This window comes from Lepisma saccharinum, chromosome 13, assembly GCF_977018435.1.
Source record: "Lepisma saccharinum chromosome 13, izLepSacc3.1, whole genome shotgun sequence".
Taxonomy (NCBI): Eukaryota; Metazoa; Arthropoda; class Insecta; order Zygentoma; family Lepismatidae; genus Lepisma; species Lepisma saccharinum.
The window spans coordinates 21,818,226-21,890,314 of NC_139241.1; the positions used below are offsets into that span (position 1 = coordinate 21,818,226).

Consider the following 72,089-nt stretch of genomic DNA (forward strand, 5'->3'; position numbering starts at 1 on the left):
CCCACCCGATCAAAAAATAAAATTTACCCCCTGCGCGCATGCGCACATGTATAAATTTAAATATAAGCTCGATATTGAAACAAAATATTATTTTTTCTCCTCCTCCTCTCTCTCTCTGGCCAAGATTGCAAATAATTGCAGAAATAATAATACCATAATATTTTAGACTGTAGGTCTAGGTCACCCGAACCGGACAACATTTAAGTTGGTATTTTTTTTAAGTCCACTTTATGTGCAGTAAGACTAATCGGGACTAGACCTACAGAGTTTTAAAGTGTTATCCGAACCACTTGTACCTCCAGCGAGTATCGAACCCTTGAATACAAACCTACCTACCACTGCGCCATGGAGGAGGCCCCAGACGACATATTTGCACTACAACAAGCAAAAAATAAATTCATATCTGTGCATATGGGAAGTCCAATACATAGTTGGTAATGTGTGATGTGATCAGCACCAAACATTTAATTTTTATGTATGTCCGTGTTTGCCTCGACCCTGTGGCCGACTGGTTAGCACATCGCACTGCAACGCCAAGAGCCCCGGCTTCGAATCCCGGTCGGGCTTGGTTGTTTGTGAATGTCTATTCATCCATTTCATCACTCATCCCCTATCTTCGCAAATTAGCCAAAAAATACAAAACGCAAAGTAAAATAAACTAAATCAATAAATCAATCATTAAGTTCCGTGTGTTGCAATCATGAAATTAAATTTTAATTAATTTTTTTTCCTATCCATCTCTCTCTCTCTCAAATCTATATAGCCCGTTCATATTTGGCATGTCGGCCATTTTGTTTACGTGGTAAAAAAAATCTCAAGCCACTTTTTTGCGAATGCTCGTTCTGTAGCCATAAGTATAATTGGATATAATTGTCAGATTTTATTTAATTTGAGGTTTAATATCAATAAGCGTGCATAAAAACTAAATATTTTAAATAAATAAGATTCGAATAACTATGTACTTTCACTAGACTTTGCGATGGCGCAGCGGTAGCGTCGTTGCCTTGTAATCAAGGCTTCGATACCCCCACAAGTAGTTCTTGAAACTGTAGGTCCACCCCCGATTCGTCTTACTGTGCATAAAGTGGACTTAAAACATCAAATCAATCAGTACTTCCACTAGCCTCTGCGATGACGCAGCGATAACGTCGTTGTCTTGTAATCAAGAGTTCGATACCCGGTGGAGGTACAAGTGGTTCTTGAAACTGTAGGTCCAGTTTCAAAAATCAACTCACAAAAGCAAAGCCATACTTATAAATCAAAGCCAACTCATGGAAGCTAAGAAACAAAGTTACTTACTTTTGGAAAATACTGCAGAAATGCTCTTCACTATCGTTTAAAATAAAAACAGAACTTTCTACACCAGTGCTTTAAGTTTTATACGGTTTTTCTAATAAGGTCAAAAGTGAAATGTTAGCCAACGCAACGTGGACCAATAGAAATCCGAGACAATCCGCTCTAGAAGATTCTTCCCCTACATTTCACCCACATCATTTTGAATAATACATCGCATTGTATTACTGGTATCTATGCTGCTAACTGACGTCACTATATATACTTCCGTCATCCCAAGGCCTACGTATTGTTGAATTTTGTGTTGTTGCGTCAATGTTGATAGCATGCGAAATCCCCTTTCGCATTACAGGTATTTCAATGTAATAAAAAAGCTTTAGAATTTCATTAGAGATAAGAGGACTTGCATCACTGGTATCTATGCTGCTAACTGACATTACTATATATACTTCCGTCATCCCAAGGTCTACGTATTGTTGAATTTGCGTTATTGCGTCAATGTTTATAGCATGAGAAATCCCCTTTCGCATTACAGATATTTCAATGTAATAAAAAAGCTTTAGAATTTCATTAGAGATAAGAGGACGGTATTTCGAAACCAACACAATGCAATTTCCTCCTCATTCTCGTAACCTACTCCATATTCGAGTGAACATATTTTTGTTTAATGTCGTAAGTTATTTCAAATGAAGATCAAAAAGCGAGGTAGCATAAGAGCAAGATTTGCAGAAGGTAAAAAAAATAGCTTAAAAAACTGATGCCAGAGCTTCTCTTCTGTCTAATTTTCTCTCATTGTGGGTTAGTTTAGCCCGTAAAACGGATTACGCTGAGAGCAAAAGCCTATTAGCAGGTCGTAGTAGATTACACTGAGGGGGGGGGGCCTTACAGTAAAAAAAAAGCAGCCTTATAGGAAAATATCGTAAGTCATTTCAAATGTAGGTCAAAAAACGAGTTAGCATAAAAAATAGCTTAAAAAGTGATGCCAGAGCTTTTCTTCTGTCCATTTTTCTCTCATTGTAGGTTAGGTTATACCCAAAAACAAAAACCTTGGTGATTTTTCGAGTGAGGAGTTGGCAACACTGCTCATGCCTTACGAGAGAAATCCATTAAGGTGAGAAAAGTAGGTCAAAGGACAGGCCCAGAACGTAGGGTTCCACCTACTGTAAATAAACTGTCCGTGTCGTCATTGTACTCATAAAAATGAGTATTTTTTCTCTTTAACGACTTTAAGTATAATTTACTGGGAAAAGGTTGAATTTGTTTTGTTTAAAACATGTTTAAAACATGTTTTTTTTTAACTCATGTTTAAAACTATGTTTAAAACAAAAAAAAACATGTTTTAAACGAAAAAAACAGTTTGTTTTGTTCTTTTTTAAAAAAAACACAAATTTTGCCAACCCTGAATAAACCTAAATGCTCTCGTAGTTATGTTCGGTTCTGTTAGCATTACAATAATATCGCTAAATGCTTTCTAAAGAACGAGGTTCTCTGTGCATTCATTCCCACTAATCATAAACTTGCATTCCTCTCGTCTTAATCTGTTCTTAAGATTTGTAACATCCTCTTAGCAGACGTATTACGTGGCAGGAGCAAATTTGACGCTTATTCTTACTGCTGACACGTGCGTGGCAGCAGACTCGGCCTTTTTTCTGACCCCACAGCAAAAGAGGATATCTCGTAATTTTTACAAATATCGGTATTTCGTAGCAATGTAGAATTGATCATTAATGATGTTTTAGGTATTTAAATAAATTCAGTTTCATTAAAAGAGGAACATATTAAAAGGGGTAGTGTGCGACTTATTTCGTGCAAAGTTACTTAATTGACTATTATCGACTTTTCCCCGAATGGCATATTATATGTTTTTCTTTTATTTACAGTAGAGGACATTTTGTGAAACATTCACTCTAGCGGGGATCTACATATATATCCCGTACCAAAACAAAAACAAGTTTCCAAGGGTTTCTATTTTGTCATTTTTGATTCGACATTCAAGAAACGACTTCGGAGAAAATTACCAAACATTATGGAGATGCGAAAGAAGGTAAGTTCATACATAACTGAATTGGACTACAAATAGAAGTTCCAAGAAAATATTTAACGGCCAATTGTAAGTGATATTGACATGTATTACAAAAAAGAATAATAATCATTTGAACAGTTTAATAGAAACAAGCGTCTAGCCTGAAAGCAACTACCTCTTCCTTTGTTATCTTCTCCTGGTTTTGGCAAGTGGGAAAGAGTTTTAACAGTGGCAAGCACTGTATCGACAGAATGAACATCAGTCTACCCAATTCATATATACAGAGGTAAGAACACTGTTTGTGTTTTTAGTCCACTTTATGGCACAGATAGGCTAATGGGAACTAGACCTTCAGTTAAAAGTGGGATGCAAACCAATATGTGCCTGTACCCGGTATCGAATCCGGGACCCCTTGATCAGAACGCAATAACCTGACGCTACCACTGTGCCATCAGGGAGGCCCTGTAGTAAATTGGGTAATGATATAGTAATATGATACAACATATTGATTTTGGTATCCCTCTGGGGTGGCTTTATCAAAATGTTTCACAAAATGTCCTCTACTGTAAAGAAAAGAAAAATAAATAATAATTATAAATCTCCGAGAGAGAGAAATTTATAATTTATGATTTTGAGATGTGGTGGAAGACATTTAGTGAAATCCTGACTCAAGATAGCATGCAATGATCTGTCTACATTTCCTCTACCGAGAACAAATTAAACAACAAATCATTGTCCAAAGAGGGAAAAATCTTTGTTTTGCTATTCAAATTTAGACACAGCTTAATCTATGCATGGAAAGCAACTCAAACAAGATAAGGTAAGAGTCTATATTAGATGCTTGGTACTAGTTTACTATCCTTCGGACAGATTTCTTCATTTCTACAGAAGAAACTACTTAACGTAATAAGTTCCTGTAGTATTGCCTAACATCTGGAAGGTGTTTTGTGTGATGTGGGAATGTTTCATAGTGGAAATTCAACCATTGATGCATAGCCCCACGAACCATTTCCGGTAAGGTTAGGTTAGGTAGGGTCACAATAGGTTACAATAGTTAAAAATTGGTTTCGAAAAAAATATGCGTAGCCCCACACAACATTCTCGCATAGCCCCACACACCATTCCCGTATAGCCCCACAAACCATTCCCGCATAGCCCCACAAACCATTTGCGGAAACGTACGTTCTTCAGTTACAAAAACACTTTTTTTTTTAAAAAAAAATGATAAAAAAAAACGTGAATACACGTTAAAAAATGATCCGCGAAGCAGATATGTAAGTAGAAATGTCAATAATTGACGAAACTCAGAAGTTATAGGTGTCCGAAGGATAGTAAACATTTACCAGATGCTTTTCATAAGGGATACGTGTCATATATCGTTGATCGATTGATTTGTTGTTTTAAGTCCACTTTATGCACTAGTAAGGCTGATCGAGACTGGACCAACAATTTAAAGTGGGATCCGAACCACTATGTGCATCCACCAAGAATCGAACCCGATACACCTTGATTAAAAGGGGACGACGCTACCATTACGCCATCAGGGAGGCACGTCATATATCGTTGGATAGCTTATTGTATAAGGAATGAAAAAACGTCATTCCTGATGCAAGGAAAAACAATGATGTTGGAGGAAATTGAGAAAAACCGTTGTCCGGATATGCAGAATTGAATGTACGGAGGAAATTTTTTGATGAATAGAGTGCTAATGAAACCTAACCTAACTTTGTAGGCATACGTCGTCCCCATGCATGGTTTTTGGGGCTAGCGTGATTGGTTCATGTGGCTATCGTAGACAGAAACCGGAAAGGAGGGGGAAAAAAAGTACTTACCAAAAGAAATGCCGTAATCTGGAAACAAGTGAACAATAATGGTTTTCAATGATGCACTAAATTGTTACTGGGGATAAACTTATTTTACACTATCTATAAGTTTTTGGAACTTTTTTCACGTTTTTTTGATCATTTTTTTTTAAAGTGTTTTTGTAACTGAAGAACGTATGTTTCCGCAAATGGTTTGTGGGGTTATGTGTCAATGGTTCGTGGGGCTATGCGAGAATGGTGTGTGGGGCTATGCGAGAATGGTGTGTGGGGCTATGCATATTTTTTTCGAAACCAATTTTTAACTATTGTAACCTGTTGTGACCCTACCTAACCTAACCTTACCAGAAATGGTTCGTGGGGCTATGTATGAATGGTTCGTGGGGCTATGCGTCAATGGTTGAATTTCCGCTATGAAACATTCCCACATCACACAAAACACCTTCCAGACGTTAGACAATACTACAGGAACTTATTACGGTAAGTAGTTTCTTCTGTAGAAATGAAGAAATCTGTCCGAAGAATAGTAAACTAGTACCTCATTGAAATTGAAACAGCAAGAGAAATAATTTTAGTTGCGAGTGTTGGTTGCTATTTACTACATGTATAGAGAGGCGAGAGAAAGTGTTACAAAATATGCAAAGGGATTTGAACTTCTATTTAAATTTAATACACCTTAACGAAGCTGCAGGAAGCAATAATTCTGGCGAAATTTGACATGAGGAAAGTGAGTTGTAGCACCTGTAAATTTTGCTACTGAGAAAAACTCTTATGACATTCTAACCAAACCTAACCAATGCATTTTTAAAGCAGTAATACTCGCTTTATGACCGCAGTACATTTTTCATTTTCTAGTACCAATAATTATATATCTCTTGTGTTTCTTCTTTGGATGAATCATAAACATGACATTTGAGGTGTATTCGTTTTCCAATTGTATATACAGTCCATCACAAGAAACTAGCACTACTGCGTTTGTGCTCCGCTATGAATTATTAAGCGATCTTCTGGCAACTGGACAATATAGAAAACAATAAATTTTGTTCCAAGCCTGTGAACCGGACAAGAACTAGGGCGGAGCCATGGTCACATACAGGGTGAATGAAAATCATGATTTTTTATTAAATCACGCCAAACATGCAATTTTTTAGAGTGGTGCTATTTCTTTGTGATGGACTGTATCTATATACTGGGAGATAATATGTGTACCTTCCTAACCCAACCTTAACTGGTTCTCCAGTATTAGACATGGTAGGCATCTTAATCATTTGATTTTGATCTTAACAGTTTATCAAGAAGGCAGTTAAGAATCCCAGTTTAAACATAAGAAATCAGTGTTTGTTTATGTCCTCCATTCAGAATTACATTTGGAATTAAAATTATCTCTATGGGACACCATTGTACGTACACAGGGTAGAAGTAGTTATAGGCAAAAGCCATTTTGCTCCTTTCTATGTAGTTATAAAAAGTTATTCAGTGGCAGGTGTACTTTCTTTCAATATCTATTGTTAACCTCCATTGTAAACATGTAACAGAGCAAAACTTGGTGATGTGTATCCATACCTTTTAACAGAGAGTACAACATCTAGATGAAATGAATTTGTTTAAGTGAAGACTGGTTTAACAGCAAAATGCTTTACCTGATGGGAAAATATTTACCAGCAGTTTATGACACAGGAAAAATATTGTGGACATATTCAGAAATAACTAATAGAGTGTATATTTCCTTACTTCTCTAGTTTCTCCAATTAATTAATATGCAGAAGGGTTATATCTTATCCCTTTAGGTCTGTGGAAGAAATTGTATTGTATTAAACAAAACATGACTAGTTCAATGCTCACAATTTATTAAAAATTCTTCAGATTTAAATCAGTAGTTAAGTACAACAATCTTCTAGCTACATTTTACAAAAATAATATTTTTTTTGTGTAAAAACCCCAAGGAACAACTCATATTAATATTCACATGCATATGGCAATAACCCTTAACCTACACAATTCTCCTGTCAATCTTCAGTAGATGGAGGAATTCCTGTACATATGTCCAACCTCTCTCAACTGTAACTTTACAAGTGTGCAATTTTCAAACTTGCTGTGATGAACTAAGAAAAGGAAGAATAGAAAAAGTAGCTCGAGAACTCCTTGTCATACAGAAATGATTTTCTTTTGTTTTTTTGCAACCAGTCACATGGTGTCCATCCTTCCCAGTTTTCCCCTAAAGTTTAAATTGTTTGTCCTTACCACAGTCTGAAGTTATGTGGGCATTCCTGCGAAAAGTGAAACCAGGATATGAAATAATTGAGGTTACAATATTAATGTTTTACTCAGTTGGTAATGCATCTGACTACCATGCTAAAGGTCCCGGGTTCGATCCCCGGCCGGTTCAAATCCGGGAACTTTTCTAACGTTGGAATCTGCACTGGCGCCCACCCAGCATCGAATAACATGGGTACGTGGGGGAAACCCTGGGGACTAAAGGTGGTCAGGGGCATGATGCTGATCACATCACCCTCACTAACGACTGGATCAAGAAAGTGTGGGGCATTACCCCCACACCCCCTATACGCCCTCATCGCATGGTGCTATGCACAGGGGAGTACTTTACTTTTTTATGGTATTTATGTAGGGTACAATCTAAACCATCATGATGAGAAAAAACAGTAAAAAAAAAGTCTGTACATTTGAATGTCATTTCATAAGTGAATAACTTATTTATTTATCAAGTATAGGGTTACTTAGCTGCATATTAAATTTGAAAATAAAGGTAAAATATACTTTCTATATATAGCACAAAGACTTGGTGATATAAGTGATGCAATTTCATAGAAGCCACTGAAACACAAGTTCAAATAGTTTTGTGTCACGTGTCCCTTGCAATTGTTGATATTGCTTGATACACGAAACACTCCGTGGTGATGTGGTTAGCACAGATTACTACGGTGCCAGGTGTCTCGGGTTTAAATCCTGGCCTAGACATTGGTATCATTTGTTATTTCATCATATCATCCTCATCCTCGCGATTAGCCAAAGGTGGCAGAAATGTGAATTAAAATAAACCTAATCAATCAATTATGGAGATATTTTAGAATGAGTAATCTTGAATTTCAGTCTGCCCATTATTTGTCTTGGTCAGTTTATAAATACTGTCAATGCTTCTTACAACATCGTAAGTGTTATTAATGTTTTGGATCTTGCTCAGGCAAGACTCCCAAGTTGTTGTTTTGAAGTCGTTTTCTTAATGAGGAATACTATTGGCAACCTTGTGATGCCCCCCTGGTAGTTATGTCAATGCAAGAATGTGCTGTGTTGGGTTGCATATGTACAGGATAGATTTTAAGCTCGTGTAGCACAGAAACTAAGCACTTTCGAGGTAAACTTTATACAGAAAAGTTACTTGTTTTTATGATATCTACCAGCACCCAAGCATTGTTGTGGCAACCTGTATAATGTATGTAATTTATTGTGATTTACACAACACTTCCTCATTCATATGCTATCATTCAGGGTGGCGACAGACCTGGAAAACCTGAAAAACCGGGAAAAGCCAGGAAAGTTGAGGTGTCAAAAAAAGTCAGGGAAATGTCAGGGAATTTTGGCTTGATTGGCTTTTTTTTTTAAAAAAAAAAAAGATATCGTTATGGAACTCTGCACGGGAACAAGAAATCTTGTTGCTCAGTTTTAGGCCCCTTTTATGCACAACACAACCATGACCCCAGAAACCAGTGATGGCAGGAGGAGAGAGAGAGAGAGAGAGAGAGAGAGAGAGAGAGAGAAATTTCCGGAGGGGCAGAAAAATGTGTTAAGCCTCTAAATATTACATGGAAAATGCATTGAATTATCATTTTTTCTTGTCCGTATGGAAGTAGTAAGGTGACATAACTGTCAACAGATGGAGGGGATGGGAGCAGGTTGTGCCGTCCGATAGTTGTTGGACGTCGTAGTAAGGCATGTTGTTGGGACAAACTGAAGGAACATTGAAACAAATAGGCTCCATTGATACATACGATTTTGTCGAATATCGCCACCCGACAAAGTATCTCACTACAACATGCGACAGAAATTGCATGCATGGCCCTTGTATGGAATTGATTTTTGTTGGATGTCTTCGGACTGCAACATCCAACAATAATCACATGCATAAACAAGAAGAGCTGTAGACTGCAAATATGCTGCTGGAATTTTATTACTCCTCTGGCTCACTTCACCTTACTTAATGTAGCAGTGCTTACAAAGGTTTTCTTTCACCATCCTGACATATTACTGGTTTTGCACAAGTTAACAACGTTTGCAATTACATTACACTATTCTTAGATATCAAGAAGAATCCAACAAAATAGGGGTATATATTGAATACTATCATAAAAAAGTAAAACATAAATCTGCATTGCTGGATGTTTAAAAAATTTGGCAAGTCATGCTCCCAACTTCAAATTTACTGCAACAATAGTATTGCAATGAAATTAATGCCACTCTCTGTCCTGTCTGTTTAAACTCGTGAGAGATGGACATTAATCTCTCAATGTCCAGTATTATGAAATAAAATACTAATAATAAACACGTAAATATTTTAATATATTTACTCGAATCTTTCAATCATAAAAGCAAATCTTTCTCTTCAAGAATTGACTTTTCTCTGCCAGCCCTGTTAAATTTTCACTTTCCATTTACTGCTTTATAAGAGGGGTGGCCAGAAAGTAATTTCCAATTAGTAGGGACATTGCTTTTTTGCAAACGCGAAAACCGTGAAAAATAGTAATTGCTGCAAAGTTGTGTTTATGAATGTGCAGTGATGTCTTGACACATTTTTCGCCCCTTCGAAGTATCGAAATAATGCGAATTTGGCATAAAATGCAAATTGTTGGCATTTTTAGCGATTTTTTTTTAAAGAAATGTCCTAAAACAACGAAAAATTGCATGAAATCCAACATTCTTGTCTTAGCCATATTTGTGTACATAGAACGTGCAGTATTTGTCGTGCGAGATGTGTTTTGAATTACCAAGCTAAGTGCACACCATTGGCATTTGTCGAGCAAGAAATAATGGAGCTCAGTCATTAGGGTGTCTGACTATCATATGAGAGACCCAGGGTTGATCCTCTGCGGGGAGAACAGGGATCTTTTCCACCTATTCAAATTGCTCCGGTGCCCACTCAGCATCATATCAAGTGGGTACCTGGAGTAAACTTTGAGGGATAAAGGTAGCCAGGAGCATGGTGCTGATCACATCACCCCCACCTTCAGCAGTGATCAATAAAGTGAAGGGACCTAACTCCACCCCCCCCCCCCCTATACATGTTCATGGCAAAGTGCAGGGGAGCATTTTATTTTTACTTTCTCAAAAATCTGTTCCAACATATCAAACTGCCATGAAAATATCTAGACCATGTGACCTACAATTTAAAATAATAGTTTAAAAGCACAATGGAGCATTAAGTTTTGGTATATTTGGCAGAAAAATGTTCTTAAACAAAAATGCATATTTTGGGAAACTTAACACTAACAAGTCAAAAAAGATAATCCAATTTTTGGTGCCATAATACAAGGGCTATTTTTTTCAACCTCCGATGGGACATGAAATCATAACCACAGTGAATAGCAAAATGGGTTTATTGACAAAAGTTACGTACACGTATAATATACTTTTCAACGTAATCACCAAGAAGATTCAGACATTTTTCATACCAATGCAACAGCTTTCCAATACCCTCAGCAAAGAAAAGTGCCGGCTGCCTATTGAGCCAGGTCTGCCAAAGCTCCGCATTGGTGTGGAAGCACCATCCTCCCAATCACTTCTTCATCGCCTGGAGAAGGTGGGAAGTCACTTTCCTAGGTCTGGGTTGTAGGGAGGGTGATGAAACACTTCCCAGTAGGTCTGGGTTGTAGGGAGGGTGATGAAACACTTCCCAGTGGATTCGATAAAGAAGGTCTTGGGTTGATGCAGCAACAAGTGGTCTGGCAGTCATGATGCAAGACAATGCCCGAAGACAGCATGCCTCTCCGGCACAGCTCATTCGACGGTGAATTTCCGCTGCATTGTGCTCTTCTGCCTGTAGAAATTGTATCACATGTCGACGCACCTCGGACTTGGCGGGAGAGTTGATTGTAGCGGACATCTCTATGTGCCTGTCGCTCAGCTTCAACTGAAGCGTTAGACTTTGTAGTGGTGGTGGTAGTGGCAGGCGGGATGCCAATGCTTTCTAGTGCTTCATGGGCCTCCTGGCGTCACCATCGGAGGCTGAAATAAAAATGCCCTATTATATCGGTATCTGTCACATGAAATTGATTGATTTAAATTTTTTGGGTGCATCGCCATTTATGGTCATTATGGACCCTTCCGTATATATGGGGAAAATTCCATTATATAAAACCCTTACCTTAAAATTAAAAAGGGGGTTATGGAAAATAACTTTCCCAGAATAACTTTCAAGATATCAAACTCCCACGGAGATGCGTAGGACATGTGACTTACAATTTGAAACCGTAGTTTAAAAACACCATGAAGGTATAATTTCAGATATTTCCCAGAAAATGCACTAAAATGAAAATGTGAATTTTGGAAAAAATAACACTGAATAGTAAAAAAATACACCAATCTGAAAAGAAATAACAAAAACAAAGGTCCCTAGGTATAAATAGGCATAAATAAAACAAGAATATCAGTTGTAATTTATTGCATTAGTAACAGTGAGTCCTAACCTAATTTTCGGCATAATCACCACCATTGTTCTGGCATTTGTCGTAGGATTGCACTAAATTTTGTATGCCCATGGCATATGTGTCTGACAGCAAGGACTGGAACTCTCTCTACCGCAGTGTAGCTGTGAAATCCTTGTCCTGCCAGAAACCTCTTCAGTTAAACAAAGAGATCAAAGTAGGTACATGCAAGGCCAGGGCTGTACAGGGAGTGGTCCAAGATCTTTCACCTGAAGTGATGCAAAGGGCTCGCATGTAGTCAGCTGTATGAGGATGTGCACATTTTATTGGCCTTCCGTGAATTGTCTGCACCATCGTCTGACCATACTATCACTCACGATGTCTGGTCTGCACACCTCACACGATTGCTGGTGGCTCTGAGTTAAATTCTGGGCAAACAAAAATCTGATTACTACATGTAGGCTACATCGCAGTCCGTGGAAGACTGTTTGAGAGCTGCAATCTTTAACCTAGAACTGTCCTAAAACTACTGCATTGAAATACAGTTTGTCCGAGAAAAAATATACCAATAAAGAATTTAAATAACTCAACAATCGTTAACGACAGAAATGTCAAATAACGTTTATTTGGAAGAGAAGATCATAGAATTTTTTTTAATCAAAGAACAAGAAAAAAAATTGACCTTAGTAGATCTCAATCTGTGCTCCTTTGGTGGCGCGACAAACATCAAGGCACTACTCAACCTCCATCCAAGTGTTCTTCAACATTTGATGAGTGATGGAGCCACATGCATCGATAATTCTTTCACGGAGATCATTGAGGTCTTGCACAGGTGTTTGGTAAACCATAGTCTTCACATAACCCCGAAGGAAAAAGTCCAAAGGAGGCAAGTCTGGTGACCGTGGTGGCAATTTAATGGGTCCACCCCTCCCAATCCAATTACCAGCGAAATTGTTATTAAGAAAGTTAGTTACACAACGGGCATAATGTGGGGGTCCGCATCCTACTGAAACATGTACCCATGAGGTATACGAGGTACAGCATACTGTTGCAACATTTGCAGGTAACTTGCACCTGTAACTGTAGCTTCCTCAAAGATAAAGGGTCCAATTACGGAATCTCGTGTCAAACCAAACCACACATTCAACTTGGGGCTGTCGCGTTCATGTTCGACAACTGCATGGGGATTCTGCTCACCCCATATTCTACAGTTATGCCTATGCTTTTTTCCGGAAATGTGGAAGGTAGCCTCATCTGAAAATGTTACGCGTGTCAGGAATTCATTGTCATCATCAATGCGTGATAGCACTTCACTAGCATAATCAAACCTAGCGGGTTTATCACTGCACTTTAGTTTCTGAACAAGCTGTAACTTGTAGGCTCTAAGCCTTAACCTTTTATGTACGATATCATGCACAGTAGAACGTTGAATTTGAAGTTGAGAACTAGCACGTCTCACAGATTTACACGGGCTTCTCAGGAAAGCTTCATGAACTGCAACCACTTTATCCTCGCTCACACGCTTCTGACCACTACCTTTCTTCCTCAACAAAGACCCTGTTTCCAGCAATTGTTTATGCCATTTAACAATGTAATGACTTTCTGGTGCTTCCTATATATATTTTTTTTTTTAGAGTTTACTCAGTTTTACACATTTAGTCTACACTAGAGTGCTGCAATGAATGTTTTACATTCGGGCAGCAAATATTTCGCACAAGCAAATGCTAGATGGCACATTGAATTTATAGTTTTTCCGTTCAAGCGAAACACATTCAAACTCTTGAACCCTATTAGTATGCATATTTACATAATTTTCTATGTTAGTGGGCCCTCAAATATGGATCGTGAAGTGAAATTAAAAAATAAGTGAACATAATCATCATCTCCATGTTAAAATGAAGTTTTGTGTCTTACCGAGATATGGGAAAATAAAATTGATGATTATAGGCTGAAACTGCTTAGGCTGACATTTTATGTTTCTACGATTATCGTCACAATAGAATGATGTTCGATTAAATGTTCTAACTGCATTTTATTATTTCACAGAATATGATTATCCTTTTCGGTAAGTGAACAGTGATGTACACGTACTTCTTGCACTGTGATAAGATATTTGTAATTGCTTAGGCAGGTCTCCCAGCATGTGTATCCATTTTACGATTCGGTCTGTAGATATTGCATACTTTCATATGTGCTGTATTTGAGTCTTACATAATAATATACCGCATTATGATTTAGAATTGTAATTGCATAGAGTGGCTTCCTTCCATGTATGGGTTTTAGGTTGACAATGCTGCTCATTAGGTTCTGAAATATTCCAATCCAATCATTCCAGTATGAGTGCGGTACGATTGAGCTTGCACGCTCGAGCATGGTAGATTCGAAAGCAAATGTGGTTCGATGCAGTACTCTAGTCTGCACATAGCATTGTTTTTTTTATATACTTGTAGGTAATGAATCACTTTCAGAAGAAGACCTGTAAGAATGTTCTTGTTCTGGTAGAGCTAAACAGGCAAACCATAAGCAATTCCCAACACAGAAATATCCTTCATCCATGGCGGCTGACAAAGGTGAGTGACAAGTTACTCTCATTAACAAAATATATTTTCAGCATGTGCTGTGACTGAAATATTTCGGATGAAACAATATTACATGTAACTTATTTTACACTCTAGAATTGACAGCAGACCCTAGAAAGTTGCCTTGACAGGAGAAAGTATGTTTTATAACTGATTTTGATTCACTTTTCCATGGTTGGTGAAGCATTGGCAACAACTGTTGTCTTAAGACCAACTTTAATTTGCCAACCTTCCCCACATAAAATCTATTCTGTTTACTTGGGTGTTATCAGTTTCCACTAAATGCTTTTCATGCATAGATTGACTTCATGCTGGCCACTAGAGTACTGCATACATACTTGATCGGGTGTCCTGCACATTTCAATGTGACAATAATAATAGATATATATGTGTAAAAATCTGCATGGTAGTTTCAGCCCATAATTGTGTATTGATTTTCACGTTTCATCGTGTATTTGTAAGATAGACTAAACTATATTTTAACATGGAGATGATGACTGTGCTCACTTAAATTTCACTGTATCTTCCACCTCACTTTCCATATTTGAGGCCTACTATCACAGACAAGTTATGGTTATGGCTTCAAATGTATACCAACTGTTTTGCCATGGAGCATTATTCGCTCGAGCGAAGAAACTCAGTTCTGTATCCTATCTAGAACTTTGAACTGTTTGGCACTAAGCAAAAACAAACGCTCATTGGAGTACTCTCCTTCCTACTGTATCATCATATAACAGCAGTCACTTGGGCTACTTTCAGTACATTATGTTGATTAGCTTTTGTTAACTAGAAAAAAATATTTCCCCCTTAAAAGGTATTTTAGACTCTAGCAACCACAAATACCAAACTCCCACCTACATTACTTCGACATTTTTGCTACAAGAAATTTTCTCTCACCACTGTCTGGGGCACAAAGGGAAAGAACTTTCAACCACTTTTGTTGGTGCTTGTTGGTATATTAGGCAGATATGCTGCAAGTCTCCATTTAAAATTAATTAGTATCATTATGTTCAACATAAAAGTGAATACAGTTATGATTTCGTGACAAGTGGTGAAATTATACAAGAATTATATAAAATAAATTGATTCTTATGGTCCCATTGTAATAAAAATAATACCATCTCTGAATTCATTCTAATGCCTGCAACTCTTGAAATGTCTTTTCCATACCCAGAAGCTTCTGATATAATTTTGTAATAAGTTTATCTTCTGTGGTAACTTTTTCCTGGAAATTCGAGGGAGTCCTTTAATATCCTTGGCCTTCAACTACAACAACTTAGAGGTAGTCTCTGATTTGCCTTTAAAATCTTTCCATTACAAATCATGCCATGCGCAATATTTTATTTCATGGTGAACCTACTTTACATATGGAAGTGGAGCCTAATTGAAGAACTATAAACTGTCATAATTTAATGAATTAGTCATAGCAGGACAATATTTTGCACAAAATAAACTCACTTTTGTGCAGCATCGTGATTTTACATTTTTATATTACATGGGTCGAGTATATTTTATCCAAGGTGGATTGATTTAAATCAGGTGTTTTTTTTAAAAAAAAATCCACTGATTCAATCACTTTAAAGAAATAATTTACAGAATAATGTACACAAGAAATTTGTCAACATCCAAATCACTTTTTGTGATAGTTCATTAATCTCGTAATCATTTAATGGTTTTTATTCGAGTCTGAGAAAGGAAACAAAATATATGTACTGATGGGGTGATGCTCATATGATAGGAAATCTAATATGTAAACTGTAATGTCACTTAAAATAACTTGATATAAAAATCAATAATATGTAAAATAGCCAATATTTTGTGCAGAATAATATACAAAATACTAATCACATTACCAGGTAAACATGCTGTAAATAAGCATGGCAGCTGATATTTTACAATCTCAAATAAAAAAAATCACCAAAATTAAATTACAAAAACTATAAAGAAATATTTTAAGTTACAATTATAAAGTACATCCAGAATGTCTTATATTCACTAGGAAAAAGTTACTCAAATTATTATTATAGTTCCATTAACACACTGAATAAACATTTTCATGGTAGATTTATAAACACGCTGCTAAAACTTAAGCATGTGATGGTAAAATCAACAAAAATGTAATAGTAAAGCTTTGATTAACACAAAATTGCACATGAAGGTACCAAATGTGTTTGTGCATTAAAGGAAACAAGAATTGTGTACAAATATTTTTTTAAAAATATTTACTCTTCGAAAGTTATATGATGACGTCATTAACATAATGATGTTTAAAGGCAAGCAAACCAAACAAAACGTACAGTAATATGGTATGTGACGAAAAGAAAACTTACATTAATATGGTATGTGACCACTCCGGACCTTCACGATTTACCACGATGAGGTGATAACCATCACAGATGCAAGCAATAGCCATTCCTCCATTAGGGCAGTTTCCTACTCTCTTGAGATTTGCTGGAGGAGGTAAACATGCAGAAAGAGCACGCCCGAGGGCATCCGAAAGATTTTCAATGGGATTAATGTTGGGGGAATATGCCGGTCACTCCATACAAGAAATGCCCTCACTTTCCAGGTACAGTGGGAATCATTTGTATTCCCAGACAGTTGGGAAGTTTTCACGTCCAGGCAGGTAGGATGCAGTCGCTGGGTACGAGTCAAGTGGTGTCTGCAATGAACACCTGGCGTGCTTAAAATCCTAGGCAAGCTGCAGAACCTGTTCTTGCGTGCTCACAACACTCGTCTAACAGCATTCACCGAAGGGAATATATATGGAGTAATAGACGTTTGCATGGATTTCGAGAGGAATGAAGGATTTATTACTTTCGAAGAACATGTGATTATATATTTTAAAAATACGATTGGAACTCAACACTACAGTGCGGAATGTCAAGGCAAGATTGATAATGCGTCTACCAGTAGACCAGAGGGATTTGAATCCTGTGAAAATGATCATTTTTATTCAATATCATCAATTTGTTTTCATGTTTAGAAAAGGAAGTTCCTAGATTACACAACGCTGTAATTCAACAAAATCACCGGGCGGCAACCTGAGAAGCGCTTGTTAATTTCCGTTATTTTCCCAAAGTATTTTATTATCAATAGCTAAAACATGGAGCTGATTGATTAAATTGCTTTATTTTATCGCTTCACAAACATCCATGACCAGGCCAGGATTCGAACCCGGAACCCCTGGCTTCATAGCACGCAATGCTAACAACTTCGCCATGGGGGCCGACAACCAATCTGCAAAGGGGGCTGGCAAAACACAAAGCTAGGTGAGTATATATGAAGCATATGTGCGTCATGTAACAGATCAACTTTGCTAAAGGCGAAATAGTAGAGTATTTTGAGCTTATAAAAATAACGATTCATTTAAAGTTCGAATCTCCCTGAACAAATATTTTTACGTATAAATTTTAATGTAGTCAACTATTTTCCAACATGTGACAGAAATGAAAATGAATTATTGAAAACTGAGTTGAATTTTTTTAATAGCAACGTATCCTCTCCAGCGTATAGACAGATGAAATATCGTGTGCTTGTTGCTTTCAGACTTTGTACAGTTACTTCATAAAAGTAAGCCAGTTGTAGTATTTTTATGGAATTTAACCGATTTTCAGAGTCTACCGTAACTGTAAAGAGTAACAACGTTATTTGCAGATAAGCTAAACCTCGTAGAACATGTAACATGCTTGAACTGAAGGCAAGCTTTCCTTGACTTTATCCTCAAAAGTGAATATTCATTTTAAATAAATTATAATAAACGCCCATGAAAATAAAATTCAAAGTGAACCTGAATAACCACATCTTTCAAAAATCCATGTTGCAATTGTATACACATAACTATTAACTTAAAAATAAAAAAAACCCTTTGAGCAAATCATAGTTTTGTTTTTTTATTAATAAACTCCTTACCATGATCGTCGCCAAAAAAATTTGTGACGGGGAGTGATTATTTCTATAGTAGAAATAATATAGAATTGAACAGTTTGATTGAATTATTGTTTTAAGTCCACTTTATACACAGAATGGCTAATCGGGACCGGATCTACAGTTAAAGTGAAATCCAAACCACGAAATGTCTCCACCGGGAATCCAATCCCGGACCCCTTCATTACAAATCGATGACGCTTCGACTACGCCATCTGCGAGGCCCAATAATAATAATAATCATGGTTATTATTATACAATATCTATTAAATACTAATAAAAATGTACTAATTTTATTCAAAATTTATTAATATTAGTATTATTCTACTTGATCCACCAGATGAGTGAATATCCAGCACAACTGACTTCATTATCTTTTTACATTTCATATAGTTCGTGCAATGAAACGTGCAGTTTTCTACTATGCTCTTAACGTTTACACACCTCGTTCAAGAGAAAGCTTTAAAGGTTAGATGGATATTTTACTCATACACCGTCTGTTGTTTGCCTTTCACATAACACTCTTAAGTTTTGGAATGAAAGTGTGGAACCATTTATTCTTAGTATAAAAAGTAAAGTATGAAAAACATAAACTGGTTACTACAGGCGCTTCCTCAGGACATAAACCTTTTCTTTTTAAAAACCCAATGTTTTCTAACTAATGTCTCTTTTTCTTTTATTATTCTGTTCAAATACTAACTAACTGAACATTATTTCTGTCATTTGCAATAAAAAATAGCAAAGTTCATGTAACTTTGTGTGAATGAAGCGAAATTCCAGGGGGCATCCGTACCTGTTCGATCCCCTCTCACGACACCCATGCTCCTTACCTTAAAACGTAACTGAGGCACAGTTTATAGTTTCACAAAGTAACTACTTACAGTTACTCGAGAAAGTAACTGTTATTTGAAACTCGGTACTTTCAAGCCATGCCTGAATTTGCTTCAGTGAGAGCAAATTTCTACCAACAAACCTGCACACACGCACTTATAAATTTTGGTCAGTTTGGACATTTTCATTCACTGTCTAGATTAGATTATTGGGGAGCTTAGAGATGGAGACTCACAAGAGTGTTAGATTATGGAATTAAAAGAAACTCAAATATTGTGCGTAGTTTAGATGAGGCTCGCGCGTAACGCTAAGATGACGGACGTCACCAATTTTGTGTTCACGATAACTGCAACAAGTATAGATCCTTTTATCTGGAATTGTTTGAGAAGTTGGATACTTTGAAGGATGGTTAGGTATTGGCACACTTTAAAACATAACTAACATAATTTTGGAATATAGCCTACACTTTGTGCGTTTGATGCACAGAAAATAAATGTTTGTCAATGAATTTCTTTGCCCCATCAAGGCCCAGACACAGCGACAAATCTTTCTACGCTGTTGGTATCCAAGCACCGGTGATACGTTGGAATTAGTGCATTAGTGTAGAGGAGGATGACATGAGAAATAAAAGTATTTGCTATTCGTTCAAATGTGTTCCGTTATTCGAAAAATCAAAACTCCAGGCTTGGCTTGAATGCCTCTCATAATATCATTTATTTGAAGAAATTTAGAGAAAATAGAATGCAACATGTTCTTGTCATTTACATATTATTCTAATAAATAAAATTTATGATGCGAAATTTTCATGCTTTCTACACTAATAGAGAAGACAGATTTCAGTTTGCAATAATCAATCATGTTTCACCATCAGTCACAATCTATAATGTCATTAAGGACAGATTGAACTAGTCCCTGGTTCAAACTGTGGGCGGTTTTGAATCACGTCCTGAACAAGTGTTTTCTATGGATATCATTGTGACTAAAAGTGTCTGGCTTCATCTCTTCGCAGTTGGGGCTTGTGATCTCCGCGTAGCACGATGTCCGTTGTGACGTAGCAGGCAGGTAGAAACCACCTGACTTGGCTCATCACCAGCGACAGCCTCGCAGCCACAGATGTCTGGAAGGAGAAGCTTTCCTCCCCGTCGTCCAGGAATTACAATGGTTCCCACTGTACTTGTCAACGATTGGCTCAATGGGACGGGCATTATCGTCCATAAGGGGGAAAGCAGCACCAACTGCTGCAATGTAGAGTCTCACAATAAGGACTAAGATTTCATCCCAAAACCATGCAGCAGTCACAGAACCGCCTTTACAGATGTGCAGATCTGTGAGATATTCCATCGAATTTCCAGCCCACACCATGATGTTGCCACCTCTGAATGTGTGATGTTCAATTATGTTCTTAGCCTGATTGCCGATGCCTCGTTCTCTCATGACCCTTACATGCTTATCATCTGATCCCAGGGCAAATCTGAACTCGTCCGTGAACAGAACATTGCACCAATCCGAGACAGTCCAATTGACATGTTGAGGACACCACTTTAATCTTGCCTCTCTGGCTTGGATGGTTAGTGCAACACAAACACGAGGCACTCTGGCATTCAATCCCTTCATGTGGAGCCTTTGGCGAACAGTACTGACAGATATTGTCTTACCAAGTGCCACTGCATCCATGGATGTAACAGTTGTGGAGGTCTCTTGTTGATTCCGCTTGGCTACTATAGCAATATATTGATCATCAGAGGGGGGTGGTAAACCTTGGACAACTGTTTGACTTGTTTGGAATTGTTTCCATAATCGAGGATTTTCCGAATGATCAACGCCAAGGAAAACAGGGACATCTTTGATTGACTGTCCTGCTTCAATGCATCTGAGAGCACGCAAGCGCTCACTATCTTTCAGTTGTCTTCTTTCAGCCGTAGAAACAAGAATATTATCAAAAATAATCCTACAAAGTTATAAACACTTAATATCAGCTTTAAAATGCACCTCAAATCCTTCAGAATGCTGGTGTCTTCAACGAAAGTGTGATGATTCTTGCACGAAATCCTTGCATTTATGCTATTTCAAGAGCACAGATGAAGCACCTAAACCTCACGTCAGGTTAGGTTTGCAGCAGGTTTTTGCATATGTAGATCCAAACGTGCGCACAGAATATAGTTCCGCTGAGATGGGTTCCATTCCCTACACAATTGCACACTTGCAACAAAACAGTAATTTAATGTGTAAGACCAGCCGCACACCGGATCCGACGTGACGACTCATTTTGTTGCAAACCGACTCGAGGGAAAGTTTAACATGGGGTTCTTATGAGCTGCCGCACACCGGACGAAACATTTGACTCGAGTCATACAAATAAGAACCTAAATTCCTGAAATGACAGATGTCATAGATCTTGTGTTTATACATTTACTTGAGATGCAATAATAATAAAAATCAATGCTTTTTTCAGGCAGTACGCAACAGCATGCAGTACCGGTAACCTTTATATGTGAGAATGAAACTAAAAGTATCTTATTTTAATGAAAGAAGTGTGTGTTTGTGTGTGTGTGAGTACATGTATGCATGATCATTAGACATCGGATTTTTAGGTTCTAAAAATGTACATTTAGGTTCCTAAAATAGGTTCTAAAAATTTTAAAATAGCTTCTAAAAATCCTAAAGTAGGTTTTAAAAATATTAAATTAGACTAAAAGAATCCTGAAGTAGGTTCCAAAAAACTTAAAATTGTTCATAGTTCCTGAAAAATAGTAATTAGATACAATTGTTAAAAACAAAATTTCAAATGGACCGTGAGAAATTGTAATAGATATATATAACCATCAAAAATATTAATTTTCTAACCAAATGTTTATTTCTATTCATCATTTTCAAAATGATACACTAATTGTTGTAAAACTAATACTTGTATCATTAGCAATTTTGCTCTCTAGACTGTGTCAAACAAGTTAGTCATTGAATTTTTTTTTGTTACGAAATGGAACAAATACCTCTGTGTGATGTAACAATAATATAAAACCTTAAATATATACAAAAACCTAAGAAAAGGTTTGATTTGGGCACAAAAACCTAAAATAGGTTCTAACAAGCAAATTAGGTTATTTTAGGCACTATAAAACTTGATCAGTTTTTGCATCTTTTAATGAAACTCTGATGTAACTTTTTATTTCTCATTTACCTGCAAAGGAAAAAATAAGTTAAATACCTAAAATCCGAGGTCTAATGATCATTTAATATACCACAATATTTAGAGCAGTTCTTATGATAAACACAATAACATATAACAACAACAAACAAACTTGTACCGAATACTTTCTTTACAGAAAGAAAACACTAATAAGAATAATTAATATTTGTTTCATTTTGTCGGAAGCAAAGTGACTTGTCGTTTCGCTTTGTGTCCCGTCATGTTGTGTATCATCGCGTTGTGACTCGTCGTGTTGCGTTGCATCGTTTCAATTCTGGTGTGTTGTTGGCCTAATACACAGACAAAATGGTATGGACTTGATTGGTTGTAATCACTGTGCAGATGAACTTGAATCTGCAGATTCGTCAACTAGCCTGTCCGGTAGCACTGAAGGAATACAAGAGCTCAAGAGCGAGTCGAGTGAGACTGAATATGTTGCAAAGCACGTGGAATCAGTGATATCAGTGTTGCACATCCCACTATTTTAACCCTATTTTTATCGTGATTCATTGCTATTTGTACTGTACAGTGGCGAGAATGGCTGAATCGAGGTCTCCTGTTCAGTGTCCGACTTTGCCCGAGTGTTGTTTGAGCATCATCTGAAGGAGAAAGCTCTTCAAAGTTAAACAACTTGTTTTAAATACATATTCCTCCTTACAGCAACAAGACCAAAATAAAACAGGCCATGAGGTGATTTGCTGTCAATGCGGGCACAAACTGTCTCAGATGTTGAATGATTTGCAGTTGAGTTTAGGAGTAGAAAATGATTGTTTGTTGTTTAAAGACAAAAAAAGCTGCCCCAAAAAAAAAAAGGACTAGGCATGCGTCAACCTGGGTCGTACATTGATTCAACTGTGGGAGCGTGCAAACCCACCACCAGGGCTGAAGCAACCAACGACGTGGGAGGGGGAGGCTTATTGTTTCATGCACTTGCGGCAATGAAGGCTTTGTTGGAGACATGTTTACTGTTCCGTGCAAAGAAAGGGAAGGGTGATTATCACCAAGAAATGGCAGACCAACGTTTGGCTCCTAGTTTAGTGAAGTGATTCATAAATTGAAACCAAACAGAGAAATAATAGCAGACAATTTACTACATTGTATATATCACCAATAACAAATCATGCTTTTTTGGTAGTATAAACTTGAAAGGCGTGTATCTTATAGTAACGTATGTATTGCGTACGAAGCAACCAAGATTTTCATAAATTTATTTCTTTCGAAACGAACAATAACTCATTAAATTCAAGAGGGACCTGTCATTTACTTTTACCTTTGCTTTTTTCTTTTCCGTGTGCTCGACACATACACAGATGCCCTCGAAGATATTTCGCGCAGTGTATATACAGTATCAGAAACAGATAAATGTATATTTACACATATTTTTTTATTTGTTTTTATCAAACTGTTCAAATATGTTACAGGGCCAGAAGATGCTTTTCTATATAAAAAAAACATATATTTATGTGTATGGTGCCATAAACCATACAAGCAATTTTAAGTTTTTTTTTAAGTAGATATAAAAAATAATCAAAAATTATTTTTTTAATAAAATTTATGATTTTTATCCACCTTGATTTTATCTAGCATGCATTTCATACTTGTATCAAATTACTACATACAGTACTATTTTATTTAGCGGTGAAGTAATGCTGCAAAGATGTCAACACTGTGCACATTTAATTCTTACAAAGTACATGGAACAATGCAATCATCATTAAAGAGGAAAATAGCACCAAGTCTTCAATTTATTAGGTATCTCATGCAAACGATTCACAATACACTGTGTACATAATTCCCATACACAGTTTTCCCAATTGTCCTTACTAATGTGTTCAAACACAGTAATATTAACATCTACTAACATAATGAAGTTATGGAGCTTTTATGTTGTCAGTACATCCTGCTTTTAATGAACTTGGTAGGTGCCCCTCCTGTGACTGGTTTCCAGTCATTTTCTTTTGCACCTCCATTACCTTACACATTAATGAAAGAGTGAAGACTACATTTAGTGGCATTCATTGGCATTTATTGAGAAGTTTGTAAGAAGTTAAAGACTGCACAAACCAAACTTAGGTCTCAGCTACAACTCACAATCCAAAGAAGTTTCAGTATTTGTGGATTTCCATATCCAGCCTCTTGTGAATGATCTGCCTCCTATCTTTATGACACCAACAATTTACTCCAGAAAAATCAACATCCTTACACCATTGCCCCCTAAAACAATCCTTGCTACCATCGAAGTAACTTCCCTTTACACCAACATATCTCTTTCCCTCGTACTCTGTCTGCCCTCCATGGTGGAGTAGTTAGCACATTGTGTTATGGCACCAAGTGTCCTGTGTTTGAATCGAGGCCTGGGAATGGATGTCGTTTGTGAGTGCCTCTTCATCAATTTCAACATATCATTCATTGTCAGGATTAGCCAAAAGTGACAGAAAATTAATTAAAATAAACCAAATGAATCAAAGCCCTCAACCTCCTCAGCAGCAGACGAAAACCCCCACAACCCCAGCACTAACTTCTTCATCCATCTAGCCACCTTGTCTTCATGTTCAACAGCTCCACCTTTGAAGACCAACATGACCTATAGATCTTAGGCACAGCCATAGGTACTACAATGGCTCCATCCTGTGCCAACCTCTTCATGGTCAAACTCGAACAAGAGTTCCTAGTGACCCATTTTATAGACAGCATCTTCATGCTCTGGACACATGCAGAACCATCCCTATCCACTTTCCTGGACCAACTCAACCACTTCTGCTCCATCAAGTTCACCTGGGCCCACTGCAGCATCCAAATTGCCTTCCTGCATATGCACATTGAGGAAGGTCATTTGAAAACACCCATACATGCCAAACCCACCAAGCATCTGTAACACCTACACTTCTCCAGCTCCCACCCATTCCACACCAAGAAAGCCATCCCATTATATCTGTCCCTCAGGAGACAACACCTGAACACTTAACCAATCTCCTGACAGAACTACAACTTCTGCCTTCATGAAACCTGGTCAACATTGGATATCCTTTACCTTCCACCCCAAAGGGATCTACCACACCTCAAACCTTCTCTATGTCCTCACCTGGAACATGTGTGGTGTCTTTTTCCTGGGGGAATCATTCACAACACTCAAACATCAGGATCAACAACTGTCACTCCACCCACAACCTGGACTTAACATTTGCCATCCATACCAACCATCACAATATGCCTTTCAATTATTGTTTCCAGGTAGCGATCATCGTCTCCTTATCCGAATCTGCCAACACGTCAGTATGAAAGGGATGAGAAGGACTACACATCAGCCATGAGTGCAACCACACCCAGTTGCCTGCGGAAAAAGAAAGTCTGTCCCAACCCTTCCTAACCATCACGTTAACAAAACTTTTTTTTTCTACCACTGAAGATGTCACTCGCAGCTGCGAAAATTTGGATTTTTCTAGTTTCTGGTGCATGTTTCCACACATACATGCATACATATTTATGTATGTATTGTATATTGTATTGTATTGTATGTATTGTATATTCTCTTCAATTAGAACACCATCTGATGTTTGTGTGTAAAATGTATTTTCAGATAGCAAGTGCCTTATCTTCATCAACACTAATGGAGTTTCACAATCTCTCTTTTTCCAACCTACTGAAGGTAGAACCTGACGTCATGAGTTGTTCAATCAAGAGTGAACCAAATGAAGAGTCAACCGAAAACACTTGGCAGCCAGCATCATCATCATCAGTTATTCAATCTGAACCAGAGAAGGGACAAATGAAAGTCGAAGAGCCAAATGATTTTGCTCGTAGCTCCTTTCACATTTACTTGAACTCTTGTGCTGGGATGAATGCATTTTTGCAGGAGGATAGTCAAGATTTGGATACGAGTGATGACATTTCAAAGTTTGGTACTGTTAGATGCAAAAGTGATGAGAGTGACAATGTTAATGTAGAGCCTGAAGATGTGAAGAGTGAACTCACAATTGAACATGAAGGTCCATCTGCAGAGACAGAAAGGTGAGTGCATGAAGTATTTTCAAATTAATGAAATCGAGTACCACAATACTTGAATCATAATAATAAAATAATGTAGCATGTGACTCCACAGCCCTGGAAGGGCCTTGGCATTTATCCTGACTGCCAGTCTCCCTCCCACAATCATACCTACAGGTGTGGTGATCTTTAACCGGTAATGGGGTGACGTGTGGTCGGCACATTGAACCCTCAGCCGTTAAAGGAGATATTTGGGACTTGGTTATGCTACTCACTCGTAGCTCCCCAATTTTGTCATGATGGTGGCTTGCCACTGGTCCCTGTACACAAACCGAGAACCCAGGCAGACTCCAACCCATGCTGTCCCGCAGTTGGAGTCCAAAGCAGAGCACCTTAGACTGAATTGCCACGGAGGCCATACTTCCTCCTTAAATTTCCTCAACTTAAATATTTTGTAAATTTCAGAATTGCTTCTTGTATATGAACAGAGTTATGAATTCTTACATGTAGGACTTAAACAATGACGCATGGATTCCAAGTCCCCCGGTTTCCAATCTTCAAGAACAAAATATGGTTGGTTTATGAATATTTTGTTGCATATGAACTCTTTCTGTTGTTTTTCATTGATTGATTTGGTATATTACATCACTTTTCTTCCACATTTGGCTAATTGTGAAGATGAGTGATGAAGGCACACTCACAATGAACACCCATTCCCAGTCAGGAATTTGAACCTAGGACCGAACTAACCACTTTACCACGGAGGTCTGCCTCTGTTGTTTTAGTTCACGGAGGTGTGTTGTAGCAAAGTAATGAGTTTTTTTAATTTTATTTTATACTATTTATCATGTCATGACATCATTGCCAACTCTTTGTGATATGTTCTGCGTGTGTACTATTAATAATTATACACTGTGTTTCAAAATTATTTGAACGATTTCAGCTCATTATATTTTGTTCATAAATTTTCAAAATAAGATGCCATTTCACGCAAGTGTTATGTAACTGTCCAAGTTAAGTGCCAATGGTTATTGCGAAGTTACTTTACAAATACTCAATGTGTGCATTACTCTGCACATGTCAATATGGTAATCTAACTCCATCCAGACAGGTTTCAGGATGTTCTCTTCAATGGTTTGCACCTCAGCACTAATACAATAGAGTTCTTAGATGTAGGATCTTAATGAAAGTGTGTATGAAACTGATGTTGCACACTTACGACCAACCTACTCTCGGAAGATGCTTTTTCCACACCACGGGCAACCATTTTACAACTGGTCAGTCTGTAACTTGTAGGCAGAATTCAGAATTTAGAACTGCTGGGGCCATTAAAAAAAATACTTAAGGATGTGCTTCATGTATTTCTCAGGATATTCAATTGGTTATTATATTGCCTTGCTCATGGAACATGTTTTTGTAGTTCAAATCATTTTGAAACATAATGTAGGTTGTAATTTGGATTATTGTTCTTGCATCAGTAAGCTTGATTTCAAAGGAATTTATTTGTGCAGGCAAATTCCTTGCATTAGAGTGACTGCAGTGCTGATAGTACTTTCATGTTATTTACAAATGTTAGTATAATTCTGTTAGGAGTTCCGCATGCACATGCGATGATATTTTATTCAGAAGAAATGTGAAAGTGTTCTCAGATGCACTTAATTTGTCAAATTCTTCTCACATGGACACTGCACATATTCTTGAATATCCTTCAGCGTGTCACTGATAGATACCCTTCTAACATATAATTGTTTTTCTCTTCTTAGGGAGTATTAGATTAACCTTTTGCCACCCAAGTTCTTTTTCACATGTAAGCCTCTCTGTCCCGAGCTGATTTTGAGCAAAATGGAGAGTTTCAATTAAATGAGTGTAGATCGGAGGCTAATTGCCCTAGAGAGATGAGTGATTTACCGTTGTACGCGGAATGAACCAGAGATTCAGACTATATGATTTTTTTGCAAATTCGGCGTATATGTGGTGGGGGGGAGTGGGCTAACTCTCAAAATTCCAAAATTTCGGGAAAAAAAATTTTGTTCCCCCCACCCTCCCCTCAAGCGAAAAGTACATGACAGTGTCGACATGCACATGGAAATGATCGCTAACGTGTAAGGAACACAAAAATATTTGCATTATTATCATATGACCAATGTAACTTGAGTTATACCCCCAAAAGGAATTGTCGGCACGCCACTGATTCAAGCTTCAAAATGCAGCGGTACCTTGAAATGACTTTAGCTCAGAGATTATTTGCCCTGGAGATATGAACGATATACCGTTGTACGCAGAATGAATCGCAGATTCAGACGATATATAATTTATGCACATTCGGCGCACATATGGAGGGGGAAAGGGGGGAAATCCCCTTATTTTTTTTTAGGAAAGGGGGTTTCTCCCCCCCCCCCGCCCCCCGAAAAAAAAGGATATGAAAACTTCAAAATGCACATAGAAATTATCGCTGACATGTAAGGAACACAAAAATATTTGCATTATTATCATATGACCAATGTAACTTGAGTTGTACCCCCAAAAGGAATGGTCGGCACGCCACTGATTCAAGCTTCAAAATGCAGCGGTACCTTGAAATGACTTTAGCTCAGAGACTAGTTGCCCTGGAGATATGAACGATATACCGTTGTACGCAGAATGAATCACAGATTCAGAAGATATATAAGTTATGCTCATTCGGCGTATATATGGAGGGGGAAAGGGGGTAAATCCCCTGAAAATATTTTTTTTTAAAAAAATGGGGTTTCTCCCCCCCCGCCCCCCCGATAAAAAGGATATGAAAAGTTCAAAATGCACATAGAAATTATCGCTGACATGTAAGGAACACAAAAATATTTGCATTATTATCATATGACCAATGTAACTTGAGTTGTACCCCCAAAAGGAGTGGTCGCCATGCCACTGATTCAAGCTTCAAAATGCAGTTACATTGAAATGACTATAGCTCAGAAACTAAATGCCCTAGAGATACGAAAGATATACCGTTGTACGCAGAATGAATCACAGATTCAGACGATATATAATTTATGCACATTCGGCATACATATGGAGGGGGAAAGGGGGGAAATCCCCTCAAAAATACTTTTCTTTAAAAAAATGGTGTTTCCCCCCGGAAAAAATGTCAAAATGCAAAATTTATGCAAATTTGACGTATATATGGAGGGGGAAGGGAGAAAACCCCCAAAAATTATTTTAAAAAATTGTCACTTCACCCAAAAAATGTCCTTGCACTTGGGCACAAAACGACACCTACGCACAACATTCACGGATGAAAAGCTACAACTTAGTGAAAAATGAGCGCCAATTCTTGCAGCTGCTTGAAATTCTATTTTTATACAATGCTGGGTAACCCCTGTTGCCACTTGTGGACACTTGTGCTTAAAAAAACAAAGGTTTCCTTCAGCGCACTTCGAAATTCCATTCTCAGAAAGCAGATTCAACAACCAGTCTTCCCCCTCCCCCACCCCCTTCTTGCGCCCTCATGGAAATCTTTCATTTTGACATCTGATACTGATAAACAAGCTTCCTTCGAATGCACTTAGCAAGAGTGAGTGAAAAGCATTGCTTTAGAACAACAAAGCCGGTCTTCCTTTGTTGGCAAAAATTTGACGTTGAAAAGAGGTGCAAAAGAGAAGTACCTTTTCCCGCCTTTTCCCCTGCATTTTCATGAAGACAAAAAAAATGCAAAAAACCATTTCTGTTAAATACATGTGTTAGGAACAATATAAAAAAATAAAATCGAAATTCTAGCCAAAAATAGAAAAGTTATAACGTAAAAACTACGACCTTGACACAGCATCTCGATCGAGTTGCTTGGAACAGTGAGGGTTACATTTGGGTATCTCGTTCGAGACGCTTGGGCAGCAAAAGGTTAAAAAGTGCTAAGACATTCATGTTGTTATGTTCAATGCCAATCATAATTTTACTTTATATTAGGTTAGGTGTGTTAGGTTTGATTAATTTTATATATTTTTTAGGATTCTAATATTTGCTTTTGTGCCATTTGCATGTATACTACTTTTCACTTTTGAGTGTGTATAGAACCAGGTTTTCAGATTTAAAAAATGGTGAAAATATTCTGGAATACATTTTCCTATGTGGATCACATTTTGGACAAAATGACTGCTAATTTTGTTTTGTGTACCTTGAAGTTAATATTAGGTTAAAAAACACATCTAAGTTCACTGATTTAAAAGTATTCAGCACTATATTCTAGGACATGTGTTCCCAAACTTTTTCATTTCACGGCACCCTTACGGTTTGAAGATTTTCCCACGGTACCCAAATCAGAATGTATGCCTAATACTTGCAACGCTCAGTTACTGTGGTTAGGTTGCTTGCCTTAAATTCAGAAATAGACACATATTTACAATTCAGAAACATTTTATGTGTAAAAAGTACTAAATAAGCACATATTTGAAAACATCACATCATTGATTGAATATATTGGAACATTTTGCGGTGCCCCTGTAAGTCAGCCAAGGTGCCCCAGGGCACCGAGGTACACACTTTGGAAACCACTGTTCTAGGAGAAACAATCGATCACTGGCCTCTAAGTTGTATCTCAATATTGATTAAACTGCTTCTAAAATATAGCAAATAAAAAAAAATTGTGCAGATGCATCACAAGATTCAGCATTCCATTTTAGCTTCTACTGCAAACATCTGAATTTTGCCAACAACAACCTTGGAAATGATACTTTTCCTAGCTTGTAAGCTAATGTTCTGTAGCTACAACTCAAGGTTAGTGTTGGCAAAACTTTACTTTTGTTCCAAAGAAAGAGCAATGTTATTTTTATTGTAAACATGTTAAACAATTTTTTAATCAACAGCAAACGTGTTTTGAATTAATACAACAGAAGAAAACTTATTTCATGAACAGATTGTTTCAGGAGGAATCTTGTTATATGCCACCAATTTCTTTAAACTTGGGAGTTGATTTTTTTTCCATACTTAGTACAATATCATTTGATATATATATATATATATATATATATATATATATACAGGGTGTTTCTAAAGGTCGTTTACAACGCTTGGGAGGTGATTCCTCACACGAAAACAAGCAAAAAGTCTAAGTTCCATTTATACGACTGAGGCTTCGTTTCCGAGATAGGAGCCTCGCAAAAGGTGACAAAGTGAACGTCACACCTAACTGGGACGAATACTATAACAGATAGAGAGGCGGTTCCAAGGGAATCATAAAGGAATCGTATGTGCTCAGTCCGGAAGTCACTATGAAAAGTTCACTGCACGCATGCGCAATGGAGTCCTCAAAGGAATTGGGGATTTCCAGCAAGAACAATGCATGGAAAAGGTATGTAATGCAGCAAGAAGGACCGTGACAATGAGAAATGCGTTAAAGACAACACATCCCGACCTCAAACATCAAAACATGAGCACCGAACACAAAATCCGAAAAGTTGAGCACGATTGCATACCCCAGTTACACGCGAGGAATGAACTAATCATGTCATGTGTCATACGAGAGACACATTACTCCACCAGGAGGAGGGAAAGAAAAACACAATATCAGATGATTGCGACAACGTGTATTTTGACACGCGACAACTACGTAATATCCCCCCCAACACACACACACAACAAACAACAAATTCTACAATGTCTTATGCACAGACAGTGCGTGTCACTGTACACCAACTGAAGATGTCACTTTCACCACACAAAGGGGGTTGGGAGCAATACCAAAAGTCTTCACACGCGATCATTGTGACGTAAAAGAGACCAGTTTTGGAAGCGCTGCACAGGCAAGTCTGGCTCTCGTAGTCTACGTTTGACCTTCATGACTGCTGTTCCCGCGAGAGGAGCTCGAAGGGTTGGTTCTCTCCGGCAGTCGTTCCAGTCATGTTGCAGGTGCTGGGATATGATCAGCAGTTCGCTCTAGGTTGTCATACGCATTGAAGAGTACTAGTATGTTGTATTGAAAGAAGTTGACGTGGTGGAGTGGACAAGTCAAGTATCGCAACAATTGGTCTGTGGTGTTCGTACGGTGATACGGCCAATTTGTGCAGTGTGCCAGTGTTAAACAAAAACAATACTTTGCAGTTCCAGCTCCCTATTACACAGATGGCTGCGTATACGATCCAGCAGCTAGCAGACATGCATCTCATGTATGGGGAGGCACGTGGTAATAGCCGCGAGGCAAGGCGTCTTTATGGAGAACGCTTTCCACATAGACTTTTACCATCTCACACCTTCTTTCAGGTAGTGGACAGTCGACTGCGTAAAACAGGGTCAGTGTTACCACCGTGCAAGAAGTTGGAAGACCCCGAAGTGTACGCACACATCAGTTTGCAGAAGATGTGTTAACAGCGGTCACAGAACATCCTGGCACCAGCAATCGAGTGCTCGCTCGGGCACGAAACACGTCTCATGTGAATGTTTGGCGAGTGTTGTCAGACGAAGGAATGCACCCTTTTAAACTGCAGTAAGTACAGGAACTGTTACCTCGTGACTTTCGCCCTCGTATGGAATTTTTCCAATGGTTGTTGCATCAGCTGGACACAAACCCTCACTTCGGGGCAAACGTATTGTGGACAGATGAAACCATTTTCACCAGGATGGATGTCTTCAATAGTAGAAACAGTCATGTATGGGACTTTGACAACCCACATGCACTTTTTGTGGCCCATCACCAGCACAGGTTTTCAGTGAATGGGTGGTGCGGGATAGTACATGATCATTTAATTGGACCATACATTCTCCCTGTTTTCCTGAATGGTCGCACGTATCATGCATTTCTTAGTGAGGTTCTGCCTGAACTGTTGGAGACCGTACCTTTGGCACTGCGGCAAGAAATGTGGTACCAACACGATGGTGCACCAGCTCATTTCGATTGTAATGTACGACATTTCCTGCATGACGTGTTTCGCAATAGGTTCATTGGTAGGGATGAGCCTGTGCCTTGGCCACCGAGGTCGCCAGATCTCAACCCTCTCGATTTTTTCTTCTGGGGAGAAATGAAAACCCTCGTATACGACACACCTGTCACATCAGCTGAGGACCTCGTTGCTCGCATCAACGTCGCCGCCGCGACGGTAGCAAATACACCTGGCTTGTTTGCTCGTACTCGACAATCCTTGATTCGTCGCTGTCATCTCTGCGTAGAAGTAAACGGCAGACATTTTGAAAACCGTCTGTGATTATTGCCCTCGGCAAATCTCAGTGAGAACACTCTTGGTATTGCTCCCCACCCCCTTTGTGTGGTGAAAGTGACATCTTCAGTTGGTGTACAGTGACACGGACTGTCTGTGCGTAAGATATTGTAGCATTTGTTGTTTGTTGTGTGTGTGTGTGGGGGGGTGGATAGTACGTAGTTGTCGCGTGTCAAAATACACGTTGTTGCAATCATCTGATATTGTGTTTTTCTTTCCCTCCTCCTGGTGGAGTAATGTGTCTCTCGTATGCCACATGACATGATTCGTTCATTCCTCGCGTCTAACTGGGGTATGCAACCGTGCTCAACTTTTCGGATTTTGTGTTCGGTGCTCATGTTTTGATGTTTGAGGTCGGGATGTGTTGTCTTTAACGCATTTCTCATTGTCACGGTCCTTCTTGCTGTGTTACATACCCTTTCCATGTATTGTTCTTGTTGGAAATCCCCAATTCCTTTGAGGACTCCATTGCGCATGCGTGCAGTGAACTTTTCATAGTGACTTCCGGACTGAGCACATACGATTCCTTTATGATTCCCTTGGAACCGCCTCTCTATCTGTTATAGTATTCGTCCCAGTTAGGTGTGACGTTCACTTTGTCACCTTTTGCGAGGCTCCTATCTCGGAAACGAAGCCTCAGTCGTAAAAATGGAACTTAGACTTTTTGCTTGTTTTCGTGTGAGGAATCACCTCCCAAGCGTTGTAAACGACCTTTTTAATGGCGCCCACGGACCACGGAAACGTATAGAGGACATCAAAACAAACAACTTTTTTCAGTAACATTTTTCTCGTTGGAGCGTCGTTTCGGCGCTACAGTCGTTCAAAAAAGCCCGTTTTGCCGCCTGAATGCTGGCAACCACACACAACATTTGATTGCATTTGTGACGTCATATCCCGTCGTGAAGCGATGCGTTACAGGGTTGCCAGGAACACACATATTCTGTGAAAAATGATATAGCTACAATCAGCCACATTATGTACCGTAAAACAAAACGAGAAAACACGTTCTGTAACCTAACAGGAAGTAAACAAACGATACGAAAAATGGTAGAAAGAAAATAGAATTCAAGTGGAAGTGGTCATATCGAATTTTGTATCAGCTTGCATGTCAAATATTTGCAAATCTAGTTACCAAGTTGGCATCTACAATTTAGTCTATCCACTTCGTCCTTCTGATACTAGTTGTCTGTGACACACTGAACAGATGACAAAATAGAAATGAAACAACTCAAAATTCCAAAGGTAAGCAACACGTAATATAATGTATATTCAGGGGATTATGAGGCAAGTGGCAAAAATGGTTGAAAATACAGGGATATAAGTAGTAGTAAAAAAACTCTCCGACGACTGTGTTTATCTACGCACCGGATACACACGTAATAGTTTGCAACTCTGAACAGGGCAGTATATTCGCTACTGATTCATCATTAGATTGTTACTGTGGTTGTACGTGTTTTAGCCGTAATGTAACAACGTGAACCTCGGATACTTCCGTTATCAGCCCAAAGTACCACAAGGCATCTGGACAGAAACCTGTAGATATCAACCTTGCCACGAGATTGGCAAATATAATTGACATGTAGCTGGGCGTAAACAACCACATGTAAGTTGTAAGTACAATAAAAGTTATTGTTGTTGATATTTGACATGTAGGCTGAGACAAAATCCGATATTGACTCTTCATTTTCAATATGTTTTTACCATTTCTCATATCGTTGGTTCACTTCCCTTGAGATGACTGCTGATCTTCTGGCTGGTAGGCTATGATGTTCGGTTTACTGGACGCGTTTCTCGCTTCGATTTACAGCTAATAATGTGGTTGGAAGTTTGTTATTTTTCACAAAATTTGTGTGTTCCTTGCAACCCTACCGTGCGATGTTTCGCCGCAGGAAATGACGTCACAGATACGATCAAATGTTGTGTTGGGTTGCCAGCATCCAGGCGGCAAAACGGTCTTTTTTGAACGGCTGTAGCGTCGAATTGACGCACCAATGTGAAAAATGTTACTGAGAAAAGTTGTTTGTTTTTATGTCCTCTATACGAATCTGTGGTCTGTGGGCGTCATTAAAATGACACCCTGTATATATATATATATATATCCTGACCAGCTGGTGTAGAATTGTCAAAACACATTGTGGATGTTATCAAATAAATCAAAACCAGTCTGTCAGTCCCTTTGCTGTGTGTTACCTATTTCACAAATATAAAATAAGTGGCTCAAAAATTTGTGCAGTTTGAAACACTGAACAGGTTCTCTTCCACCTGGAAATAATTGTTGTTACATTTGAATGCAATGAGACAAATTTCGTACAATTTTAGGTGAGATATCAGTAAAGATATCTTGGACAATACTGCACAATTCTGTAAATTGCGACTTTTCCTTGATCTGTGGTGAAAAATGGGTCCATGTCTGGCACAAGTTTTTTCCCACTGACATGAATATGTTTTACACAGTTTCTCCTTAGTAATCTCATGGAGCAGTTTTGCTAGTCCCCCTGTTATAGTTTTCATCAAGAATGAAATATCGTAGATTCAAATCCTGCCCTCTCCTGTTTCTTTTTTTCTTGTTATTTACCGAGTGCAAAGTGTTGTTATAATGTAATGTAAGATTATGTTAAATCTGTAAGTATTTACGCATTCCCCAAGAAATGCTTCTGCTCAGCTTGCCTGATTTTTCTCTTGTGCAGTACTCATCACAAGCTCGATGATTATTCAGTGATTTGAAGGATTTTAGGCTAGACCCTTCTTTTTTAATTCAGCTGTCATAAATTACATTAATATACATTAAGAATTTATGACATAGATATCTGTTGTTAGCGTCATTGACTTGTAATCAAGGGGTCCCGGGTTCGATGCCTGGTGGAGGCACAAGTGGTTTGAATCCCACTTTGAACTGTAGGTCCAGTCCCGATTAGCCTTTCAGTGCATAAAGTGGACTTAATACAACAAATCAATCAATCATATGTTGTTAGGAGCCATTATTTTGAAATTCGAACTAAGTGAGATAGTTGTATTTTTTTGTTTGGCTTCATTTCCTTACATGTTGAAGAAGTAGGTAATGATAAATTAATATTGTGCAAATTTGAACCCCTGAAATAATTTTCCCTCCCCTGTAGAAAATGTTGATGTTCAAGGTCACACCCTTCATTTTTCATGAAAAGTGAAACATGAGTAATTTTGGAGTGCTGTATCTTTGCAAAGCAACACCATTCCAAACTTTTATTTTGCTATACTGTTAATATAAGACTGTTTGCTTATATACATTCAATTGTTTTGATGGAACATTGTGGCTTTCCATTGTTATGCAGCAACAAAGAGGGTCCAAAATGCAATTTTTTCCTGTTTTTGGTTCTTAGTATCTTAAGCAACAGTACCCCAAAGATTGTTTACTGGCATTGAAGCTCACTATTAGAACAGCACATTACTTGGATATTGATGCTGTTAGCAGATATAACCCTTTAAATACTAAAAAATTGGGAAATCCTCAACTCCAGAATTAGTCATATCTCAAAACAGCATCAAGCAAAAAAAAAAAAGAACTAAATATGCCATCTTGTATCTTAATAATTGTACTAATACATGGAAATGGAAAAAAAAATAATTAAAAAAACATTGAGGCCTCTTTCCATTCCCGAGAAAAAATAAATATTAAGAAATATCAATGTAAATTATCACACTTCCTCCCCTATCAGAATGTGGAACAGCCCGTTCTCCTCCCTTTCTTTGATATCAGTGGAGCAGTTCATGCCTTGAGAAGTTGTGGAACATTTTTAGTTTTTCCTCCTTTGATGAATAGCATAGTGGTAATGTTGCCTCCTTATAATCAAGGTGTCCTGGGTTTGATGCAAGGTTGAGGTATGAAATGTTCAGAACCCACTTTAAACTGCAAGTCCCCAGTCACAATTAGCCTTAATGTACATAAAGTGGGCTTAGAAAAAAGCTCTACCAAGCTCTATATAAAGTGGCATACCAAAGACTGTCGAAGGGTTGGGAGGGGGACTATACATTTTTTTTTTAGTAGCCAACCATCTCTTTGCAGTTTTTTCCAGCCTTTTGAATTCTTTTTTCTGGGCAAAAGGGGGTTTATGATCCCCACCAGCCACCCCTCTTTGGACACGCCAATATCTGTATTGCGATAAGAGTATGTTTGTAAAATATTCTGTATTATTGTACCAAACAAAACATAACTTTATTGTAAAAAAGTCTGTACTTGGCACTATGCTGTGTGTACGAGATTCCCAAAATATACCAATTTCAATTCAGTTAGGCCTAATTGCGAACCTTCGTGATGCACTTGTTACCACAGCATTCCACAGTGGCAGGGGTCCTGAGTTTTTTAATCCTTGGCTGGAGATGATTGTTCTTCGTGAGTGTTGCTTGAGCAATTTCATAATATCTTCACTCATCCTCATTGTTGCGAATTTCCAAAATTGGCAAAAAGGCAACATAGAATAACTTAGTATTAAGCAATCAGTCTCAAATGGACCTAGCGAAAGCAGGCTTAGAATATTTCCATCATCTTTAATATTGTTACTGCAAACAACAAACGTTTTTTTTTTTTTATTATCATCATGGCAATTGTTTTAAGACATTTTAAAACATCAAACGCAAATTTATATTTTAGGGTGCTTCACCTTGCAAGCATAATGGGGTACTCCAGATATGGAATGCCTTATATTAGGTCAGTCAAAAAGTAAATGCAATGTTTTGGTTTTCTTCCGTAGGTTGGCTGTACAGCTTTCTGTGCTCGCAAGCCAATAGGTAGTATTGTTGTCTTCGCCTGTGGCAGGTTACAGCGTCATCACTTCAGTTCGCTCTGCAGTGTTGCCAAGTAAACATGGCTGCGCCACTGTCCGTGTGCACCATAGAAGAACAGCATTCTGTAATCCGTTTTTTGTGGTCTGAAGGTGTACCAGGAGCTGATATCCATAGAAGACTTTCAGCACAATACGGTGACAATGTTTTACCGCTGCGAAGTGTTTACCAATGGATTGAAATCTTCAAAAGCGGTCGAACAAGTTCGGAAAAAAAAAGTCAAGCATCAACACTCTGCAGGAAAAGTGATGCTCACACTTTTTTGGGACTCAGAAGGGGTAATTATGGAACATTATGTGGAAATGGGGACAACAATAAGCAGTGAACGATACAGTGATATGCTTTCGAACAAGTTGAAGCCTGCAATTCGAAGCAAACGACAAGGTCGATTGTCGGAAGGCATTCTTTTGTTGCATGACAACACGCGTCCCCATACCGCCGCCAACACCGCTCAAACTCTTCAGAATCTGGGCTTCGAGGTGTTAGAGCATCCTGCATACAGTCCTGATCTCGCTCCGTCGGATTACCATCTGTTCGGTCCACTTAAAGATGCTTTAAGAGGCCGTCGATTCGACACAGATCAACATGTTAAGGAAGCGGTGCATACGTGGCTTGCTGCTCAACCAAAAACCTTTTTTTCTCAGGGTATCGGAAAGCTTGTGGAACGTTGGACCAAGTGTATTGAAGTGCAGGGGGACTATGTTGGAATATGATATCATTGTAAGTTTTCTATTGTTGCTGTGAAAAATAATAAAAAATGATTGCATTTACTTTTTGACTGACCTAATACAATGTGTTTAAATAGTTGCACAACCCAAATTTTGACCGACTCTACAATGAAAACCATAAGAGAGATATATACTGTACTTGAAGGTATTGTTAGTGTTATACAAACAGTATTTTTATTTTTAAAAAATATTTCATTCTTCATCATTTGTATCATTTTCAAATGTTAAATAATTGTGTTATACTTACTAATTGGTAATTTTCATTGTGGAATTGGCATAAGAAAGTTTAAAACCATGTGAAGTAGTAGCACACTTTTTCTCAAATATCCTGTCATAAATTGTCTTGAACCCTTAACCAGGTGCATCTCTTTCATCTTTTGAGAGTAAATTTGACCCCCAAACATAAAATATTATGTGTAATAAAGTAAAATTCATATGGATAATAGAGAATCTTTATGTGATTAAATTTACCATTTTTAACAACTTAAAGTAGTTTTCAAATGTAAATAAGGGTGGCAGTTAGTTTCATAATATAATATAAACAGACATTGTGTTTTCACCAGTACATAATCTTTCATTGCAATAGTGAAATCAAACTCTATTAATGAGGCAAGTATATAATAGTGAATGCAAAAAAAAAAATGATCATACACATCAAATATTTGTGTAAATTTAGCAATGTTCAAATTTAAAGAAGATAATGCACGTCTTTAATTAGAAAAAACTGAGGTTCTAATGCATATCAATTTTCACAATCACTTTTTTAAATACATCTAACTAAATGTGACAATTGTATTATTTTCCTACATCATACAGGGTGGCGCATGAAATGATTCCCCATTTTGTTCTTAGATAACACCTATATTATAAAGAAGCTTTCAATGAAACATACATCGCAAGAAGATTACATTTTGAAAAAATATACTACTGCAATACATGTTCAATATGACCACCTTTGTTATTGGTAACCTCAGTGAAGGAAACACCAATGTTACCAATTACAGGAAAATCTCGTTAATACGAAGTTCAAGGGACCAAAAAATGTCAATTTCGTATTAAACGACTTCGAGTTATCCAAACGTTTCAAGATGGCACCTGTTTTCAGGTGTAAATAAAGTAGAGTATGAATTAACCCCACAAAGGATGTTTTATACTTGGTGGTAGCTCAGAAAATAAGCTTTATATGTACTATATAATAATATTGTACGTTTTAAAGAAAGTGTAAAAAATGTTATACAAAATGAGAACACGGAGCTTAACGCGGACACAAAGATTCCAAGGAGACGGTTAACACAATTTATCCTGCCTAGTTATACAACCGGTTATGTACGGGATGCATGTCCTGGCAAAAAGTCTTATAAAAAACGGTATTTTCTTTTAATTGTGCAAAGTCGTTGCTCTTCCACGAAATTATTCTTACAATTTTAGTTCATAAGAAACCCGTTTCCACGGAGACCTACGGAAAGGAAAACAATCTCGTTTATTGCAAGAAGTTAAACTCAGAAGAATCTTGACAGTAGTCACACTGGCGCGAGCAAGAGACGGGAGATAATATTGGATTTTGTGTGTGTTCACTAGAACATTGTCCGTTACAGGAGTAACTGGTAAGAGAAGATTCTCTTGGGAGAGAACACAACCTTTCCCTGGCACAAAACAAAACAAAAAAATTGGGCTGTAAATTTTGTTCTGGTCGGCTGTTTAAAACACACCGTAAAAAAAAGTCACGTATTCTTTGCTTCAGTTAACTTCATATTCGCCCTCCCACTTTGCAGGGATCAGTTCAAACTCTTCCTCAACTTGCATTGTAATCCACTCTGAAAACGTAAACACACAACTTGTGATCTGTTTGCACCGAATGTGTATCCTAGGACACATTAAACAGTGCCGCACTCGATAATCACTCTGGTTTGGATTCCACTTTAAACTGTATATTTAGTCCCGCTTAGCTCATCAGCATAAAATGAACTAACAAGCTTTACGAAACTTGTGTATTTTCAGATTAATCGACAATTTATTGTAGGTTTCAGGAGCAGTGGTGGCTCGTGGTGAACCAAAGTGGAGGGGCGATCGCTCACAAATTTGCTCTACTAGTAATGTGAGTTTATATGATGAAGTTCGTATAACAGCCAATGTAATAAGAAATTGATATATTCGTGTTTTTCCAAATATCATATTTTACACGTTTACACATATTATAATAAATTAATAATTATTTAACAGTAATGCGAAGAAGAAATAGAATTCTAACGGATTTAGTCGTAGGAATTTTTTAACTTAACAGAGGGGAAAATTCAGAAGAAGGCACATTAATTTTTACAGAACTTGATATTTACGTGCATTGATCGTGAAAATTTATAGTAAAAAATTACACATAAAAGTTTCCTGTCCAACATTACTAATTGATATGTGAAATAGGGCACCAAAATAAATATCTCACTGGAAAGCATTTGCGTTACCAGAAGGTCTACAGTAAAAACTTCAAACTTACCGGAAATCTTCTTCAGACATGCTTGTAACTGAAATTCATTCTTCTGTCCTTCTATGCGAAATTTGCGAGTGAACTCATGACCTCCCTTCTTGCACACTTGTTATAGAATCAAATTTGGCCTAGGTTCTTTATGTATATTTTTCATCCAGACTTCTGGTAGAAAAACTTCGCACCAACAATTTCTCCACACTGTTCATGGCGATAAATGCACAACTACAGCACACAACTATCGAAAAAGCTTCACTTTTGCATGGAAAACAAAGAAACAACAAGTGTCAATAGCATCGTCTTCCGATACGGTAGTTTTATTGCTTCGGGGTTGCCAGACAATTTTGCCAAATTTTAAGAAATTTGTAGGTCACAGGTTCCTGTAGCGGCTCTTGGTGAGTATAGTTGACGAGTTTCTAATTTATTTAACAGCAGGCTTTAAAAGAAATTGGATAACTTTGTCACATTATCAGGATTTTTTTTTCAAACATGCTAATCGAAACGTGTAATTAAATCTACATGATGTACTCCACATCATTGTAATCGAAATGCACTTTCCACTAAACTCGGAAAAATACAACGCATATATGCGATAATTTTGCGATTATGGTAACAAGAATCTATAGCCGACTTCCGTGGCTAGCATACCGCATTACAAAGCAAGGACTCCTGGGTTCGAATCCCGGCATGGGTATGTGTGTTCTTTGTGAGTGCCCCTCCATCAATTTCATTATATCATCACTCATCCTCATTGTCGTGATTACCGAAAAGTAGCAGAAAGTGACGGTAAATAACAAAAATCAAGCAAGAGTCTGTACTTTATTAGTTACCGATATTTTATTTCCTCATTGGAAATTGCTTAATTTATTGCTCTACTCTTATGTCATAAGTGAATAAGATTATGGAATGATTTTTTTCAACGGTTGGTAATTTTCTATCTTCTGTTAACTTCATTGCTTCTGGCAACTCTTCATTGTTTTCCGTTCTCCGGAGAGAGGGTCAGTTTTGCCTAGGGGATGGGTTTCGGACAACAAACCCTCCGTCCTCCCTTGGACAGATCCCGCATGTGTTATTCCCTCAGTTCCCTCGCCTCTTGCCCCTCGCGACCGTGCCTGAGAATGCTCTACGTCTCATAAAGTGGGAGGACGGCGCCCCGCCAGATTTCTCTCGAACTTCCATATTCCCTGCACGGTGGCGTGCAAACTTCGCAATTGTTGCGGAAGAATGAATACAGAACCGACTAAACAACGATCTATAAGCAATGGAATATTTGCAATTCAGACAATGTAAAAGCTAATATATAAATCTTAATGTAATGTTTGTTCACTTGTGGTTACACACGGCAGTGCGGCGTCCGTTTTTTAGACGCCAAAGGAAAGAAGCCCGTGTGCGCGCACGAGCAAGAAAATCGTGGCCGAAAAAATTAGCAACGGACCCCCCACCATTTGCTGATAGATAAAGGGGAGAAGTCACTCAGACAACAAAACACTGTTTTGGCAAATTTTATGACCGGCACAGTTGGGAAACGTTTGAAGCGGGAAACTGGAGTTGCAACATATGTAAGATCGACGTCAACTTTTGCGGGAAACCTAGATGACAACGCATTAAGGTGTTTGACGATCTTTAGTTGACCTATGCAGCTTTGATTATCTGTAACAGTTTCCCTTTTTTTTATGAAGTTCTACAGGGCACAAAGAACACGCTTTTAATGAAAGTGGTTACCGGAAGTTGTCGGCTACCAGGCCAAAAGTTGCTCGCTCACGGGAAATTGCTGTATCTCGAGCTCAGAGCTAGACAGATGGGTGAGACTTCCGCGCACCATGCGTCTTGTATTTTGGAACATTCGTGGGATCTTATCTTGCATTTCAAATCTAGCACTGGTGAATATTTCCAAGGTGGCGCATTCAGTGGGGAAAGATCTTGACCTCCCATGCACATTGACAAAGAATGTCAATGTCAAGCGGGCATTTTGGGCAGCTTCCCTCGAGTTGTCAGCAGCTCTTAGGACAAGGAAACATGTCAAGGTCAAGTTAAAATAATGTCCAAGCTCTCTCCACATTCGATATTCTCTTGTCGACTTACGCAGGTGTCTACTTCGAATTAAGCGAAACCAGTTTTGCGGAAGGGTCTTGTAAACAACTTCGTATTAAAAATTATCCGTATTTCGATTTATCCGTACTGAAATACATTATAAATCCTATCTTATCGGCTGGGGAATGGGAAGAACTTCGGATTAAAGGGTACTTCCTATTAACCAATATCGTATTAACGAGGTTTTCCTGTACCTTACGACACATGAGTTCCATAATTCCACTGTAAGCTTGAACCATAAGTCTTTTCAGTTCCATTAAATATTATTTTCCTGTAGTTTATGGTTATTACAAGAATAAGGAAACAGTTTTTCATTGTGACGTTTCAGGAGAACACACGTTCCTTTCATCAGATATTTATTTTCATTTTGACTAAAGATAAAGTTATAACAATGGTTAGCAATTTTTTAAACAAAAAGAATCCATTATATAATGGATGTTGTCAATGTTACATTGTAAAAAATAATATATGTCTGAAATAAAAATAAAACAGACTGCTTCTTTTCACAGTTAGGTTGCTATATTACAACAATGTAACATTGACAACATCCATTATATAATGGATTATTTTTGTTTGAAAAATTGCTAACCGTTGGTATAACTGTATCTTTATCTTTAGTCAAAATGAAAATAAATGTCTGATGAAGAAAGCGTGTGTTCTCCTGAAACGTCACAATGAAAAACTGTTTTCTTATGCTTGTAATAACCGTAAACTACATGAAAATCATTCTACAATGCAAGCAATGCGTACATACAAGAAAAACTACCATTAAATATTGCTGCTTTTTTCGGAAAATCTTTTCCCCCACCATCCAAATGAAAGTGTGCCTATTCAGAAAACAAAAAGATGTTCAGTGTTGCATTGTTATCCTCAGCCCAACCATTCTCTGCTGTTTCTTTTCATTTGTTTATTTTTATAACATGGAAATCTTTTACGGATATATATATATATATATGGAGATTATTTTTAAAAATCCGTTGAACGAAACGTCTTGATATCCCTAGTTGTATTGCTTGCTGTTTTTCTAGCCGATTTGCTGGGACTCCTCTGCATAGTGACTGAAACAGCTTCAATATTCTCAGGCAAAGGCTAACATGTTTGGAACGATCACGCTTCGATTCCAGTACTGGTCCTTCCATTTCGAACTTTTCATGCAGTTTGTGGATCGTTTTTCTAGAGGGTGCCCACCGAATATGGAAATGTGCATGAATATGTGTGTTAGTCAAAACAATGCTTTTTGTTTCAGAAAAAAAATAGCACAGTTGCATATCGCGCTTTTTTTTTCCAAGTCTTCCTTAGTCTGCCATGTTGTCTACCCTAGATCCCTAGTGGCAGCACCTTGAATTATGCTTCACATTTCATAATCCAACATTTCCAATGGCTATTGCATCTGCTGTTGACACACATGATGCCATTCTTTATCTCAGATGTGAAAAAAGACAAATAGGGATCATTTTGTGTGCCTGTATAATACATCACATAAACTTGATTTTTTAGTTCTGCTGCTTTGGTCTATTTGGCATCCTTTTCTTTAAATTCTCTCTCTGTATCATTTCTAGGTACAAATTTGCATTTTCTACAATGATTCTCACAGTAGTGCCATTTATGAAAAGCTATAAAGGTATTTTTGGCAGCTGCACATGGTCCAGGAAGCCAAAAAAATGTTAATACGTTGTGTACAAGTATTCGAACATGAGCAGGAAACTTTTCCCAGTGAGTTATCTTGTCGTTTCCCAGTAAATAATGTACATCTTCTTTCAGGATATTTTTCTCTTCATCACCACTTGTCTCATAATTACTATCATGTTCTGACTCTTTTACATGATCTCTTGCATCACGATCTGATTCTTGAGTCAATTTTTCATCTTGAAACGCTTCAGATGAAGTATGTTCATCCTTGTTTGAAATATCCACCAACTGCCGCCGGATACACTCCACCTGTCTTTTATACGCGATTGTTTTGATGGATTTCTTAAAAAATGAAACATCAAGTTTAAAATGTGGTCACCAAACACAGCAAGAAAAAACTGTTAAAATAATTCACTCATAAAGCACAGTAAGCAAAAGTAAGCATGTTAGCAGGCACGCAGGGGTAAATTTGACCCCCAGCAACTTTGGAACAGTTTCACCTTGCTTCAGTTACTCACATATTGAAGGAAGTGATCTTGACAAGTGAATTAGACTAATTTAGGAAAGTACTAGTAGGCTAGCAGTGTCACCAGCCCACAAATGTCGGGGCATAAAAGGATCTACCTGGAAGTCAAATTTACCCCCACATGCCTACTTAAGGGTTAATAACATATATCTCCTTACAGGTTATCACTGGTATATATCTATATATATCAATTAGAAATTAGATGTGCTCTTCAAAAAAAATTCTTAGATAATGCTACACATTTATATCTTACACTCATTATGTTTCAAATCAAAATTTCAGACCCAAATCGCTTCAAATAGGATTTCTTTCTTCCAGCTCGACACTAGCAACAACATTCTGCTCTGCATCAAAGACCAGTGAAACTAATCTAGAATCTACAAGGGAAGGAGAATCTACAAAATCTTCAAACACTGAAGGTTCAACATGTAACAAATCATTTACACAGAAGGAAGATCTTGCAAGACATTTAAGAATTCATACTGAAGAGAGACTCTTTAAGTGTTCAACATGTAACAAATCATTTATACTAAAGAAAAATCTTGAAAGACATTTAAGAATTCATACTTTAGAGAGACCCTTTGAGTGTTCAACATGTAACAAATCATTTATACGGAAGAAAAATCTTGCAAAACATTTAAGAATTCATACTTTAGAGAGACCCTTTGAGTGTTCAACATGTAACAAATCATTTATACGGAAGGAAAATCTTGCAAAACATATCAGAATTCATACTGGCGAGAGACCCTTTGAGTGTTCAACATGTAACAAATCATTTATACTGAAGGATAATCTTGCAAAACATTTAAGAATTCATAGTGGAGAGAGGCCCTACATGTGTTCAACATGTAACAAATCATTTACACAGAAGGAAGATCTTGCAAAACATTTAAGAATTCATACTGGAGAGAGACCCTTTGAGTGTTCAACATGTAACAAATCATTTATACGGAAGGAAAGTCTTGCAAAACATATCAGAATTCATACTGGGGAGAGACCCTTTGAGTGTTCAGCATGTAGCAAATCATTTATACTGAAGGATAATCTTGCAAAACATTTAAGAATTCATACTGGAGAGAGGCCCTACATGTGTTCAACATGTAACAAATCATTTACGTTGAAGCATATTCTTTCAAAACATTTAAGAATTCATACTGGAGAGAGGCCCTACATGTGTTCAACATGTAGCAAGTCATTTATAAAGAAGGAAGATCTTGCAAAACATTTAAGAATTCATACTGGGGAGAGACCCTTTGAGTGTTCAACATGTAACAAATCATTTATACTGAAGGATAATCTTGTTAGACATTTAAGAATTCATACTGGAGAGAGGCCCTACATGTGTTCAACATGTAGCAAGTCATTTATACTGAAGGATGATCTTGCAAATCATTTAAGAATTCATACTGGAGAGAGACCCTTTGAGTGTTCAACATGTAACAAATCATTTATACGGAAGGAAAATCTTGCAAAACATATCAGAATTCATACTGGGGAGAGACCCTTTGAGTGTTCAACTTGTAACAAATCATTTATACTAAAAGATTATCTTGCAAAACATTTAAGAATTCATACTGGAGAGAGGCCCTACATGTGTTCAACATGTAGCAAGTCATTTATAAGGAAGGATGATCTTGCAAAACATTTAAGAATTCATACTGGGGAGATGCCCTACATGTGTTCAACATGTAACAAATCATTTATACGGAAGGATGATCTTGCAAATCATTTAAGAATTCATACTGGAGAGAGACCCTTTGAGTGTTCAACATGTAACAAATCATTTATACGGAAGGAAAATCTTGCAAAACATATCAGAATTCATACTGGGGAGAGACCCTTTGAGTGTTCAACATGTAACAAATCATTTATACTGAAGGATAATCTTGCAAAACATTTAAGAATTCATACTGGAGAAAGGCCATATGTGTGTTCAACATGAAACAAATCATTTATACTGAAGGAAAATCTTGCAAAACATTTAAGAATTCATACTGGAGAGAGGCCCTACATGTGTTCAACATGTAGGAAGTCATTCACGCAGAAGGAAGATCTTGCAATACATTTAAGAATTCATACTGGGAAGAAGCCCTAGGTGAGTTCAACATGTAACAAATCATTTGTACAGAAGGGAGATCTTAGACAACATTCAGAAATTCATACATCTTAAAAGTCCCATTTTTATTCAACATTTATTATATTTTTCAACAGAATCCAATTATTTCAAGATATTCAAGGTTTCATACTAAATGCAAACCTTTTATGTTCTGGCATGTATTTCATGTGCAATAAATAATTTGAAAAATGAAAAATTTAAAAAGATTTTGTAATATAAAGAATTTTGTGTCACAATCCGTTAGTTCTTTCACCTTACTGAGTGGTTCTTTCATCAGACTGCAACTTATCTTCTTTGGCTGGGACCACTCGAGGATCAACAGCCACTATGCCACCTTAAGCATAGACCCCTAGTGTTCAGGCTGTCCTCATTGATACTTCCAGCATGTAGATACCAACTTCCTAGAAAGAGGAATTTTAAATTAGTTTTCGGGGCACCCAACATCTAGCATGACAGATAAAATCTAATTACAACTATGTGACGTTGTTTTAGAATTGTATATCTTCAGATTAGGAAACATAGTAAAAATGGACTCTTAATCAAATTTAACAACTCTTATAATTTTAGATTATTAATATGTTTTGTGAATGATACATAAGTTGAGTAACTAGCAGGCTTCCATGAATCAGCTCTCTTTATATGTACATTATACTTCAATACTTCCAATACACAATTGATTAAACATTGGTTTACATCTCTTTTATTTCACACACCGCTAACGACTTATATATGTGGAACTTTAAAATAATATGTAAGTAAAAATACATACTATACCTTCCTATTTCTGATGAGATGAAGTTCCTTTGTACTAAACACTACGCATTTCATAGACTAATAAAAACTATAACTTCACTAGTCATTAGTCCAATCTTTGCTATGTTCGTAAATGCATAAAACTGTGTTATACGTATATGCATAATTGAAAATAGCTTATCTTGTGCATGACTCCTGAGACACGGATTGCAAAACTGAAGTAAACTCTAAGTAAACATATTGAGAACATATTAATGGGGCTCAAAACTGACTGAAAACGTACAAATTTAAAAATATTAAATTCGACTCACTGTTCAAGTAGTAAATGAGCCATTTATGGAAATGTTTATTTTCTATAGCCAAGTGATGTAGAAGTTTTCAGCTAACATAGGATTCTATTAGTTCCAAATTAGATCAAAATCCAAGAAAATGTAGTATTATACTAAAGCACAAGATTCCAAGAAGTCCTAGAAGGTTATTTAGGTTAATTTTCACGCAGTGCATGGATTAATGGGACAGCAACAGGGGTGAGAATCTGTGTGATGTACCGTTGGCTGTTCAATGTCCCTTGAATGCGTACGAGGTGCGAACAAACACCTATGGCGATGGCACCCCAAACCATGATACCCAATGAAGGCCCTGTGTGATGATGCATACCCAATGAAGGCCCTGTGTGATGATGCATGATGCAGGCGTCATGAAGCCTAGTGCCACGGTGCCGCCACACACGTGTACGTCCATCATGATGTTGTATACAGAAGCGGGATTCATCAGAGAACACTACAGCATTCCACTCCGCCATCCATGCACGACGGTCTTGGCACCATCTCAGATGCAAACACTTATGCTCTAGCGTCAGAGGAATCCGCAACAGTGGGCTCTGGGAAAAATTTCCCCGGTTCGCCAAACAACGAAGCACGGTTCGTGGGGACACTGGACGTTGTAAAACATCCCGTACTTCATGCGCAATCCTCATTGACGTGGCCTTCTGTATGTAAGGACCATGCGTATCAGACGTCTGTCCTCTCGTTCCGTCATCCGACGCGGACGTTGTGAACCTCTACGTTGCTCTACAGTGCCTTCCTGGACCCACTGGTTCCATACACGGATCCCTGTGGATGCATTCCGTCCTACGCGGCCACCGATCTCACGGTAGGATAATCCGCATTCACGGTATGCAACAATTCGGCTGCGATCGAACTGGGAAACCTGCTTGAATCGCTGCCGTATTCGACGACGTGGCATTGCTGACCGATTTTAACACACTACACTCACGACCATGCACTTTCACTGCTCTTCTACACCTATCCGACCTGCTACAGGTACCACTTACCAGATGGATTCATTATATACATGACGCATGACGGCCTTGAACACCTAATCATTTCCTTCTGCACCTCTCCTCTACACACTGCACATTTCGTCTGATTCCGATTACTCCTTCTGGGTGTTGCATTTTTAATGGCGAGCAGTTTACAAATTAGTAATTGCTCATTATTGATTATGCAAACTATTGGAACAAGCTTCTAAATCAGAATTTAAGTAACTTACTTAAAGAACTTCATTTGTGTGCATCACTGATTGTCACCCTTCTGGTCACCTGGTTTCTTCCCCAATTGTACACAAGGGTGGTGAGGGAGGCAAAGCATGTGGGTGTGTAAAGAGATATGATCTGTGCGGTCTATTCCACCACTCAAAACAGAATTGGCAGGAGAAACAGCTTGTTCCTTCCTGCTTTCTCTGTTCCACTTGTGTGGGGAAAGGGAAAAATATTCCTTGGTGCAGGAAAACATTAAGTCCAATTTAAGGTAAGAAAGGAGATTTTATGAATAATTTAGATTTTGCTGGAAAATTTGAAGTTGTCGAACTTCTGTTTTCTTTTTACTAGCATGCCTGCATTGGTGTTATATTTCTGTTTCATCTGATTAATAGCCGCCCCTTGTGCTGCAGTGGTTAGCACATTGGGCTACAATGCCAGGAGTCCCGGATTCAAATACTGGCCTGGGCATGGATGTTTGTGATTGTCCATTCTCAAATATCATCACTTATCCCCAACTTTGCAAATTTGCTAGAAGTGGCACAAGAAGCAAAGTAAAATAAAGCAAATCAATCAATCAAATATCTGATTAATCTTGGTGGGATGTGCAATAAAGATATACAATATGCAAGAATCATTATTATCCTTAGAAAATAAGTCTTCTTGGCACAATGTTTTAAATGTTCGATTTGTTTAAAACCTGTTTTTTTTGTTCTTGATTAAAACCCCGTTTATAACATTTAAAACTTGTTTACAACACTAAAAACTTTTTTTTTCTTAAAGGAAGATAATTTGCCAACCCTGAATCTTATCCCATGGGTATTCATGAAGATAGGCTTCTTTGTTAACTGAATATACATATTTATCCACGAACAGATTTGTGTGAATATATTACAAATTAACACAGATTGAATAAAAGGGCAAAGTTACAAAACATGCAAATAACAACAGACTAACAAATATCTAGTATTAAAATGTGTTTGAAACAAACATAAAAATGTTTAAAATGCTGTGTATTAAACTTTCATTAAAAAGTGAAGTAGTGTCTTTTAATAATTAACACAAGCTGTTTCAAATGCTTTTGTTTCAAACATGCCAACCTTGTGCCACATTGGATGTTTTCGGGATCCACTTTTAGGCAGAAAAGCAGAATAAGGAACATCAGAAACACTATAAGTGTACCTATGTTATTAGCTATAGAGTGACCACAAGGAAAATAACCTTTGGCCAAAAGTATTCATGCACCTTCCCCACTATTCTCGGGACAGTGTTGCTAGATCAGACTTGAAAAATTGAGAGATTGTTCCGTGGGGAACCATAAGATGTGCTAAAATATCACATCTGTGAGTAGTGGATGAACTAATTTCTCTGGGGGTGGATGTGGACAGGTATACACATTGGGGAGCAAGTAGGGCAATTGCCTCCTACTCGAGGGGCACCTCCAGGATCACTCAGCAACCCAACATTGTTGAGTAGCAAGAATCCTGGAGGTGCTTGCTACCTGGTTGTTGAGACGGAGCTATTGCGGCTTCACTCAACATAAAATTCTCTCACTGCCTGTGGTCAGCATATTCGTCTGATGTCTGCTAGTTGCAAGTAAGATGGCGGAAATTAGGTGCGTTGAATAAGAATTCGATGGACTAAGGTATTCAGTAATGGAGCCGGAAGATATTCACGACCAATTGCAAAAAGGTAAGTAAAGTACATAACTCTAAGTTTAATAATTTTTAAATCATTTGGCCCAAGTGCTCCTTCAGGCTGCGCATACGGTATACTTAAATAGTAGCATCTTTCCCGCCACTTTATTCTCGGAGTTATCACCAACCAAATACTGCAGTTAAATAATTTATGAACCCAGCACTGTTCACAACATTAAGTTTTTGCGAAACGGTTAAGCATGCTTATGCAAATACATGTCCACATTGTGGCCGAGCGTATTAAGTGGTCGACTTGAGATCTCGCTACCCAAGTTCCTGGGCCCGAGTCCCGGTATGGGCATGGATATCATTTGTGAATGTCCCTTCATGTATGTGTCCAGCTTCTTTTACAAGGAAGATTGACATCACGTATCGAGACTATTTCCTGTGTGAAATACATTACATTATTTTTACTGGTGCACCATATCAAGAAATGCACTGTTTAAGAAGAGAGTTTTTTTTTTATAATCAGTGGGGGAGGGATATTCCGATCATTTAGATGATTATCGTGAAAAAGTTAATAATAAATACTAGTAAAATATTGTCGTATATTCCTGTTTAAACGCGTGCTCGTGCAACCTTATTTCTATTGCTTCTGTGTACAGAATTTTTTTTCTCAGCTTCAAATCAAACACAAAAGAATACTTGCTTGGAAAGGATCATATTTTTTTAGCAAGTTTTCATTTTTTTTTTGTAGAAAAGATGGCTTATGCATGTATACATCCCATACATATGTGCATGCATTTTTTTGACACAAACAACCGTGTAGTGTGTATAGGCAATAGAGGTTTCATACACTCGCATGCAAATACGTGCCAATGAGATGAAAGGATGGTTTGAGCCTGGATACTATTGTGTGAATTATTTATCTTTCAACACAATTGAAAATTGTGTGCATATTGTGTCAGTTTCCAAATGCTTGGTGTTAATAAATATGGTATGTCACGCAAAAAATAGTGTGGTAACATTTTGTTCATGTTGAAATACGAAATTCACCCTGAACAAATTACATATTACAACACATTCCTATGTTTATAAAAGTTGTTTGTATCACTTCTGCATGTTAATGTATGCCCCTTGTAACCCAGTGATAACAGTTATTAAATTTGCATTTCAGATTTTGACTTTGCAACTGCATTCTTCAAGAGATATGCTGGAGCTGCTGAATTGACAGGAGTGACTGACATTTCCCTAAAAGGTAGGTTAAATAAAGTGTGGACACTGGATAGAAATTTATGTGACTTTGTTAGTAGGTTCCATAACTTATATGACATTATGTATGAGTAACCAGAAGCTTGCATAAATTGCTTGGGTTAAGTGTAGTATCAAATGTTTTTCAAAGGAACATCATGTATGTTTGTACAGTCACGGACACTGCCGGCTTGTAATGAATACATTGACTTTCGATGGAATCGTTACAAGCCGGCAGTGTCCATGACCGTACGATGTGCAAATATAAAAGACCATAAGTGCTCACCATTTTGTAACAAAAGTGAATGAAAACAATAATACACTGTGCAGGAGGATATGTTCTGGGCACAAGTGATTTTGGAAACAGTAAATTTGAAGAACCTGTGTGGGCCCAAGTTCCTTTTGTTTTATTGCGATTTCATCATGCTATAAATGCAATTTTTACATGGTTCGATTTCAATGTACGTCTGTAAACACATGCTGCAGAGTTTTAGTGATTACTTAAGGTTTTGTAAGGTATATGCTTTTGTGGTTAGGTTAGGCAGGTTAGGTTTGGTTCCCTTAGCATTAAAATAAAGTCTCTAAATGCATTCTACTAACATTCCGATTTACTTCTACATTCATTCCCACACTTCTATGATATTTACTGTCGCTTCTTGACAGAGGATATCTTGTCCATGAGAAGTGTGTAAGGTAATTATCAAGTTGTTTTTTTCAATATCAATAACTTTTTTTGAGTCCAAACAGTGCTCATTACTTTAAGGAAGGTTCAAATTTCGTGTGACAATGATTTCCAAAATTCTACGATAATTAGTCTTTGTGCTAGGAGAAATTATGAAACAATCGGAACCATTACCATGTCAGAACTAGAGCTGAGCCAATACCAATCTATCCGTTGAAATTTTCCACTGATACCATTGTTTTTGATTCATTAGCAGCTTGTCCAAGAGCAACATGTGTTCCTTTTCAAAGGTTCATTCACCCTTCCTTGTGACATCTGGGAAATGCTGAACAAATCCCCACCCTTGTGAGAACCAGATGATTGACAAGATCAAAAGCTGCGACCAAACTTCTTTTGGACATGTAAAGGTTGTGTGTAAATAAAGTAAAGCATTAATTGTCATTTCCTGCTCACACACTCTTGCAGTAAGAAAGGTGAAAGTTTCTGAAACCAGCATTACTATCATGCTGGGTTGTTTCCGGGCCAGATGATTGCAGGGCTGTGTTCGAATTGACAAGCGCTCTTTCCCATTTAGTCATTTCAATCTGCATGTCCCCTTGAAGTACGGTTGCCACTTTCCCCACCAGGTGTCAGCTCTAACATCACCTACAGCGATCTGGGGTGCAGGGCTACACTACAGAAGCAGAAGGCAAACATGAAGTAAACATCACAATGATTTCCACCAATGTAGTACTCATATTACATATGTGGCATGTGATTTATTCCTTTACAACTTTTCTACGTACAGTGTTGTCGATAAATAGTCCAAGTAGCACAGAGTTTTACATAGTCTGTTCAGTAAATGTTGTTTCATCAAAGTAAACATTGCAATTGCAGTATGGCTGCCAAGTGCAGGGCAACAGCAAGTTGAAACATGCACCTTCCAGCTCTTCCCTCCAACTTCATGTATTTTGCCAATTTAAACAATGGCAGTAGGCATATTCTGCTGGTGGAACAATGCTCTAGGTGGCATCTGCTGCCAATTCGGATGCTTCCCAGAGTTCTTCAGACAGATGAAGAATTAGTGTTTACATGAAATTGAAGGAGGCACACATTCCACTGATTTTTTATGTGACTACAACACTTTTAAAATTCTTGCAACATTTCAAAAACTTTTATTTGCATCCTCTGTGTCTAGAGAGAAGTTCACATCAAATAAAACAAAGTGTCACAAGACATTTTAAGGTGTTGTAATGCTATATGAGAATAGCTTGGGAGTTACTTAATGTCTGTAAAGGAATGTGATGTGATCAGTTAGTATGACTGTCGATAAGTGGTTAAAGTGACAATTTCACTTTCAAACATCACATCCCTTTGTTTTTTTCTGGCAGGTTCAGCTGATGGCAGAAGCTTGGAGCTGTCAAGCTTGGAGGAAAATGCAATGGAGGAAATGTAGTGTAAGTGATCATAGCGAGTAAAAACTTGCATTTGCTTCTAACGAAAATTGCGAACATGTGGTTTCACAAGAAAGTTCAGGTCTAGTAGATTCATTACAAAGAGATTGTGTAAACCTCAGTGAACGTATTTGTTTCTCAAACACAAAAGTAAAGTACAATTTAGTGAATGCAATAAGCAAAAAAGTTGATTCACAGCATATTGTTTAGAGTGACCATGCATATATTTTAATTGGCCAAAGGTCATATCATGTGAAAGTAGTTCATTGCCACAGAACAAAAAAAATCAGCCATCCCTTTCTTACATGTTGACTTTTCTGAATAAAATATATCCTTGTGAATATGACCTTGTCCAATATCAGTGTTCAGAGACTTGATGCACTTTCAATGTTGAACAATAGTTTGGTTTACAAGAAGTAAATAACTAACCCCTTTTATTTGTAGCACTAACTGCTATGTCAAATCAAAATTTATTTAATAAATGAGAGAGTAATAGTATTTTTTTTTCTAGGCACGTTTACATGGAAGCAGGAGTCCACGAAGCTGCTTCTGGAGAAGTACAGGAAGAGGGTACGTAAGTTCGGAGACCCCAAGGTAAAAAATAATTTGTTGTGGAGGGAAATGTGGGATGTCTTTTGTAGCAAAGGTTACGATGTTACAGACGACATGCTGAACCGCAAATTTTGCAATATGAAGAAGACCTTCACTACAATTTTAGTTAATAAGACGGCTTCAGGGAGAGGGAATGTAAGCTGGGATTTTTTCAGCACATTCCTAGAACTGTTCGATACAGATCGAAAATAAATTTTGGTCCTATGTTGGCCTCTTCCTGCGGCCTTCCTATGTCAACTTCTTCCTTGGGGTCATTGGTGCCAGTGCCTTCCTCTTCCTCCTCTTCCAGCACTCCCCCCTCCAGCAGCAATAGCTCCATTTCACATGGAAATGGACATATATCCAAAAGGCGGAAGCTTGACGTCCATCGGACAAAAATGGAGGAGCTAGCAGCAGCAAGGGTGCAGGAGGTTCAAAAATTAAGGCTGGCCATCCAGGAGAGCAACGAGATTCAGAAATGCAGGAATCACATGTTTCAACAAATGCTCCAGAGACTTAGAAAATAAAGTTAGATACATCTAAATTTTTCCAATCAGTATCATTTTACTTATGTTCTTTTGCAGTTGTTTGTTTCCATGCCCTGTAATGATTTGATCTTCATTTTAATCTACCTGTTTCCAAGTTATTGACAAAAGCCGTAATGAGCAATCTTCGGTAGTTCCCGCAAAGCATAATTAGGGACTTTGATTTTTCGATGTTATTGTTTCGTCAGTGAATTTTTATTTTAGGACATTTTCCTGCAAATATATGTCTAAAGATACAGCTTTATGTATCTTAAACAAGTATGTATTTGAAATTGCACCTGTTTGTGACAGTTTGATACATTGAAACTGATTTTTGAGGAAGGTATTTTCCATTTGTTCCGCAGTGATGAATAGGCATGTGATCCACAAATACGATCGCATGAGGCAATAAATTCCACTGGCTTCTGCCAAAATCACGCCACTAAGCTTGTCAACGCTAAATGCTTCTGTGACACACACCGATGGTTTGGCTCCCGTGGTCTTCCATCAAAATCCCCAACTTTGCTTTGTGATGCAAAGCGTTCTGATAGAAAGTAAAAAAGAACTTTGGGAAGACAAAAATTTACATGTGATTTCATGGTGCTGAATTATTTCATATGTTACATGCATTATAGTTTTCTGTTGGATAAGATGTTAGAAAACATGCACATTATAAATGCAGAATATTGTAGACTTTGTACTTTCAAACCTAAAACACAAGAGTTGTAATAATGCAAACAGGCCACAATTCACAATTTTATGGAAAATATGCATTATTCAATGGCTTCAAATATGCATGTTCATAAACACTTTATTGCAGCTATCATCATTTTTGGTGTTGCCTTGCGAAAAATTGAAGTCACTGCCTATAGTATAGGGTTCATAAATATATGTATTTAAAACAAGGAAAAATAGTAATTTTAATTTATCTAGTACTACAGACAAAAATAAGGAAAGACCACTGAAATATAACTGTAAAAGGATTAGTTATTTTGAACTTGGTTAACATGGAATAATTTTTCGGTTTGCGATTTCTACTTAACAGTCCATAGCACACACTAAACATTATTTTGTTTCTAACCATGCTCTTTCTTCACTATCTGTGTGGTGAGACGAGTTGAGACTATACATGCAGTCAGATGCTTCAGCTTTGTAATGATCCCATTGTCATTGACTACACAGAAGTTGAGATGAAACGAGTCTTACCAGAAGTCCAGCATGCTGGAGCACTAGAAGAAACGTTCATAACATTAATTTGCTTACTTAACCATCATTCACAGGTGACAAACAGCAGCATCTTAGCATGACAGGCTGCACAAGACAGCTTCCTCAAACCACACAGTGCTGCATGTGGTCCAACATCATGCTCATTCACATTGCTGTATGTAAAGTGAGGTTTAATATTCAAAACAAATTCCTATCCAGCAGTTAAGATCTGCATTAGAAATTTGCCAGATAATATTTGAACATCCCCCTCTGAAGTATTTATAAGACATGGTGATCTATGGACACCAGCATGTATGTGTATTTAAAGTCCCTACTCAATTTAGGGTACTTGCCCTTTTCTTTCTAAATCTTAACACTTGATAATCGTCGAAGCAGCTACCCACAAAGTGATTGGATGCTTCCTGCATGAGGAAGTTTCAGCCTTTTGGGTTATATGAAAATGGGTTGAAAGCATTTAAAAATTTTATTTTCTTTAATCTTCACGCAAAACCTTTCAGATTTGTCATTTTTTATTTAAGTTCACTTCATGCCGAAATAGGCTATTCAGGACTGGACCAACAGTTTTAAGTGGAATCTAAACCAGTGTGCAAAACAAAATATCCAAATTCTTTGCGTAAAAGCATATTTTGGAGCTATTGACTAGCCTATACGGGACTCAGCAACACACTGGTCACTCCTGCTACAGTGGCACTGTACTACTTGCCTCCAGTAAACAGTAATCGAAACCACTATCTGCCTTCACTGGGTTATCAAACACCTTCATTAAAGGTGAAATTGATGGCATAAGTATTCAGAACATCCCGCACCTCAAGTAGTATGTCTGAATACGTGAGATGTGGAAAATGTTGCTAATTTTAATCAACAGAATGCAAGAAGCGACTAATGTCCTGCTGTCACTGGCAAGAGAATCTATCTATCTATTTGATGGAATTTCGAATGAAAATATTTTTGTATATATATTTATATCCACAGATTTATGCTGTTTTTGTAACTGTAAACATTTTTCCAGTTCTTGAACGCATAAAAATACACTCCCTAATAATTACCTAACAACACTAAAAACTGCCATGGGAAAACATTGCTAGTTTTTTTGTCTTATGTTCAAGGGCATGAAGCCATTATCTCTGAATGAATATTATTTTTTAAAAAACATTGTACAGCTTAACTATAACACAATTAAGATAAGTAATAATAAGCATCAACCACAAGATATTGAATTGAACTTAGCAAGGTGAGCAATGTTGAGTTACAGCGCCTTGAATAACGTAGTGTGGAAAACGACCCAAGAAACTGGTTCCCCGAGACGATGACAAGTAGATGGCAGTGCGATCGACACAGCGGCTAATTTTGTTATGAAAGTAATGCGGCTTAGTTAGTTTTTGGAATATATTGTGTAGATTTGTTTCTCTAGAAAGGCGGTAAGTGAATTGATGGAAGCAGTTATATTTGTGGAGTGACAAGGTACATCGTAATCGGCTATTTCAACTCCATGGAAATGTCATCTCTATCAACAAATTGCTTTACATTCGTGTCGATTGGTAAGTAGAACTTTGGTGTTAAGGACTGCATTTTTACTCGTGACTTGACTGTAAAATGTCTACCTTGTACTTGATGAAAATAAACTGCAAATTAATTAAATTAATTAATAATAAAATAAATAAATAAATTAATTAAAATAAACGAGTATTGTCTGTGTGAATTTCCATAAAAATAATATTTGTGACAATGACAATATTAATGAACCTTTCAGGATAATGCATACACAATACTAATTCTCGCAGCAATTGTCATGTTACGTGTTACAATCCATACCTATGTTTTCTTCCGTATTGTTAATAAAAAACTCAAGGACAGGTCATGATAGACGGTTCATAATATTCTTTAATATTTTCGCGACTACTGTACCAAATATCATAACAATTTTCTGATGCAAAGAAATGTTACAAGGAAAAGAATCAGACGTTGCAGCAAAAACCCCATTTACTTCCATTATAAGCAGTCGAGCGCTGTACCCCGGTGTCAACACCAGCGCCTCTAGCGGATTTCATTTTCGAGTGGAACCAGCGAGAGACGGCAGAACCATGCCGTTTTCCACACTACGTTATTCTAGGCGCTGTAGTTGAGTGCAAGTATTTTTTCATAATGTGTAGAAAGATGAATTGTGTTAGTCTTAGGCATAGTATGCACTTGAAGTTTGTCCATCCTATGACTCTGGATATTTGTAAAATCAAAACTCAATTGCTGTCAGGAGGCACGTATGTACAGTACACTTCCTTAAAAATGGCTGTCATATTTTACTTTTTCCCCCCCCTTTCTTACAAGCACCCAGATAAAGCAATGAAGTGCCATAAGTTATCACTACATTTTCTGGTCTATTCATTTTTGCGTAAACGACAATACACTTGAATATAACCATGTAATGAAGTATTTTCTTTATATTATGTTCAACATTATTAATACAAAGGATAATGTTTTGTGTCTTGCAATACTGCTTTCTTAAACGAACCAGTGCCCTAAGCAACCGCTCACAATGCAAGTGTAAGTTGTTCAAAAAAGCATCTCATCCTAGAAACATTTCCACCTATTGATAAGGCATAAGTTGTACCTGGAGATGTGCATATTTGGTTTTTGACAAAAAGTACCTTGTTTTGTCATGAAATCAACTGCAAAATAGTCACAATTTTATATACCACTTTAGATCTGATATTTCACTGCTATAACACCAACAATTAACTTTATTTACCACTTTTGAACCTGAAATTGACTTTTGTTTTTTTTAACTGAAATTTTGCTTTTTCATTCATCAAAAATATGTGCCTCTACTTATACCACATGCCATCTTTTCACTACATAGAGAAGTCCAGTTTTGGGATGTACGTACTGTTTTCCTCTAGCTTTCACCACATCACATGGCTTCATCAGGAGATAGGACAAGAATAGCCTAAATTTAAAACATGTAGGTTAAAAAGGTAAAAGTGCCCTGCCAGTTCTTCCTACTACAACTCTCACTGGCAACTGGTTTGAGGAAAACAGTAAGTATACGCCAAAACTGGACTTCACTACCAGGGTGGCCACTCTAGGGCCTTGAAAAAATGCAAGTATAATTCTCGGTTTTCAAGGCGAACTTTCCAAAAATTCAAGGCTAGAAGCAGAAGTTTTCTCTATTTCAACCATATGTATTACCACCTTTCATTATCCACACACAAAAATATATTAACATCATAAAGTAAAAGGTCTGTGTGAATCTAATGTATCCAGAAATTCTAATTCCATTCAATTAAAGGGTACATGTATTTAAAATATTTAAGGTGTGGAGTGTATATTTGCCACTCCATATACTTGTATGCAGACTCAAAACACATCTCAAACACAAGTAACAATTGTTACAGAATATATTAATCTACGAGAAATTGTTAATTGTGTAAGAATTAGTGATTGTATATGCCCCTAACGAGAATGAAACTTCAAACAACAAAGATCAGTGTTATGAAATACTACAAAGAACTATTGAAGACATAGATAAAGAAGTTATTATCCTAGGAGATATGAATGCCAGAGTGGGAAATAAAACTGATCGATGGGGAAAAGTAATAGGAAAGTATGGAGAAGAAGTTATAAATAACAATGGAGAGAGACTATTGGAACTCTGCATAATAAATGATCTGATTATCACCAACACTGTGTATATACTAGGGATGGCCAAACGGATCCAGATCCGGATCCAAAAGTTATGAATCTGGATCTGGATCTGGGTCTGAAAGTTTCGGATCTGGATCCGGATCCGAAAGTTCCTGATCTGGATCCGGATCTGAAAGTTCCTGCTCTGGATCCGGATCCGAGAGTTCCGGATCCGAAAGATTCGGATCTGGATCCGGATCCAAAAACCCGGATCCGAGAGTTTCGTATCTCAATCCCATTATAATAGGGCTACCATACGTCCTGGTTTTCCCGGACATGTCCTCTTTTCGGACCCTGAAATTTGCGTCCGGGCGGGTTTTTACTTTCTGTTAAAATGTCCGGGTTTTTACTCTTACCCAATCATCATAGGTCAGAGATCACGAAGTTACAACTTTTCGAATCTTTAAACGTCTGATGTTGGCAGTACTGGACGATGCGCTAAGCGTTAGTTGTTTGTTGTTACAGTTTCAAGTTCCGGTCGATATGATTTCCACTTCATTCGTTTGTTCGTGTTTCGAAGTGGAAGTTAAAGTTTGCAAACATGGTGTAAGCTACTAATATGCCTAAAAGAAAGTGCAAGTTTACTAATGAGTTACAAGAAAAGTATTCATGTTTTAGACGTGGTAGAGACGATTTTGAAGGCGAGTGTATGGTTTGTATGTGTCTGTGGCAAACAAAGGAGGGCTAGACTTGCAAGCACACGTGGAGTGCGAAAAGCACAAAAGAGCCGTCAGAGGTGAAGTTTCATCTACAAAACTGACTCAGTTTTTCACGAAACCTGGCAGTGAACATGAAGATAAAGTAAGTACTGCAGAAGGTTCTTTCGCGTTTCATACTGTTAAGCATCACAACAGTTATAAAGTGATGGACTGCACGTCAAGCTTGATAAAATCATTATTTCCTGATTCCAATGTAGCTAGAAAGTTCTCAACTGCAAGAACGAAAACAGAAGCAATTGTAAACTCTGTGCTAGGTCCTCATTCTATTGATAGTGCCATGAAGAGAATTCAAGATAATGAGATTGCTTATTGTGGTGTTTCTACTGACGGCAGTAATCATGGTTCAGTAAAAATCTTCCCAATTATTATTCAGTATTATGATTGGAAAACTGGTGGCTTGAAATGCAAATTAATTGAACTAGATCAGCAAACTAATGAGACTGCAGACACTATTTCTTCCTTTTTAAGGAATGCACTTGAGGGTAAGGGGCTGCTTGATAAGTGCATAGCATTTACTGGAGACAATTGCAATATCATGTTTGGAGGACTACGCCGGGATGCAGAAGGGAAAAATGTTTTCTCAAAACTGAAGATATTGTTAGGAAATAAGACATTAATTGGTGTGGGGTGTCCTGCACACATCTTGAATAATTGTGTACATCAAGCTGTAGATACATTGGATTTTTATATCAAGGCATCATCTTCAAATTGTATCAGTATTTTAACATCTACACAGTCTGGACTGAGCAACTTAAAGAGTTCTCAGAATTTGTTGATGTTGAATATAAGAAGTTGTTGTCACATAGCAAGACAAGATGGTTGTCATTACTCCCAGGCATAACCAGACTCATCCATATGTTCCCAGCTCTCAAATCTTTCTTTCTTTCGCAACCTAAGCCACCTACAGTGATCAAGAAATTATTTGAAAATGAATTCAGTGAAATTTATTTGTGACTCCACAGACAAACTGGTGGGTATGTTTCATTCACGTACAGAAGAACTCGAGAGAGAAACAAATTCACTTGTGGAAGTTCTTGGAATCTCTTTGTCCATTAAGCGCATGCTCACTGAACGTAAAGCCAGTGAATTCATGTCAATAAAGGTGAAAATTCTGCTGGAAGAATGGCGTAAAAATGGACTGGATGCTGAATGTGACGAATTCATGCAGCAGCAGTTGAACTGTATGACAGCTGCATAGATTATCTGGAAAAATGGATGGCACCCATGCCAGAGTTTACTGGTTTCATGTGGATGTCTCTTGAAAAATCACCTGAGTGGAAGGATGTGGAATCAACTATTAAGTACCTTTTGGAGAGAGGTGTCCCTATAGATGATGAAAAATGTTTTGATCAAGTATGCAACCTCAAGAAAGTTGTGAGCGAAGAACTTGAACATGGCCATGATTTTCTTAACCTTCAAGCTCATAAAAAGTGGACTGTGTATTTTGAGAAGTCCAAACATTCTTCCTCTTCCTGCCATTCGGAACTGCTGAAAATTGCTCAGTTTTTCTTCGCCATTCCATCCCACAATGCAAATGTAGAAAGACTCTTCTCCCTAATGCAGAGTCAGTGGACAAAAGAAAGAAACATTTTGTCTCTGGAGTCACTTCGAAGAATTTTGCAAGTGCAGTACAATTACAATGACATCAGCTGTAAAGAGTTCCAAGCCTACCTGATGAATGAAAAAGAATTGTTGAAAAAGGTAAGTTCTACAGAAAAGTATGCTTGGGCTAATGTGAACAAGGAGCAGTTGGAAGGAAACAAATAACGAGGTACTGTGTTTCTATATATAAAAAGACTAATCCAGAATACACAATCATAAGAATAGATTAGTTCAATATAACAGAGTGGACGTCAATACTATAAAGTCAGCTTAGGTTAGTGGCAGTATAATATCATGGAGAATAATATTTTATTTAATGGTGATAAATTGTGTGATTTATGTAATGTTTTCGTGTTTGTGAATAAATTGATGGTGTGTTTGGCTTTCGAAGAAAATGTCCTCTTTTTAGCATTTCAAAATATGGTAGCCCTACATTATAATATTACCACACATTAAAAGGTATTATGATCTTCGATTACAAAGAAATTTTTCGTTAGTCCTACAAGAATTTTTTTCAAGTGTTGTTCCTAAAATACTTTGCTACGCATTGGCTAACACACTTGTGCACACATGTCAGAGGTGATTTTGTAAATGCCATTGAAACGAATATGTATTCATTCGAATGTATTGGAAATGAAAACACACATAAATGTGAGACATTCCATTCCATGATGAAACCTTTAACACATATAACAATATAGAAATGTTATACAAAAATTATACACTTGTTCTACAGTTACAGTTTTACAAATTAAAATAAAACATTATAATATATGCAGTATTAAATAATTACAAAGTGTAAGACTAACAAGGGAGATTATCTAATTGTCCCCCTCCGATTTCCATGAAACTTGGCATTATAGTGGGGCCCGAAGGAAGAATTACGTGTTTTTTTGTTTCAACTAAAAAACTGTTTTAGGGGGCAAAACCCCTTCAAATGTCAAGATGAGGACAAATTGAAGTGAGGATCGGACCCCTGTGTCCCTCTCCGATTTCCATGATACTTGGCAGGTGTATAGTGGGGCCCAAAGGAAGAAATACGTGTTTTTTTTGTTTTAGCTAAAAAACGGTTTTACAGGGCGAAACCCACTCAATTGTCAAGATGAGGACAAATTGAAGTGGGGATCTGACCCCTGTGTCCCCCTCCGATTTCCATGAAATTTGGCAGGTGTGTGTATAAACAGGCCCAAATGAAGAAATACGTGTTTTTTTGTTTTGGCAAAAAATTTGTTCTAGGGGGCAACCTCCTCTCAAATGTCAAGATGAGGACAAATTGAAGTGAGGATCTGACCCCTGTGTCCCTCTCCGATTTTCATGAAACTTGGCCGGTGTATAGAGAGGCCCTATGACCCCTGTTTCTTCCTATGCTATATTTACGTGGTTTCGGGGTCAGATCCCCACTTCAATTTCTCCTCATCTTGACATTTGAGGGGGGTCTCTATACACCTGCCAAGTTTGATGGAAATCGGAGGGGGAGACTTAAACCTCCCTTGTAAGTGTATTAATTAATTACAAATCGCACACGTGCACGCACACACACACACACACTATATATATGTGTATGTATATTATATATATATGTATATTAGCAGGTAAAAATATGTTATAAGCACATTCTTACTTTCCAAAGAAGCGCATGTGGGAAGGCAAAATGGATCCGGATCTGGATCCAAAAGTACCGGATCCGGCCATCCCTACTATACGCCTGTCAAATTTCATGAGAATTGGAGGGGGACAGGGGTCAGATGATCCTCACGTCAAGTTGTCCTCATCTTGACAATTGAGTGGGTTTTGCCCTGTAAAACTGTTTTTTATCCGAAACAAAAGAAACACGTATTTCTTCCTTTGGGCCCCACTATACACCTGGCAAGTTTCATGGAAATCGGAGGGGGACACATAAGTGAAATGCCCACTTCAATTTGTCCTCATCTTGACATTTGAGAGGAGGTTGCCCCCTAGAACAAATTTTTTGCCAAAACAAAAAACATGTATTTCTTCATTTGGGCCCATTTATACACACACCTGCCAAGTTTCATGGAAATCGGAGGGGGACACAGGGGTCAGATCCCCACTTCAATTTGTCCTCATCTTGACAATTGAGTGGGTTTTGCCCTGTAAAACTGTTTTTTAGCCGAAACAAAAGAAACACGTATTTCTTCCTTTGGGCCCCACTATACACCTGCCAAGTTTCATGGAAATCGGAGGGGGACACATAAGTGAAATGCCCACTTAAATTTGTCCTCATCTTGACATTTGAGGGGGGTTGCCCCCTAAAACAGTTTTTTAGCCGAAACGAAAAAAACACGCATTTCTTCATTTGGGCCCGTTTATACACACACCTGCCAAGTATCATGGAAATCGGAGAGGGACACAGGGGTCCGATCCTAACTTCAATTTGTCCTCATCTTGACATTTGAGGGGGTTTTGCCCCCTAAAACAGTTTTTTAGCTGAAACAAACAAAGACGTAATTCTTCCTTTGGGCCCCACTATAATGCCAAGTTTCACGTAAATCGGAGGGGACAATTAGATAACCTCCCTTGTTAGTCTTACACTTTGTAATTATTTAACACTGCATATATTATAATGTTTTATTTTAATTTGTAAAACTGTAACTGTAGAACAATTGTATAATTTTTGTATAACATTTCTATATTGTTATATGTGTTAGAGGTTTCATCATGGAATGGAATGTCTCATATTTATGTGTGTTTTCATTTCCAATACATTCGAATGAATACATATTCGTTTCAATGGCATTTACAAAATCACCTCTGACATGTGTGCACGAGTGTGTTAGCCGATGCGTAGCAAAGTATTTTAGGAACAACACTTGAAAAAATTCTTGTAGGACTAACGAAAAATTTCTTTGTAATCGAGGATCGTAATACCTTTTAAGGTAATATTATAATGGGATTGAGATACGAAACTCTCGGATCCGGATCCAGGTTTTAAGATCCGGATCCAGATCAGCAACTTTCAAATCCGGATCTGCGGATCCCAAACTCTCGGATCTGGATCCAGGCCCGGAACTTTAGGTGTCAGATCCCCACATTTCTCCTCATCTTGACATTTGAGGGAGGACGGTCTCTATACACTTGCCAAGTTTCATGGAAATCAAAGGGGCAGACTTAGACCTCCCTTGTAAGTGTATTAATTAATTACAATTCGCGCACGCGCGCACACACACTATATATATATATATATATATATATATATATATATATATATATATATATATATATGTATGTTAGCAGGTAACAATATGTTATAAGCACATTCTTACTTTCGAAAGAAGCGCATGTGGGATGGCAAAACGGATCCGGATCCGAAAATTCTGGATCCGGATCCGAAAGTTCTGGATCCGGATCCGAAAGTTCTGGATCCGGATCCGCAATATTTTAGGATCCGGAACCAACCGGATCCGGATCTGGCCATCCCTAGTATATACATAAAGACATACACAGATATACTAGAGAAGAACCAAGTAGAAATGAAAAATCTATAATAGACTACATCATTGTGCGGAGAGATATGAAAAAGTTCATAAGAGATGCAAGAGTTAAAACAGGGCCAGAAGTAAACACTGATCATAAGCTTCTCATATTAGATATGACCATAGGGGTTAAAAGTAAGATATCAAGGATGAATAGAAGGAAGAAAACGATAAATTACAACCTAAGAGACGAGATAAAAGTATACAAGTTGAAAGAGAAAAATGTTCGAGAAGAATTTAGAAAGAATGTGAAAGAAGAACTAGTGAATAAGCAAGCAGAAGAAAGAGAAGAGGACTTAGAAAAACTCTGGAGTAAATGGAAAGGGCAATAATATCTGCAGCTGAACAAGTATGGGGAACATCTAGAGTAGGAAGCAAGAAGAAGATAACAAATTGGTGGAATCCAGAAATAGAAGCATAGGTAAAAGATAAGAAAGAAAAATGGAAGAAATACCTGTCAGTGGGTACTCTGGAGGCATTTGAAGAATATAGAAAGCAGAGGGATAAAGTGAAGAAAGTGGTTCAAGAGGCAAAGAAAGAAATGTGGGAGCAATTTGGAAGAAATATGGAGCAAAATCGTAAGGAAAATCAAAAACTTTTTTACAAAGTTTTGAAGAACATGAGGAAACAAAAAGATTGTCCTTTAAAATTTATATGTGATGAAAATAAGAAATTATTAACAAATTCTGAAGAAATAATGAAAAGATGAAAAAACTACTTCCAAAAATTATTAAGTGAAAATGAAAGAAACATACCAAAGGAAGAGGAGGAGGAGAAGGAGAGAAGGCCTGAAGAACCAGATATACTAGATGTAGAACAAGAAGTAATTACATGGGAAGAGTTAAAGAAAGCTATTAGTAGAATGAAACTAGGAAAGGCAGCTGGTCATGATGGCATTGCACCAGAAATGATCAAGTATATGGGAAAGGAAGGAGAAGATCTGTTGCTCAGAATAATAAATGTGGCATGGAAGGAAAAGAAGATAGTGAAGGATTGGAAAATATCAATACTAATACCAATATATAACAAAGGGGATAACAGGGAATGCGGAAATCACAGAGGTATTTCACTACTCAGTGTGCCTGGCAAAGTCTATTCTAGAATTTTGGAAACTAGACTAAGACAAGAAATCGAGGATAAATTAGAGGAGACACAAAGTGGATTCGGACCAGGTAGAGTTTTCCAAGATCACATATTTACAATAAGGCAAATAATAGAGAAAGTTATAGAATACAATAGAGAATTATACCTATGCTTTATAGATTTGGAAAAGGCTTTGGATAGGGTGCCATGGCAAGAGCTATGGAAAACCCTAAAGAGAAACAATGTAAACAAACAATTAGTAGAAGCAATACAAAGTTTCTACAGAACAAATAGATGCTATGTCAGAACTGGCAATAACAGATCAGAGGAATTCATAACATCAACAGGAGTAAGGCAAGGTGATATTTTATCCCCATACTTGTTTATCATTCTAATGGATGATGTTCTGAAAGAAATAAAACCAAAGATGAGAAAATTCAAAGTAGGAAATTAGAAACTGAAAACTGTAACTGTATCTGAACTTTTATATGCAGATGATATTGTATTGTTTGCAAATTCACAAGCAAACCTAGAAAGAAATTTAGAAATAATAAATGGTAATATGTCAAAGAAATATATGAAAATAAACAAAGATAAAACAACTGTGTTAAGGATAGGGAGAATAGAAAAACCCTGCATAATAAGCCTTGAAGATTCAGAGCTAAAACAAGTACAAAGTTTTAAGTATCTAGGTGTTACAATCAATAGTAATGGAAAAATATATGAAGAATTAAACACTCGAATAAAGAACACAAACAGATTATATATTGCCATAAAGAAAGGATTTTTAGGGAAAAAGGAAATAAGCCAAAAAACAAAAATGATTGTGTACAAATCAACTTATGTACCAACATTGATATATGGAAGTGAATCCTGGATAATTAATGAAAAACAAAAACAAAACTTACAAACAGTAGAAATGAAATATTTGAGGAGAACAGTGGGATAGACCAGAAGGGACAAAATCAGAAATCAAACAATCAGAATAACATTAAACACAAAACCAATATATCAGGATGTTGAGCAAGCACAACTCCGATGGTTTCGACACCTCAGCAGAATGCCTGAACATCGAATACCTAAACACGTATGGGAAGCAAGAATGGGAGGATTCGGTGTAAGGAGACCGAAAGGAAGACCACGTAGGACATGGAATGAGGGAATGAAGCATATCCTGAGCAGGAGGAACATCTCGTGGAGTGAAGGAAGGAAGTTGGTAGAAGATCGTGACAGATGGCGAGTTCTCTACAAAACCTCGACACCAATCGGTACAAGAGGATCGGAATAAATAAGTAAGTAAGTGATTCTTATGTATCCAGAAATTCTAATTCCATTCAATTAAACGGTACATGTATTTAAAATATTTAAAGTGTGAAGTTTACATTTGCCACTCCACATACTTGTATGCAGACTCGAAACACATCTCATACACAAGTAACAATTGTTACGGGATATATTAATCTACGAGAAATTGTTAATTGTGTAAGAATTTCAAACTCGCATTTACTTACTACTTCACGATAGCTTATCTTTCATCTGCCAGACAGATTGTTCTGCAAAGGACTGTAAACTGATTGAAAGAATTCTGTTTTATTTTCAACACAGCTTTTGTTTCCTTCCAACATAAAAATAAGGGCTAAACTGAAAAACTTCCCTGATGGCATTTATAAATATGTATACATTCCATGGCATTCTAAATAAATGTAAGTTGTAAGTGGCTCAGTCGGTAACGCGTCTGACTACCATGCTAAAGGTCCCAGGTTCGATCCCCGGCCGGTTCAAATCCGGGAACTTTTCTAACGTTGGAAGCGGCCCCGGCGCCCACACAGTGTCGAATAACATGGCTAACTGGGGGAAACCCTGGGGGGTAAAGGCGGTCAGGGGCATGATGCTGATCACATCACCCCCACTCACGACCGGATCAAGAAAGTGTGGGGCGTTACCCCCACACCCCCTTTATGCCTTCATGGTGTTGTTCTAAGCACTACCTTTTTTTTTTTTTGTAATTTGTCATGTCTACAGAGAAAAATTCATGCAGAATTCACGTATAATTCCCAGAGCCATTAATTCACACATAATTCCTGGAATTCCCGGTGAGTAGCCATCCTGACTACTAAGTAATTTCCAACTTTATTCACTTCTTTTTTATTTTCTTCAAAGCCTCTACTAAATCTACTTCACAAGTAATGAGAACAAATCTTTTCAGCCATTACTACTGAAACACTTTATTCATTTATGTAATAGATATGATACAATATATAAAAGTTCATGGATTATGACTCTGATGATGACATAGATGTGGATACCGTTTTAAATGTAGATATAGAACTTACAGAAACAATAGAAGATGAAAATATTACAGGACCAGGAAGACTGACTCACAGATACCAAAATTTCTTCAAAGTAACAGTTCCTTTTTCACAATGTTGTTGACTTCACTCATAACATACACTAACACTAATTATGATACTATATGCAACGTTGTTGACTTCTCTCATAACATACACTAACAATAATTATGATACTATAACAATGATGGAAAAATTAATTTTAAGAAATATCAGAATTGAACTACACTGCTTAACAAAAAAAAAATATTTCAGGGTGATTACAAACAAAATTCCCTGACCCTTCCAGGTTTTCCAGTACAAGAGCAAAACATTTCCTGACCAAAACAGGGCAATTAGTGAACATGTCTGGAAAAAAGTCTCTTATATTTCGGATAAATGATTACGCTTAGAATCCAAATTTTAGAATATCAACTTCACATGTAAAAGTGAGGAAAAACTGAATAGTAATTGAATATTGGGTAGAGGAATATAGTTGCTATGTAATGTAGTACTTGAATTATATAGATAATGATTAATGAAGAATTATTTTCCTTTTAATAAATAACAATTGTAGGGGTAGACAATGCTGATACAAATTTGGGCTCCAGCCTGTTTTGCAAATACGGGCTAAGAAACACCATGAATATCACCAAGATAAACTTCACATTTGTAATGAGACCTTGAATACAAAAATTAATGATTTATTTAAGACTGTATTAAAAGTAATTCAGTTTTTAAGAGACTAATCAAAATTGCATTGTCTGTGTATTAGATTCCCAACAAGAAAAGGGGCCTTTGTGAGTGCGTTTTCATTGAATCACTCACTCATCCTCTCTTCACAACTAGCCAAAAATGGCAGAAATACAAAGTGAAATGAACCAAATCAAATATTTTGCACTTGTTACTTAAAGCAAAGAGTACTCAAAACTCCTATGAGCGAACTTTAAATATGAAGAAAATGTTTTTTTAGAACTTAATTTGAAAAATCAGTTAAAACATTTAAGGCACCATGATGATCAGGTGGCCTCTATTTGTATTATATGTAATGATAAAATTTAGTAATGTATTATTTCAGATAATTAGCTACCAAACACCCCTCACTGAAAAACAAAAACAAATTGCAACAGAAAAGTAGTAAATACCTAATCCAAATTATTGTAGTATGTACATGTCAAGGAGTTCAAAACATGACCTCTTTTCCCAGAATATTTAATAAACAATTTCTACTGCAACTACAGTTTGTGCACAACAAACTGAAAATTGCTTGCTTGTCCTAGTGCTGCAATTTTTATCACTTTTCCAGGTTTTCCAGACTGTGGCCACCCATCATATTTTAAATTTATAGTAAAGTAACAATGTAGTTTCGCTTTTGCTCACCTAAATTTCCATGCTGCACTACCCCTACTGCAAATTCAGGCCCATCTATTTAGGTCTAGGAATTAATTCGTGCGGTTGTTACGCACACATTGAAGCTGTAGTTCAAACACAAAATACATAAATACCTTAAGAAAAATATTGTCCATTGCGAGCCACCACTTTCGCCCATCTGTCAGGCAAGTTACGGATTCCGTGGCGAAAGAAGTCCTCATCCTTTGAAGCGATCCAGTCAGAGACCCATTTTTCGATATCTTCTGAAGAAGTGAACCGCTGTCCAATCAAATCGTTATTCATGCAATCGAACAAGTAGTAGTC

General features: G+C 37.4%; 1 protein-coding gene across 3 annotated transcripts; it reads left to right on the top strand.

The window, feature by feature from the left end:
* Nucleotides 1-4,050: 4,050 nt before the first annotated feature.
* LOC145996893 (uncharacterized) lies at nt 4,051-56,239 on the top strand. Of its 3 annotated transcripts, none has more exons than XR_014442825.1 (4): nt 4,051-4,136; nt 25,891-26,321; nt 52,961-53,041; nt 55,087-55,128. XR_014442825.1 is itself a non-coding variant. In XM_083133454.1 (4 exons), the coding sequence occupies exons 1-3, from the start codon at nt 26,294-26,296 to the stop codon at nt 55,149-55,151; spliced, it is 174 nt and encodes a 57-aa protein (XP_082989580.1). In that variant the 5' UTR covers nt 26,160-26,293; the 3' UTR covers nt 55,152; nt 55,661-56,239. The 3 variants fall into 3 exon arrangements, 2 of the variants coding, with proteins under 2 accessions (XP_082989579.1, XP_082989580.1); XM_083133454.1 differs by lacking the exon at nt 4,051-4,136 and adding an exon at nt 55,661-56,239 and having other exon boundaries at nt 26,160-26,321; nt 55,087-55,152; XM_083133453.1 differs by lacking the exon at nt 55,087-55,128 and having other exon boundaries at nt 52,961-53,044.
* The last annotated feature ends 15,850 nt before the right edge of the window (nt 56,240-72,089 follow it).

What these genes read in the sequence shown, in the direction of transcription:
- LOC145996893 (XM_083133453.1), top strand. Translation starts at nt 4,107, where the DNA reads ATGCATGGAAAGCAACTCAAACAAGATAAG. An exon ending in AGCAACTCAAACAAGATAAG is followed by an intron (nt 4,137 to 25,890) that starts GTAAGAGTCTAT and finishes ATGTATTTTCAG; the next exon opens with ATAGCAAGTGCCTTATCTTC.